This window comes from Ahaetulla prasina, chromosome 11 (assembly GCF_028640845.1).
Source record: "Ahaetulla prasina isolate Xishuangbanna chromosome 11, ASM2864084v1, whole genome shotgun sequence".
NCBI classification, from domain to species: Eukaryota; Metazoa; Chordata; class Lepidosauria; order Squamata; family Colubridae; genus Ahaetulla; species Ahaetulla prasina.
Window position 1 is genome coordinate 14,164,713 of NC_080549.1, and position 60,739 is coordinate 14,225,451.

Consider the following 60,739-nt stretch of genomic DNA (forward strand, 5'->3'; position numbering starts at 1 on the left):
CTTAGATGAGGAGCAAAACATCTTCAAAGAAAGTCCAATTGCCAGAAAGTCCAATTACTTCTTGAAAAAGCACCTTTGGGACAACCATGACCGGGATGACTGAAAGTCTCCGTAGACATTTAAGTGCTATTGCTATTCCTCCCTCCCTCTTATTCCCTATCTTATTCTCCTTCCTGATGGTGCAGTGGTTAGAGGGTAGTATTGCAGGCTAACTCTGCCCACAGCCAGGAGTTCAATCCTTCCATCCTTCTGAGGTGGGTAAAATGAGGACCCAGATTATTGGGGGGCAATATGCTGACTCTGTAAACTGCTTAGAGAAGGCTCTAAAGCACTATGAAGTGATATATAAGTCTACATGCTATTGCTATTGCCCTTCCTTCCTCCCTCCCTCCCTCCCTCCCCATTTCCTTCCTCCCTCCCTTCCTCCCTCCCGATTAGAAGGCAGTATTGCAGGCTAACTCTGCTCACAGCCAGGAAGAAGTTCAATCCTGAACGGCTTAAGGTTGGACTCAGCCTTCCATCCTTCCGAGGTTGGTAAAATGAGGACCCAGATTGTTGGGGGCAAAATGCTGACTCTATAAACCACTTAGAGAGGGGCTGTAAAGCACTCTAAAGTGGTATATAAGTCTAAGAGCTATTGCAATTGCTACTCATAACCATTACAGCACCCTTATGGTCACATGATCAAAATCCAGGTGCTTGGCAGTTGGCCTGTATTGATGATGGTTGCAGCATCTCGTGGGTCATGTGATCACCTTTTGCAACCTTCCCAGCTGGCCGGTTTCTGACTAACAAAAGTCAATGGAGGAAGCCAGATTTTGCTTTCAATGACTACAATTCCCTTATCAGCCGTGATTTTCTTAACAGACATGTCGAAAAGGTCATAAAATCGGGCAGGACACACTTAACAACCGCTTCACTTAATAATAGAAATCCTGGTCCCAGCTGTGATCATCAATGAAGGACTACCTGTATTGCTGCTCACTCTGCCCAACTACTTCCAATGTTGCTGGTCCTTCTCACTTGGTGGCCGCCTTAATTTTGTGGATGGCGTATGGGCTGGATTCTTTGGGGATCCAAATTTCATTGCCTTCGTGGCTTCTTTGGTCAGCTGCCCCTTCCAAGGCCGCGGTCAGTTCCGGCCCAAAGATGTTGGTGTTCCGGTAATTGGAGGTAAGGTGGCTGAAAGAAGTTTCGGAAGAGCTTTCCTCCCGATTTTCTTCATCTTGGTCGTCCTGTAGCTTGGTTGTCTCCAGCTGCAAGGAGTCAGTCGCGTCTGCCTTTTTGAAGGCCCCTTTGAGGTCTTGCAAGAAGGTTGTTTTGGGGGCAAAGAAGAGGAGGAGAAACACGAGCCCTCCGGATACCCCACATAGGAAATAAAAGCCCACCTTCTCGGGAACGCCTGCGAAGAGAGAGAAGGTGACGTTCAATACATTTGGTCTCAACAAGCTATGGCTTGTTCAACCCTCGTTTACTGAACCCATCACAGTTCCCTAGCACAGGGGTCTCCAACCTTGGCAACTTGAAGACTTGTGGACTTCAACTCCCAGAATTCCTCAGCCAGCTTTGCTGGCTGAGGGATTCTGGGAGTTGAAGTCCACAAGTCTTCAAGTTGCCAAGGTTGGAGACCCCTGCCCTAGAATGTTTGTCCAGGTCAGTGGTGAAATGTAAAATTTGCATTCTGTGGGCGTGGCTTGGTGGTGGGGGTGGTTAATGTAACTGGGTGGGCATGGCCAACTTTTTTTTTTTACTTTTAAAAGCATTTTTTCTACAACCTCTTCAGCCGAAGAGGTTGTAGAAAAAATTGCTTTTAAAAGGCTCCACTGACGATCCCAGCTGAGTTGCCTGATCATCAGAGGCTTTTTTTTTCTTTTAAAGGCAAAAAAAAATGCTTTTAAAAGAAAAGAAAAGCCTCTGACGATCAGGCAACTTAGCTGGGATCATCAGACGAGCTTTTCAAAAGCATTTTTTCTACAATCTCTTTGGCCGAAAAGGCTCCTCTGACGATCCCAGCTGAGCCGCACGATCATCGGCTGAAGAAAAAATGCTTTTAAAAGTAAAAAAAAAACAACCTTTGACGATCGCGCGGGTCAGCTGGGCATGGGCGGGGGCAGGGATTTTCGCTACCAGTTCTCCGAACCACCCGGCACCATCGCTACCAGATCGGGCGATCCGGTCCCAACCGGGAGCATTTCACCCCTGGTCCAGGTACAGGACTGTACTTGGCTTCGTAGTAGCCTCATTGGTTCTACAATCCAAAAATTAACTGGTGAGGCTAGGAGAAAAAAAAAAATTAATTTAATGACAATTAGGCTGCTTCTTCTCTACTAATGCTCAACCAAAATATAGCGCTTCTTTGCAATTGACGTGCAAAGCTGGCTGGGGAATTCTGGGAGTTGAAGTCCACCAAGCTTAAAGTTGCCAAGGCTGGAGACCCCTGATCTATATGCTATCAAAATTCTTGGTCTGCAACCTTTAACTAGGCAAAATGGTGGCTAGGGTAAGGCAGAACCCTTTTTCAATTAAGGTACTTTAAATTGGCTAACTTACAGAATCCGTCCAAAATCTGAGAACCACCCGCCGGCATCGCTACTAAATCGGGCAATCCGGTCCGAACCGGGACCATTTCACACCCCTGGTGTGATGCTTTCAACATGCAATACAACCTCTGAATATCTCCCTGTGTTTGAAGAACTTCTCGAGTACATTAGAAGCTGGGCCATGGAATGACGGCATGGAGGAATCTGGTAAGGGAACAATGACCTGAGTGGGTCAAAGATTCTGTCTCGTGTAGGATCAAAATCCTGTGTCATGCCATGCACTCCTGTACAGCTGAGAAGGATCGCACGTACCCCAGATATGGGCTATTGTTTCCAGAGAGTTAGTAAATATCATCAGATTTTCTTGGAACCGCTTGGACAGCCTCGGCCCGGTGTACCAGCCACCTGTAGCAAATAAGGGGACAGGATGGTCTTACTAAGGATTCCTCTAGTAGCTAGAGAACTAAGTCCCTGTTCTTTGTTCAGATCGCTTAACGGACAAGCACAAGCTCATGCACCTTTTGAAGGCCACAGCTTCCAGATAGGGGATGGATGACTCTTTGACAACCAAAACCTGTGGCTTCCTATGTGCCACTAGTTTCAGTGCTCAAGAGCTCCAGATGGCGCAAGAATGACATCAGACGAGGAAGTGGGAGTGGCTCACTGATGACGTCATCAAGCAAAATGGCATCGCTGATGCAGTTTTCATGATGATGGCCAGTTGAAGCTATGAGAAGGACCATGCTTCAAAAAGTGGAGTGGAATCAGATCCTGTTGAGGGAGCAAGAAAAGTTTAAGGCAGCCATTTTGCTTCCCTACCCATCCATCCCAAGGTTCTAAGCCAGGGGTGTCAAACTTGATTTCATTGAGGTTGTGTTTGACCTTGGGGGGTTGGTGTGTGTCTGTGGCCAGGGTGGGGGTGGCCAGTTCGATGTCACTCATTGAGGCTCTGTTTTCGGCCAGGACGGTCCTTCCGGGCTCTGTTTTTGGCCATGATGGTCTCCTGCAGCCCAACAAAAAAAGCTTGGGAAGGCTGCCCTGAGCTCCCTTTTCATTGGCAGAGCAGTGGTGGGTTTCAAAATATTTTACTACCGGTTCTGTGGGTGTGGCTTGGTGGGCGTGGCAGGGGAAGGATACTGTAAAATCTCCATTCCCTTCCCAATCCAGGGGAAGGTTACTGCAAAATCCCCATTTCCTCCCAATCAGCTGGGACTCGGGAGGCAGAGAATAGATGAGGGCGGAACCAGTCAGAGGTGGTATTTACCGGTTCTCTGAACTACATAAAATTTCCGCTACTGGTTCTCCAGAACTGGTCACAACCTGCTGAAACCCACCTCTGTGGCAGAGGCACCGCCTACCTCGCTGGCAGAGGCACTGCAGTCTTTCATGGTTTCCAGGGTGGGCCTGTAAGCCAGATCTAAGCACCCTGTGGGCCGGATCTGGGCCCTGAGCCTTGAGTTTGACACCCCTGTTGTAAACGGTGCAAAAATGGAAGAGATATTCATGACTTGTTTCCACAGATTGACTGCAGGCGACCTCAGGCAAGACACTCTGCTAGGTCTGTTCACGGTTCTAACAGCCCCGTTGGCACAACGTGGCTACCAGATTAATGCATTTCTGGCTTGGCGCACGGCGGCGAACCTAATAGTCTGCTATGCGCAACATGCTATGCTCTCAACAACAAAAGCGCCCAAACAACCCTTTAACCAAGCTTATTATGCGGTGGGAATTCACAATCATTTCATTTCTCATCAGAAGCCAGCGGGAAAACCATCCTTGCTATTATTTGGCAACGTGCCTCCGTGTTCCAGTAGCAAGATCCTGGGGAAGGGATTATGTTCTAATAGAAGGGAATTATGTCAGTCCTACAGGCTGCTACAGGTTTATCCTCTATGGACGCACAATAGGGCTCTTGAGGGAATGCAGTTTTCCCGTGAGGAACCCAACTGAAATCTTGTGCCATGGGGAAATCAGAAAAAAAGCCACCGAGGGGGGAGCATAGCCCCATTGGGAATTCTGTTCTCTTCAGGGTAGAGGTGCCCAGCGGAACTGAGGTGAAAGAGATGCTGGATTCAAAAGCTGGAGAATGGATTTCACTGAGGGAGAACACAAAATGTCGCTTGCTGGAGTGGGCTTCAAAATTTTTAGCAAGGGGTTCTCTGTCTGGTTGCTGGGTGGGCATGGCCATGATGGGCGTGGCCTAGTCAGCTTCCTGAACCACAGTGGGGGGCGTTTTTGCCTTCCCCAGACTCCAGAGGCTTTTCTCGAGCCTCCGGGAGGGTGAAAACAGCCTCCCCAGGCTCCAGAGGCCCTCTGGAGGCTGGAAATGGGCCTACTGGAAGTTCGGGAAGGCCGGAAATGGGCCCATTTCTGGCCTTCTCGAACTTTCAGTAGGCCTGTTTTTTACCCTCCGCAAGCCTCCACACGCGCCCTGCACTTACTTGCATCCAAAACGGGCCGCGTGGGGACTCCTGGGAGGGGCGCGGAGGGGATTTGGGGATTCTCCGAACTGCACGGAATCTTTGCTAGAGGTTTTCCTGAGAACCCCCAGCAGCCCACCCGTGCTCCCCTCCATCTTGCAGACTGAGGGTGGAGATCCTTCAGACCTTGTTGAGCTACCAATCCCAGGTTGTCTCACCCGGGTTCAAGCCAACTGGTGTTGACAGATGTATCACAGCAACATCTGGAGGATGTCAAGGGTTCTTTATATAGGATGTGACAATAGAAAAGAAGCCTGTGGAAGAGGCACAAGGAAGTGTTTTCCTTCCTTTCCTTGGGTTGACCTCTCCAGATTTTCCTCTAAGTCAAATTTTGCCCAACTGGGCTAGGTATTTAGGTCCCAGAATTCCCAAAACAAAAAGGCTCCCCTTTGGGAAAACCATCCCAAGGGCACCTGCCCTTTCTACAGTGACTTTCTATTCGATGTGCAAAACAGGCTGTGAAATCTTGGCCTTTTCCCTGAAGACTTCATCAACTGACGGAGCTTATGGGAAAATGTAGCAAGAGCATCATCCCTTCAATTGTTTTTGTCCACGTTTTCAGCCTGTGATTGGCTGGCTTCATCCAAAGATTTCTTGCCTTTCTCTAAATATGCTATTTTTCATATCCAAACCCTTGTTTTGCCTTGGTTGGCTCCTAGCCAGGTTCAGTCTTTAGGGAACTATTTCTTGGATGGAGGGGGAAGGGAGTTAAGTCCTTGTAGCAAACTTTGGAGCTTCATGTACACACTGCTGTTCTCTTCTACTCTTCTGCAGCCACATAGTGGCCCCAGGTTTCTTGGCGACCACTCCTGGCATTTACAAATTCAAGGACTGTTACCTCTACACCATAGAGGTGAAATGCTCTGTAGTCTGCTACCAATTCGCATCACTACCAGTTCGCTTTGCGTGCGCATGCGCGGTACGCACCAAAAGCATGGTTTGCATACAGGCCCACCGCAGGCGCTACCACACAGTGCTGAAAAAGGAGGATTAAGAAGCCTTTTCTGAGTCTTCAAAGGTAAGTAGAACAACAAGGGGGGGGACAGCTGTGCCGCGCGATTTATATTCGCTAGAAAGCAGGATTTCCTGCTTTCTAGCGAATATAAACCGCACAGCACAGCTGATTGTCGCACAGCTGATCGTCGGAAATACCAGTTCACCCGAATCGGTAGTAATTTTTATTACCGGTTCGGGTGAACCGGTCCAAACCAGTAGCATTTCACCCCTGCTCTATACCATTAGAGAGGGAGAAGATTGTCCCAAAAGTGCTTTTTCAAAAGGCAACTGGGCTTTTTGTTTTACTTTGAAAACATTTCACTTCTCATCCAAGAAGCTTCTTCAGTTCAGTTCTTGGATGAGAAGCGAAACATTTTCAAAGAACAAAAACCAAGAAAAAACACATCTGGGACAACCATGACCTGGGTGATCGAGACTCTCCATAGATATAGGAGAAGGTTGTTGTGGTGGTGGGGGGGGTAAGTATTTCCCAGGTACTTCTCCATCCAGAGGATTAAAATCAAGGCGGAATAATTACCGTGGGTGTAATCTGAGATTGAGAAGGGATCTTCTCGCGATTCACGTGTCGCCTCTTCTAACAACTTTCTTGGCACTGAAAGACACACAGGAGTGCAGGTGATGGAAAAAGCAAACGAAAGCTTGTATAATACTTATCATTTCCAGAGGCGATCTTAATGTACATGAAAAATAGAATTGCTAACATGAGGCCATCGGTTATACTAGCACTGAGAAATGGCTGGATGTCCCTGGGGATGATTATGGTTCATCTATTTTGGGAGAGATGCTAGGCCAGGGGTGTCCAAACTTGGTCCCTTTAAGACTTGTGGACTTCAACTCCCAGAGTTCCTCAGTCAGCAAAGTTGGCTGAGGAATTCTGGGAGTTGAAGTCCACAAGTCTTAAAGGGACCAAGTTTGGACACCCCTGTGCTAGGCCCTATGAACTGTGGCTTTCATCTGACAAGGATTTTTTTCCCCACACATGGGTAGTCCTCGACTTACGACCACAACCGAGTCCACATTTTTCACTGATAAACAAGACAGTTGTCGTGAGTTTTGCCCCGCTCTACAACTTTTCTTGCCACGGTTGAATCACTGCAGTTGTTAAGTTAGTCACACGGCTGTTAAGCAAATCTGGCTACCCTACGGACGATGCTTGTCTGAATGTTGCAAAAGGAGGGTCGCGTGACCCTGGGACACTGCAGCCGTCATAAATATGAGCCAGTTGCCAAGGGTCTGAATTTTGATCACAGGACCAAGGGGATACTGCAACAGTCGTAAGCAGTGGTGGGATTCAAATAATTTAACAACTGGTTCTCTACCTTAATGACTTGCTGGGTGGGCGTGGCCATGGTGGGCATGGCCAGGGGGTGTGACAGGCAGCCCTCGGCCTCCTGCACTACCCTGGGAGCAAAAAGGCGCCATGAGGGGGCCGCGCCACTCCCCTCAAGCGCCATTTTGAGCCTAGTAGGCCTCCCTACAGCCTCCTGGGAGCAAAAACGGGCCATGGGTGGGCCGCGCTACCCCCTGTGCCCCATTTTGGCCTAGTAGGCCTCCCTGCAGCCTCCTGGGAGCAAAAAGGGGTCACAGGGTGGGAGCTACGCCATACTCCCCGTGCTCCGTTTTGGGCCTAGTAGGCCTCCCTGCACTTATCTGGGAAGCAAAATGGGGCATGTAAAGTCCTCGGAGTTACGATGCGTCTTTTTCGCCTGACAACAGCCAGGCGATCGCTGATTGGTTAAGACGCGCAACCAAGAATAAGCGGGAAATTGGAGCCCTGCCATTGGTACAGCTCTCTCAGGCAGCTAGTATATAAGAGCTGTCAAGAGTCGCCGGGTTGTTGTTGTCGGATTCCTTGTTGTTAACACAGTTGTTAAATAAAGTTATTCTTGCCGTTCTTGCCTGAGCCTTTGTGGTCACGCTCTTGCCACAGATATAATACTGGCGACGAAGGAAAAGAAAGACTAAAACAACCTAACTGGACACCAACGGTACAATTTCTTGACCGTTTTGAGTGCTTCTTGCGAGCGAATGATTATGCGGATCTCTCCGCTGCTAGGAAGCGCGGCTACTTCCTCAGCCTCTGTGGAAGAGACATGTTTGCAACAGCCAGAGTTTTGGCCGCTCCCCTGCCAGTTTTTGATGTGCCGTGGGACACCCTGCTGGCCAAACTGCGGAGCCACTACTCCCCCACTCCCTCTCGCATTGCTCGACGGCACGCTTTCCGGCGTAGGGTGCAACTGCCGGGGGAATCTGTGAATGTATATAGGGTTGGGACGGGGAGGGGATGGGTGAGGCCAGCAGTTTAACAACTAGTTCTCCCGGATCAGCCTGAACTGGCTGAATCCCCCTACTGGTCGTAAGCGTAAAAAACAGTCATAAGTCACTTTTTTTAGTGTCATTGTAATTTTGAACGGTTGCTTGTAAGTCCAGGACTATCTCTATGCAAAAGCCCTAAACATGTCTAACTTGAAATGGCGGATTGGACCAACTGATCCCTTAGCTTGTCTGTTGCTTGTCCTTCCCACCTCAAACACCAGCAGGTTAATTTGCTGTCCTGCTTACCGCATGTGTAGGACACTCTCAATTGTTTCTTCACCCCCGGGAAGCAAGGGTCTCCAAATGTAGCCGAGTTAGCAACAAGGGTACAATTCCTCTTCTTGTGGCACCTCTGGGACACTCTTCTCAAGGCATCAGGAGCTATGCATTCTACAAATCACACACATATACAATGCGGTCAGCCCAAGTAGGGGAGGAGAAATGGCAGATTCTGGAGGTTGGCTCCAGTGGTGAAATTCAATTTTTTTTACTACCGGTTCTGTGGGTGTGGCTTGGTGGATGTGGTGTGGCTTGGTGGGCATGGCAGGGCAAGGATACTGCAAAATCCCCATTCCCTCCCCACCCTTGGGGGAAGGATATTGCAAAATCTCCATTCCCACCTCATTCCAGGTCAAGGATACTGCATAATCCCCATTCCCACCCCATTCTGGGGCCAGCCAGAGGTGACATTTGCTGGTTCTCAGAACTACTCAAAATTTCCGCTACCGGTTCTCCAGAACCTGTCAGAACCTGCTGGATTTCACCCCTGGTTGGCTCCATTGTTGTTGTGGTCCATCAGCAGCCTACACAGCTGGCAATGGAGTTGGACAGCGATGAGGCTGAGGTGAGGCCAGGGCCATCGGGGAGTGAGGTGTGGACTCCAGAGCCTCCAGAGACTGATAGTAGTGAGGCAGAGGAACAGGAGGAGCCTGTTCCTAATGCACGCATGAGAAGAGCTGCTAGAAGGCAAGAGCAGCTCAAGCAAAGAGGACACCTTGGAAGTAGGGCCAAGAGATGATTGGCCCCTCCCATAAGGCTTAAAACAGACCAGCGTTTGAGCTTTGCTGAAAACAACGTTGGTAGTTTTGTCTTCTGCTTTGTCTTCTGCTTTGTCTACGTCTTGCCTTTATTTTTGTGACTTGTGAACGTTTGCTAAGAAAGGCCTTTGGCAGTTTGCCTAATTGGACCAAGGTTTGCGATACAGCTGAGGAATTTGTGTTGGGCGGAATTTGTTTTAATTTAGTTGAACTACACTGGGAATGAAGTAATTCTCAGCTGTTCGAATAAAGTTTGTTTGTTTTTTCATGGACTGCATTTCCTATTATCTACTTGGGCCTGGATCACAACAGTTGTGGACTTTCCAAGTGGCCTCCAAGGCTGACTGTCTCAAATGGGTGATCACACGTTTTGTTAAGAGTTGAGATATGTATTAGATCAGGGGTATCAAACGCAAGGCCCGGGGGCCGGATTTGGCCTGTGGGGTGCTTAGATCTGGCCTACCCTGGAAACGGCAAAGGACTGGCCCATAATGCCTCTGCCAGTCAAAATGGAGTTCGGGAGGGCCACATGCCGCCCTCCCAAGCTTCATTTTCACTGGCAGACGGTTGCAGGAGGCCTTCGCAGCTGAAAACAGTTCTCGGGAACCCACTTTCGCTGACAGAGTGCTCGGGCCACCACAGGGCCCCCTGACACAAGTGATGTTGATCTGGCCACACCCATCCCGGCCCCCTCAAACACAACCCTGATACGGCCCTCAATGAAATCGAATTTGACACCCCTGTATTAGCTAGAGGCCTTCTTGGTGTAAGGTTGGATATGGCTTTTCATTCATCATTTATAAAATGCAAGCATGGCGTGGGTGAAACTCTTCCCTCCTGTTCAGATTCTGAAAGGAAAGAAAGGTGTTCGTCAAGAGATGTTCCAGATGTTTTGCTCAGGTGATGCTGAGGAGATCCTGGAGTTTAAAATATTTTGGAGAGAGAGCCTTTCAAGCTTTTTCAGACCACGAAGCTATTAGCTTTTTTAACAAAAAACAAAAAACCAGAACCCACAAAATATCAGATGTGGGTTTCTGATTTTTTTCTTCCTCTTCAGGAGAACAAATTCATCCTTTTCAACAATGGATGTCCTACATGCATTTTTCTCCTTTTTGTCCTTCGTCTCTCTGGGAACCCTGCAGAATTGTTTGAATAAAAACCCTGCTGTAGAAAAAGCATTCCTGGACAGCGCCCAAGTGCCTTATATGTTAGTCTCGCAACACAGCGGTGTCATCGTGAAGTGCATTCTTTTTGACCTCAACATCTCTCTTGTCCAGCTTTTAACTGAAATAAGCCATAAAGGGAGAATAGGGTTGGCTAAGTGGAGAACGAATTTCATGCCAATGTTAATTTTTTTTGCTGGATGGAGAATCAGTACTATAACTGGGGAAAGGGCCAGAGCTGAGCCGGCAACAAACAGGCAACAAAAAGAGTTGCAAGACAAGGACATGCAAGGTTGGCATCAGCCCTTGCTAGAGTGTGCCTCTTGACAGTTGCCCAGCTACACCAATTGTTGACTCTTTGTGTTCAGTAATGAAGCCTCAGTTCAGAACTAGCTGCATCCATCCATTGGTTGGTTGGTTGTGTTGTGTTGTGGTCCGCCAGCAGCATGTGGACCTGGCAGCAGAGTCGGGCAGTGAGGAGGCTGGGGAGGACCATGGGCCAGTCCTGGAATCAGGGGAAGGCCCAGACAAGGGCTCTGCATCGGAGGCAGAGATGGGGCCAGGGTCATCTGGGAAAGATGTGCGGACTCCAGAGCCTCCAGAGGCAGACAGCAGAGAGGCAGAGGAACAGGAGCCTGTTCCTAGTGCATGCATGAGAAGAGTTGCCAGAAGACAAAAGCAGCTGAAGCAAAAAGGATGACTCAGGAGTAAGGCCAGAAGATGATTGGCCCCTCCTGTAAGGCTTAAAAGAACCGCAACAAGCCATTGGGTTCTTTGTAAAAAAGCAACGTTGATTCCAGTGCTTCTTGCCAGTGTCTCTTGAACTTTGTGGGGGTTTTGCCAAGAAAAGCCTTTGGCAGATTGCCAAAGACAACAAAGGTTGGTGATAAGGCCGCAGGACTGTTTATGAAGAATTTGTTTTGGACTAAGCTGAGAATGGATTAATTCTCAGCTGTTTTAATAAAATAAGTTTGTTCAGGCCTGTATTGTTGGGGCGAATAGGTAGTAAAAAAATGTTTTAAAAACCTAAAAAAAAGGTTCCGAAGATCAGCCGTGACAATCAGCTGTGCCTTGCGATCGCCTGAACTTTTTTTTTATTTTTTAAAGCATTTTTTTACTACCTATTGCCTGAATCGGTATTTTTGTGTAAAGTGTGATAGTTTGTTTTTGAGCTCTCTGTGACTCTGTGAGGTTCCTGCTTGTTGCAGGGGCCATTTTGTGTGAAGTCCAGCTGCTTTTGCATTGTGTGCGAGTCAGTTGTGTAGCTTTTGTGTTATTTTTGTGTAAAGTGTGATAGTTGGTTTTCCCGGTCACATGACCACCAGGCCATGCCCACCCAGTCACATGACCACCAGGCCACGCCCACCCAGTCACATGACCACCAGGCCACGCCCACCCAGTCACATGACCACCGGACCAGTAGGGAAAATTTCACCACTGCCTGGGATGTTGTCAGAGGATTTGGTGCAGTGGGGGAAAGTTCTCCAACCAGTTGCCATGATGGAAATACAGAGATCCAGAGCAACCTTCAAGCTGGCACAAATTCCTGATGTGGAAGGGCCCATAGATTCACCAAGTGGAATAAATGCTTAGGATTGTCTTAGCAGAGGCTGAGTTCTTGTGTACCTATTTCAGGCTCCGTCCCATTCATTGAATTACACTCCAACTTTCCTCGCAAAGGTCGCCCATAAATCGAAGAATAAATTGCTAGAACTGAGCTGCTCCGACATTGTAGCCTCATCATGTCATTTTCACAGACGGTCTTGAGACGATGATTGGCTGAAAATGAGACACAGTCATTCGTCATCAGTCTCTACCCCCTCCTTGTTCTGTAATATTTTTAAAAAATCTCTCTTCCTTTTTATGAAACCTATATTTGAGATAAGGAAGGGACTATCAGTACAACTTTGACTAAGTTCAGAACAACTGACTAAGTCTGAAAATGAATTCTTTTGAGCTAATATATCAAACCGTTCATGGCTGTAAGTGCTGGATAATGTATTGCATAGACCTGGACAACTGCGCTTTATGCAATAATTCAATGACTACAGTTAGTCAAACAAACGACAATGTAATATGATTTAGCCCCAAGATTTTAATCAACTGGTTTTGTTTTCAATTATAGGTGTTTCCAGATAAAGCTTCAAAATCACCTCTTCTAATTTTAGATATCATATTTTCAACTGAAATTCAATAGGCAATCATATAAACTTTCTTCTCCTTTCCCACACAAATGCCTTGCCGAAATCACTCACCTGGTCTGCATTTGTAGGAAACCACCAAGTATTTGTGTGTTCCTGGGCACGGATCGGGCCCAAACACTCGACTGTGGACAAGGAAATGGCACCATCGGTGGTCCTGGCACTCGTCCATCATTTTCTGGTGGAAAAAGACAAGCATTCAATGTAGCCGTTATCTAATTTGGAAAGACTCTAAATAGTCCTTTTTGCTGTTGTTAGTTACAAAGTCATGTCCAACTCATCATGACCCCATGGACAACGTTCCTCCAGGCCTTCCTGTCCTCTACTATCCGCCAGAGTCCATTTAAGCTCACACTGACTGCTTCAGTGACTCCATCCAGCCACCTCACTCTCTGCCGTCCCCTTCTTCTTTTGCCCTCAATCTTTCCCAGCATTAGGCTCTTCTCCAGTGAGTCCTTCCTTCTCATTAGGTGGCCAAAGTATTTGAATTTCTTCTTCAGGATCTGGCCTTCTAAAGAGCAGTCAGGGTTGATCTCTTCTAGGACTGACCAATTGGATCGCCTTGCAGTCCAAACGACTCGCAGGAGTCTTCTCCAGCACCAGAGTTCAAAGACCTCCATTCTTTGGCGCTCAGCCTTCCTTATGGTCCAACTTTCACAGCCATCCATTGCAACTGGGAAAACCATAGCCTTGACTATACGCACTTTTGTTGGCAGGATGATGTCTCTGCTTAGGGCATAGGTTCTCCACATCCAAACATTCTCTAGAATTTTGGGGTTGTAAGCTTTCTCTTTACCAGTTAATTTATGGGAAATTCTGGTGATTGGCAGGATACAAAAAGCAGGCTTGGTGTTTCTGCTTCACTTCTTCCCAGTTTGCTTCATTCCTGTCTTGAAACTCCTAACAGGTTTTAAGTGAAGTAGAAAAAGCTCACTTGCAAATGTGGGGCACCAAGTGACTGAAAATCTTGAATTTCCCTACAGACTAAGTTAACTCCTTCAGATGAGAATGTTGTTTCCAGGGAGATTGAAACTCTTGCTCCAAGGGCGGGGTTCAAATCCCATCACTACCATTTCGCTCATGTGCACGCAGCCGCTCGTGCAGGGCGGGTGGGCGGAGCTTCCCCCACTGCTACCTGTTCGCCTGTACTGGTACAAACTGGTAGCAACCTACCACTGTCTTGCTCATATCCTTTTTATACTATCCCAAGACATACCCTGATCTCCCCAATCACATTTATGGTGTGGGGCAAACTGGTGGTAAAATTATGTGGAAACCCACCTCTGAGGTACTCATAACCATTGCAGCATGGTCACAAGGTCAAAATTCAGCTTCTTCTTCTTGCCCTAAGTCTAATTTGGCTCTTTGTGTGAAAAAGCAGGAGAACACTTTTCCAGCCCATTCCTTCCCAGGTCTTTTCAAGCCATCTACAGGAATTGAGGCCTTTGAACTCTGGTGCTGGAGAAGACTCCTGCGAATCCCTTGGACTGCAAGGCGATCCAACCGGTCAGTCCTAAAGGAGATCAACCCTGACTGTTCTTTAGAAGGCCAGATCCTGAAGATGAAACTCAAATACTTTGGTCTCCTAATGAGAAGGAAGGACTCACTGGAGAAGAGCCTAATGCTGGGAACGATGGAGGACAAAAGAAGAAGGGGATGACAGAGAACGAGGTGGCTGGATGGAGTCACTGAAGCAGTAGGCATGAGTTTAAATGGACTCCAGAGGATGGTAAAGGAGAGGAAGGCCTGGAGGAACATTGTCCATGGGGTCACGATGGTTCGGACACCAACAACAACAACAGGAAAAATCTCCATACCAGCCAAGCCTTTGGGCAGCTCCCAAGTGCATCGCTGCGCTAAGCCACTAGATGGCAATCTGTCTTTCCCCAAGCCTCCTCATTGGGAATTTCTCTCCTTGGCTCACACAACTCAACAATCAAAGCAGGGAATATGCAACTTGTCAACGCCTTAGCTGTCACACTTAGAGATACAGTAGGTACTGAGAAGGGATGTCTAGCTGTGGCTGGCAGGGGTTTCATTTAGCTGTTGAGAAGGCTGACACCCTTTCTCATTCTCTGTTGCTCTTCCTTTGCCCTCAAAGAAAGCGTTGGTCCTGCAGCATAGAACAGAACAGAACAGAACAGAACAGAACAGAACAGAACAGAACAGAATAGAATAGAATAGAATAGAATTTTTTTATTGGCCAAGTGTGATTGGACACACAAGGAACTTGTCTTGGTGCATATGCTCTCGGTGTACATAAAAAGATAAGATACATTTGTCAAGAATCATAAGGTACAATGCTTAATGCTAGTCAATATCAATATAACAATCAATATCAATATAAATCGTAAGGATTCCAGCAACAAAGTTACAGTCATGCAGTCATAAGTGGAAGGATGGGAACAATGAGAAGCTTAATTGTAGTGCAGACTTATTAAATTGTTTGACAGTTTTGAGGTAATTATTTGTTTAGCAGAGTGATAGCCTTCGGGGAAAAACTGTTCTTGTGTCTAGTTGTTTTGGTGTGCAGCACTCTATAGCATTGTTTTGATGGTAGGAGTTGAAACAATTTATGTCCAGGATGTGAGGGGTCTGTAAATATTTTCACAGCCCTCTTTTTGACTCGTGCAGTATACAGGTCCTCAACGGGAGGCAGGTTGGTAGCCATTGTTTTTTCTGCAGATTTTATTTTTCGGATGCTCCCTTCATTTCTGTTGATTGATTTATTTGCATAATGATTCTACACTTAAAAGAGGAAAACGGCTTCAAAAAAATAAAAAGATGTCGTATCCCACTCCTCCGCTGACGGCCGGGTCGGGGAAGTCCGTATCGAGCATGCCTCTGCAGCTCTGCCAAAGTCCTATCAGAGTTCTCAAGGCAGGCAGGAGACCAGGAAGTGACTTCAGCAATCCAAGTTAGACTTTGCCTGACTCAGAGAATGCCAGAAAGCAGATCCTTTATATATGCCATGGGGTGTGGCTCCATGACTCAGCACTTATCCAGGCCTGCCCCTCCCTTCCTTTTGCTGACATCGCCTCTCAACTCTCCGGAAGCGAGGATCTCTCCAGCCTCCAGCTGTTGGTAATCTGAGCTCATGACTGGCTTCACATTCTTCAGGCTCACATGCTGTGGGGAAGGGGTTTAGTTGCTCCGTTTGCCTGGGCATGGTGCCAGGACTGGGGGCTGAAGGTACGTCAGGCCCTTCGTCTTGCTCGGCCTGTCCGGGCATGGTGTCAGGGCTGGGGGCTGGAGGCATGCCAGGACATACTTCCGAACTATCAGCATCCGGCAGGAGATAAGAGGGGCCTGGCTGCGGCAGGGGGAGTGGGCGAGACACAACAAAAGGTAGGCAGATGAGTTTCTCTCTCTCTCTCTCTCTTTCTCTCTCTCTCTCTCCCTAGCTTTTTCATGTAATGTATTTGTCAAGCCTGGAAGCCACCTTTTGCATTGGATCTTCAGGGCTGCCGCTGTTGTGGTCCGCCAGCAGCCTGTGGAGCTGGCAGTGGAGTTGAACAGGGAGGAGGCTGGGGAGGAACATGGGCCAGTCCTGGAGTCTGGGGAAAGCTCGGACGAGGGATCCGCATTGGAGGCTGAGATGGGGCCAGGCCATCTGGGAGTGATGCACAAACTCCAGAGCCCTCAGAGTCAGAGAGCAGAGAAGCAGAGGAACAGGAGGACCTTGTTCCTAGTGTACTCATGCGCAGAGCTGCCAGAAGGCAAGAGCAGCTAAAGCAAAAGGGACGACTCAGGAGTAAGGCCAGGAGATGATTGCCCCTCCCATAAGACTTAAAAGAGAAACAAAGGCACTTGGGCCTTTTGCAGGAAAGCAATGTTGTTAATTCTGTTTCCAGTCAGCATCTCTTGTTTGTTTCTGAACTCCGTGGGGCTTTGCCAAGTAAGGCCTTTGGCAGGGTGTCAAAGAAGATAAAGGTTGGTGATTATCCCGAAGGACTTCTTCCGAAGAACTTGTTTTGCAACTAATTGGGACTCAGCTGGGAATGAACTTAATTCTCAGCTGTTACAATAAAATAAGTTTTTTGGGGACTAATTGTGCATTGTAATGACTCTGCAAGTCTAGGTCACAACAGCCACATTGAGTGCTGTGGGAAACAGGGAGGGGGGATTGTATGGAGCAGGGGTGATATATAGTCATAATAACATTCCTTTCTCTGAGAGTCAAGGCCATCCTGCCCTGCACCTGGAGTGGTGTGACTGGGAAGCATCTCCAGTTGGCACGGTGCATGTGATGGCCATGTGGGTGCTGAGCAGGGACTTGGACTTTCTTTTGGGTAGGGAAAACCTGGAAGCTTTCAGATTCGGGTTTTCACAGATGTGCCAATGGGACATCTCTAATAAAATGGAATTTTGACGAACTTCTAGCCTCCAAGTCTTCTTTTTGGGGGGGTGTTACTTGGAACCCTGACAGCATTTGAATATAAGTAACTGGGGTTGGTCTGCTGGTCTGAGCTCCGAGCTTGACAATTTGGCTGCAAATGTTTCGTCACCATTCGAGGCGACATTGTCGGTGCATTTTGGATTGAGCTCCTTTGTGAACAGACACCCAGAACCCAAAGCGCACTGATGATGTCTCCTCGAATGGTGACGAAACGTTTGCAGCCAAACTGCCAAGCTTCGGAGCTCAGAACCAACAGCACAATTTTCACTTACTGTAATGCTAGGAAAGATAAATGGTACCCTTAACAACTTCAGTGATTCTCTTAACAACCGTGACCCGAAAAGGTTGTAAAAAGGGGCACAACTCAGTCAATTGTCTTGCTTAGCAATGGAAACATTGAGCTCCATTGTGGTCATAAATCGAGGACTGCCTGTACAAAAAAAAAAATAATAGTCTCCTGCATTGTTAGAACGTATTACCTGATGGGCTGTTGCGGATGAGCAATCAATGTCTTCTGAAGAGAGTTCTCCTGAAGCTGGACAGAGGTTTGGGCTGGGTACCCTTCTCCCATAGAAAGCAGACAGGATGGTAACGGAGGTCTTGTGGGGGCAAAGTATTGTCAGTTGCTCCCCATCACAGGCATGGATAGTGTGGTTCTTCAAAACCTTCCTCAAATAACCTTGTGGAAGAGGAAAGTCAGAGTACATCAGAAACCATGAAAATCTTACTTGCGCTGGACTTTAAACCAGGAGTCTCCAAGCTTGGCAACTTTAAGATTTGTGGTCTTCCAGAATTCCATAGTTAGCCATGCTGGGTGGGAAATTCTGGGAATCGGAACCCAGAAATCCTTAAATGCCTATGGAGACTCTCGGTCATCCAGGTCAGGGTTGTCCCAAAGGCTTTTTCCTTTTTCAAGAGGCAACTTTCTGGTTTTTCTTTCTTCAAAGACATTTCGCTTCTCATCCAAGAAGCTTCTTCAGCTCTGACTGGATGAAAGGGTAGTCCTTGCAAACACTTTCAAGAGGGCTCCACACCCATTTGCACCACTCAGGTGACCCTGAGAACACAGACAAACCCCCAAGTGGCCTCAACAATTCTCTAAAAGGATGCAAATGACCAGCTGTCTGCAAGGAGTAGAAATCCTTCCATTCCCCACCATCCATCCAGTCAGCACTGAAGAATCTTCTTGGATGAGAAGCGAAATGTCTTCAGAGAAAGAAAAAAAACCCAGAAAGTTCAGTTGCCTCTTAAAAAAACACCTTTGCGACCGAAGTCCTAAAGTTGCCAAGTTTTAGTGACCCCTGCATTAGACATTAGACATAATCCTAGGGCTGTGTAGTCTAGAACACAATTCCCAAAACATTCAGGAGGACTGATATTGAAGAAAGTTGAGACAGTCTAGCCAAATGCTCCCTAGAACATTGGGCGCTATCTAACAAAATGAAATTCAATGGTGAAAAAAGTGAGGTTCTACATTTAGGCAAGAAAAACGAAATGCACAGGTACAATATATGTGGTACCTTGCTCAATAGTAGTAAGGCAACTTGGAGTCCCAATAAAAAATAATAATAAAAAATAAAAATTAAAAATTAAAAAAAATTAAAGAAAGGTAGAAAGGCAACTTGGAGTCCCCGTGGATAACCATTTAAATACGAGCAACCAGTGTGTAGCAGCTGCCAAAAAAAGCCAACACAGTTCTAGGCTGCATAAACAGAGGGATAGAATCAAGATCACGTGAAGTGTTAATACCACTTTATAATGCCTTGGTAAGGACACACTTGGAATATGACAGCCACGATGTAAAAAAGATGCTGAGACTCTAGAAAGAGTGCAGAGAAGAGGAACAAAGATGATTAGGGGACTGCAGGCTAAAACGTATGAAGAACGGTTACATGAATTGGGTATGTCTAGTTTAATGAAAAGAAGGACTAGGGGAGACATGATAGCAGTCTCCCAATATCTCAGAGGCTGCCACAAAGAAGAGGGAGTCAAGCTATTCTCCAAAGCACCTGAGGGCAGGACAAGAAGCAATGGGTGGAAACTAATCAAGGAGACAAGCAACCTAGAACTAAGGAGAAATTTCCTGGCAGTTAGAACAATTAATCAGTGGAACAACTTGCCTCCAGAAGTTGTGAATGCTCCAACACTGGAAGTTTTTAAGAAGATGTTGGATAACCATTTGTCAGAAGTGGTGTAGGGTTTCCTGCCTAAGCAGGGGGTTGGACTAAAAGACCTCCAAAGTCCTTTCCAACTCTTGTTATTCTATTCTATTCCCATCTTTCTCAATTCTAGAAGCTTCTGAAGGCTTCAGTAACACTCTTCAAGTCACTCTAGAGAAACAGCCAGCACTATGTGGGAATTCATTAGGATTTTAGTCTGTTCCAGCAGAAATTTACTATTAAATATGGCAGGATTGGCATTAAATCTCTGAGTAAAAAAACAAACAACAAAAAAACACAGATGGACAGCATTGAACATTCGTGGTGAAGCTATCACTTACTGCTTGACAGACCCTCATATAAGTTTGCATTTTTAATTGCAGGAAGGTCATTTTTTAAGCTGATGTTTTTTGGTGTTTTTTTTTTACTCTTTTAATAACACAGCCTTAGTTGTGAGCACAGTTCAAGCCCAACAAATGCTATTTCCAATTTATAGCGAAGCACCCTAGATCTGACAACATAACACGTAGAAAGATAAACAAATAGAAGCAATGCAAGCACGGTTGGCTAGGACTGTAAAATAGGAAATAAATATTTCTATTAGGCTAGTATGAATTCAAGTCAAGGGACAACCAAAAGCAGAACAACAGAAATGGATGAAAACTAATTCATTTTACTGTATTCATTTTATGTATTCAATTCATGCTTATATATATTATCTAATACGTACTGAACAAAATAAATAAAAATAAAATAAAAATAATTAAGGAGAGAAGCAATCTAGAACTAAGAAATTTCCTGATAGTAAGAAAAATTAGTGGAATGACTTGTGGGTGGAACTTCAAAAGAGACTAGACAACCGTTTGTGTGAAAAGGTATAGAGTTTCCTGCTTGAGCAGGGGGTTGGACTATAAGATCTCTAAGGTCCCTTCCAGCTCTGTTATTCTGATAACCAACGTTTCCCCTGATTTTTTTTTTTTTAAGCTTGGAGTCATCGTTCAAAAAAAGAAACATGCCAGCTATAGAGACTAAATTGATTTTGAACTTAATAACAGCCGCAAGACTTTTGATTGCTCAATATTGGAAGAAAGAAGAATTACCTACAATTGAAGAATGACACTCAAAGTATCAAATCTGGCAAAAATGGCAAAAATTTCTGCTTACTTGAAAGACTATACACAAGAAAAATATATTTTAGAATGGAAAATGTGGATTGATTATATTCAAAATAAGTATCAGATAAAAAAATATCGAATAGCATATGAGTAAATTTAGGAAATATTTTGTATTAGATATATTTCTGAAGAAGCGGGGAATTGAGAGTATGATTATGTGTGGAGTGACTAGAGATTATAATTTAGGAATTATTTTGGATTATGATTGTTAGTTTTGATACCCTGCATTTTGTTCTGGGAAGTCGGGGTGGAGGGTGGGGGGTAAGGGGGAGGGGAATTGGGGGGTTGAGGGTAGAGATGGAGTGATGGTTAATGTACAGGGATTATTGAAGATGTATAAATATAATTAATGTAGGGTCGGGTCTGCCCAGTTACCATTTTAGAACGGTGGGGAGGGAGAAAAGAGGAGAGAGTAGGAGGTAGGAAAGAGGAGAAGAGGAAGGAAGAAGGGTAGAAGAGGGAGAAGGAAGGTGTAGGGTGGAGGGAGGAGAGGATGTAGATAAGAGAAGGAGAGGAAGAAGGTAGAAGAGGGAAGAGTGTTAAAAAGGGGGGTGGTGACTGGGCAAGCCCGACTAATTGTATATAACTGTACATTGGATGAATTATTTGATATGATTGTAAAAATAAAACTTTTTTATGAAAAAAAAGAAAAAAGAAACAAAGAAACACGCACGCACACACAGTCGTCCCAAAGGTGCTTTTTCAGGAGGCAACTGGACTTTCTTGTGTGTGTGTGTGTGTGTGTGTGTGTGTGTGTTTCTTTTGAAGATGTTTCGCTTCTCATCCAAGAAGCTTCTTCAGCTATGACAGGATAGTGAGGAATGGGAATGGACACACATGCACACACAGAGAGTCCTTTATTTATCATTGCCACTATTCCTCTAAAAAGGACTTTGTTTTGTCTTGATCTCCTGCAGTTTTCCCTGCAGGAACAGGAGACGTTTAAGGACTTGAATTAGAACTTGTCGTCTCTCATCTTCAGCCACAGTCAGCCAGAAAAATCGCAACTGCCAATAACAACAACAACAACAACAGAGTTGGAAGGGACCTTGAAGGCCTTCTAGTCCAACCCCCTGCACCACTTCAGACAAATGGTTATCCAACATTTTCTTTAAAAAATTCCAGTGTTGGAGCATTCACAGCTTCTGGAGGCAAGTTGTTCCACCGATGAATTGTTCTCTCAGGAAAATTCTCCTTAGTTCTAAGTTGCTTTTCTCCTTGATTAGTTTCCACCCATTGCTTCTTCTCCTGCCTTTTGGTGCTTTGGGGAACAGGTTGACCCTCTCTTACTTTGGGGCAGCCCCTGACATATTGGAACCCTGCTATCATGTCTCCCCTAGTCCTTCTTTTCATCAAACTAGACATACCCAGTTCCTGCAACTGTTCTTCATATGTTTTAGCCCCCGGTCCCCTAATCATCTTTGTTGCTCTTCTCTGCACTCTTTCTAGAGTCTCAACATCTTTTTTACATCGTGGCGACCAAAACTGAATCTTAAACCCGAATCCTCCTTCCTCCTAGTTTTAGCACATTGGCTGAGAAACTTACCTGAAAACTCAGGAGCTGCCTCCAGGAATGCTGGATAACCGAAGAAGCTCACCACGGTTGCAAGCAGCCAAAGCCAACCCATCAGCCAAGATCCAGGCATTGCATTGCATAGCCAGCCTTGGGGTAGCCCAGGCTCCAGTGTAATCTGTTGGACTCTCTCATCTCCTTCTGCTGCTGGAACTAAACACTCCTATTGTCCTTTAACAATGAGCTGGTTCTGTACGTGGCTGGCAGCGTGTGTTTGTGTGTGTGTGTGTGTGTGTGTGTGTGTGTGTGTGTGTGTGTGTGTGTGCATGGTTGCGTTTGGCTAGCTAACTAAAAGAGATCCAGTAAACCTGCGCTGGCTTTAGACATCAGCAGGCCCCAAATTAAAAAAAACAACCAAAATAATGCTTGCCGTTCCACTGATGTATACAACTTTTCTTTCTCTGAGTTCATTATTTTATTTTACTTTATTTTTGTGCGTAGCCTCTTAGCCAGGGGTCAAACGCGATTGCATTGAGGGCCACATCAGAGTTGTGTTTGACCTTACGGTTGTGGTGGGTTGCTACCGGTTCACACCGAATCAGGCGAACCTGTAGTGGCGGCGGTAGGAGGCTCCGCCCATCCTCCCGGACCGCTTCTCTGCATGCGACCGATCTGGTAGCAAACTAAATTGAAACCTACTACTGGCTGGGGGATGTGGTTGGGAGGAGGGACGTGGCCAGGAGATGTGGCCAGCTTGATGTCACTTGTCGAGGCTCCGTTTTCGGTCACAATGGCCTCCTGCAGCCCTATGCCAGTGAAAACGGAGTTCCGTGTGGTGTCCCTGAGCTCCATTTTCACTGGCAGAGGGCTGCAGGAGACCGTTGCGGCCAAAACGGAACCTGGGTGGGCTACAAGCAGCCCTCCCGAGCTCCATTATCACTGGCAGAGGCACCACGGGCTGGTCCTTTGCTGTTTCCAGGGTGGCCTCGCAGGCCACATCTAAGCACCCAATGGGGCCAGATCCGTCTTGCGGGCCTTGAGTTTGACATTCCTGCTATTTAATTCCCAAACTAGCACAGAAGCAACAATATGGGTTAAAAACAATGATTTTAGTGTCGATATCAATTGGCAGAGCTACCAACAGCAGTAGAGTGATCTATATTGTTCCAAACACTTTCCTGAATGTCTGTCTTTCCCAACTCTTTGGAAACCCAGCTGAAAAGAGTCAAATTGAGTTATCAAGGGGAAAACTATTCCACCTAAGAGAGACCTGAGAAAACACATTGGTGTGGTCTCCGTAGATATTGTTCTCTTAGTGTGGAGTTCTTTAACAAGTCCCTCTTCCAGTTCTTGCCACAAATGCAGAATCAATCCAGAGAAGGCATCTCAAGGACCTCCAAAGCCTGAAACAGGAAGGGCTTTCTGGAGGTAGAGCAGTTATAGACTAGACTAGACTAGACTATAGACTAGACTAGACTAGACTAGACTAGACTAGACTAGACTAGACTAGACTAGACTAGAATAGAATAGAATAGAATAGAATAGAATAGATTGGAACGGAATGGAACAGAACAGAACAGAACAGAACATGATACCAAGAGAGCCATAACAGGTACACAAAATATGATTGTCATCCTGGCTCTTTTCTGAAGATGAAGCTGTCCAGGTGCTTCTTTCTTTCTATTGATTCTATATTAAAATTATTCGTGGCCTTCCAGCAACAGCGAGAATCTGAATGTTTACTGGGGCTCCACAGAGCTCTTAAAATTGCAGAGCTCTTTCCGTAAAATAAATCCAGAAATGCTCATCATTCCCAACAAAATTCTATTTCATTCTTGCTTAGTCGCAAAAGCTCATTTAGCTGAAACCTAATTTCTTCAGGCAACTGTTATTTTAATTAACTGTTTACCGTTCTTTTCAGCAGCAACATTTAGCCAATTAATTAGATTATTTCCATTCGCATTATGGTAGCATCGCACTTTGGGTTTTCCTTAGTTAAACTGTTTCTATTTCCCTGATGGTGACACTTTTCTACTTCTAACTGAGCAGAGAAAAGCACTTCGTGGATTCCCAGATGTTGCTGAAATATAATTCCCAAGATCCCTCACCATTGCTCATCCTGCTGAAAGAGCTGAAAGTTTAAAAAATTCAGCAACATCTGAAAGCCAGGGACGCCTCTAGTAAAGCATTCATTAGTTCAATGTTTACATTGTTATTTAAATGACTGCATTGTGCCATGAGCCCCCAAGACATCCAGTTAAAGGTAGAGATTCCTGCCCAAAAAAAAGAGAGAGAGAGAGAGAGAGAATGCTTTAAAGCAGAAGAACTCCACTAGAGCAAAACACATGCGTTCTTTAACAATGTGCAAAAGTGATGCAGAGTTTGAACGCACAGATTTGTTAGAAGGGAATTTATGCCCATGTTAAAAGGCATATCTCTAGATGCTTCGGCTAACCAGGACTTCTGGCTGTGACACTTTTAAAAAGGTGAAGTATCAGCAGCAAATGCGCTTTTAAAAGTTAAAGTTTTTCAGTAGCAACTATGCATTTAAAAAGGTGAAGTTTTCAGCAGCAAATATGCTTTTAAAAAGTTGATCTTTTCAGCAGCAAATACCCATTTAAAAAGGTGAAGTTTTCGGGAGCAAATATGCTTTTAAAAGCTTTCAGCAGCAAATGCCCTTTTAAAAAGGTGAAGTTTTCAGCAGCAAATATACTTTTAAAAAGTTGATATTTTCAGCAGCAAATACCCTTTTAAAAAGGTGACGTTTTCATCATTAAAAAACATCATTAAAAAAGGACAACAAAGAATGTTCTTTCTGCGCCAACTCAGTAAGCTCAAACTGCCCAAGGAGCTGCTGATCCAATTCTACAGAGGAATTATTGAGTCTGTCATTTGCACCTCTATAACTGTCTGGTTTGGTTCTGCAACCCAACAAGAAAGACACAGACTTCAGAGGATAATTAGAACTGCAAAAAAAATAATTGCTACCAACCTGCCTTCCATTGAGGACCTGTATACTGCACGAATCAAGAAGAGGGCCATGAAAATATTTGCAGATCCCTCGCATCCTGGACATAAACTGTTTCAACTCCTACCCTCAAAACGATGCTATAGAGCACTGCTCACCAGAACAACTAGACACAAGAACAGTTTTTCCCCGAAGGCCATCACTCTGCTAAACAAATAATTCCATCAACACTGTCAGACTATTTACTAAATCTGCACTACTATTAATCTTCTCATCGTTCCCATCACCAATCTCTTTCCACTTATGACTGTATGACTATAACTTGTTGCTGGCAATCCTTATGATTTATATTGATATATTGACCATCAATTGTGTTGTAAATGTTGTACCTTGATGAACGTATCTTTTCTTTTATGTACACTGAGAGTATATGCACCAAGACAAATTCCTTGTGTGTCCAATCACACTTGGCCAATAAAATTCTATTCTATTCTATTCTATTCAGCAGCAAATATACTTTTTAAAAGTAGAGGTTTTCAGCAGCAAATATTCTAAGAGATGTTTTTGGTAGCAGATAAATACATAGCACCAATGCATTAGAGTTGAAGATGCTGTCTTATCTGCCCCTTTCCACGGTGAGTGAAGAAACTGAGGTCAACAAGGACAAAACAACAAGAGGCAAATGTTTCTCCGGAGGCTGCTTCTTAAGCAAAGCTTTGAAAGAAGGGTATTGTGTACAAATGCAATGTCAACGGACAAATATCACCAGCTTTTTCTCGTGGTTTGCTTTGGAAAAGAAAAACAACAGCAGCAGCCGCAACATAATCTCCTCCAACGCGTAGGCTTTTATTAAATTGTTTTGGAAGGAAAGCCCTTCCTTTTCAAAGAGTGTAGGAATTTAGCACCCCACCCCCCTCCTAGAAGAATGAAATATTTTAGAAAATACTTAAAAGGCAGAATATATTTCCCTGGACGAGAAATGGAGAAACATGTTTTAAAGACAAAGCAGCTTCCTGACTCCCCCCCCCACCTTTGTCAATGGGCCATTAAAGCCTCAACCAAGCTCACTCAATCCCCCCATCATTTGCAACACAATAGAACAGAAACTCACCACATGGCAAGGCTCAGGCAAGCTTGAGGGACAACCTACAATGTTAACTAAGACCCCTAGACCACCTGGGAGTTTGACAACCAATCAGGATACTCTTCCTGTGCCCCAGAAAGTTCAAAGCTCAGAAAAAGCATAAAGCCAGGGAGCACACAGGATCTCATCCCTTTTCTGTTCAGGATCTCAAGCCATGTGATCCTGGCCACCATTAAACCATCTTTCCAAGCAGCCTCCATGTTTCCAGTGTCTTTGTCCCCACTTGGAACTGAACCCAGATGGATATTTCTTCCAACAAGAGAAAGGGAAAGATTGTTCTGCGTTTGAATTTTAAAGCACACAGGCAAACACACACATATGCACACACAAATGGTACAGTAAATTGATTTAATAAATGGACAAGTGGTCTAGAGAAGGGTGTGGTGCAGTGGCCTAGAGGTGGAGCTCTCACAATCAGGAGGCTGTGAGTTCGATCCTAGGTAGAGGCAGATATTTCTCTCTCTCGGCTCACTGAGAATATATCTGCTGAACAAAACTCCGCATTGGCGACAGGAAGGGTATCTGGCCACTCTGCTAGTTCCATTCAGTTGCCCAGACTCCACCCCATAAGGGATTATGGGGTCGTTAAAAGAAGATGATAACAAGTGGTCTAGAGAAGGTCAGAGAGCCCGTTTGGTGTCATTCTTCAAGACTTCAGGCCAGAGACCAGGCGACTGAGAGTTCTGGTCCCATCTTAGGCACAAAGCCAGCTGGGTGACCTTGGGCCAATCATTTTCTGTCAGTGACTGAAGGAGGCAATGACAAACCAGTTCGGGGAAAACCTCTGCAAGAAAACTGCAGGGACTTGCTCAGGCAGTCTCCAAGTATCAGTCATGATTGAATAAAGGGAAAGAGACAGAGACAGAGACAGAGAGAGACAGAGAGAGAGAAAGAGGGGAGGAGAGAGAGACAGAGAGAGAGAAAGGGGGGGAGAGAGGCAGAGGCAGAGAGAGACAGAGAGAAAGAGGGGGGGAGAGAGAGGCAGAGGCAGAGACAGAGAGAGAGAGAGGGAGAGAGAAAGAGGGGGGAGAAAGAGAGAGGGAGAAATAGAGATAGAGAGAGACAGAAAATGAATGAATGAATGAATGAATGAATGAATGAATGAATGAATGAATGAATGAATGAATTTCAGGCAGTCAGCAGCAAGCTATGCTCTCTTTTAGGATCCATTCTATCCTCCATTCTCAAATCTATCCATCTGTTTGTCTTTCTGGTCTACCTGTCTCCATCCACTCATTCACCTACTTACCCAGCCAGCTATCTATCCACCCACCCACCCATTCATCCAGGCATCCACCCAGTTGTAATTCATGATAAAATGCTATATAAAACGGAGTACTTTTATTCAGAAAGACCATCCAATCATGTCCTTCTTCTTCGGAAGAACATTCCACCTCTTCTAGCTCAATGGTCCATGTTCTATCTTTCTAGAGAACTTTCTGGAGCGTGACTAGAACTGGTTGGGAATTGGGATCGTTTCGCTGCTCACCTCCGCAGAGGTCTCTGTGATCTCGAAATTATATTTTCATTCCCGTGAAGTTTGGAATCGCTCCAAATAGTAACAGTAACAGTAACTGGAAGGGACCTTCGAGATCATCTAGTCCAACCCCCTGCTCACGCAGGAGATCTGTACTAGGGATTCGAACTGCTGAACCAAAGCCATCCTTTCGGATCGACAAGCTCAGCGTCTTAGACACTGAGCCACCTAGTCAGGCTATTTTGTTACACCATTCCTTTGATTCCTGGCCATTTAGCTATATAAAAAGTTCATCGTATGGGAAACGAGTTTGTAAACAAAACGTAGGATGTCCTTGGGTGGAGAAATTCTCTCTATACGGCGGAAATATACGAAGGGATTGACCTCGCTATCTACTGAGGTACGAGATGCTTCCCGGCTCACTTCCTGTTATAGAAATTCTGTCAGCCGCGGAGTGGCAGTCCAGCGAAGGACTTATTCTGGGTCGCTTCTCTGAGAAATAGAGCATCTGGCTCTTTTGATATCCCAGAGAAGAAGGTAGCATGTGGCTTTCTGATAAACCCTGTTGCTGAGTCATGGCTGGGAGGTCTTTATGGAGATCCCCATCCGGCTGGTCGCAGGTTGCTCAGCACACTGTCCTCGTCACAACTTCTGGCTGAGGCAGGACAAGCGAAAGCCGCTCCCAACCAAAGGGGGATTTCACTGCCATGAAAGGCCACCGTCTTCCCCTAGAGAGTACCCTGCCCTGAAAAATTTACCCAGCGCATCAGTGGGGAAGACTGTTGGCAAACAATCCGTGGTGGAAGGAAGTGCTCGGCGACGATTGGTGTCCAGCTTAAAGACAGGATGGCGACTTGGCTTCGTAATCCCCTCAAGGAACCAGAGATCGAGCTGTTTGTAAAGGTCAGTTCCTATTTGTTGCAAAGGTAGGCTTTGGGGCAAGTGTTAGAGGCCCTTGTTTAAAAAAATAATCATAACAAGCAGGTTGTGGGGGCAGAATACCAGAGGACTGGCAAACCACAACAGGAAATCGTAAACGTAATGTGCATGATTGTGGGTGGCTGAGACCTTTGAGTCTAGAAGCGTCTACAATTACAAAGCTTTGCTACTACATGGGTAGATGATTAAATTAAGGTTTCCGGACATTTGATACTTCATGAGCTCCAACTTACTAAGTGTTTGGTTTAAGAGCTCGGGTGTGACCATTAAGAAATTTTGCCTAAGAACTTGGCTTGGAGCAGCCGACCAAATGTTCAAGAGCTCCTTCTTTGCTCCTCAAAAGACCTTTTTTTGGGACATCAACCGATGTCGTGGGATCTTGTTGCAATCCATTCTTACCACTAGAGAAAGGTAAAAGTCGCATGGATGAGATGAGGGAGGTAGGATGGAAAAAATCCTGTGAGATCTATCCAGAGATGTCATTTTATACTTAAGTGTTCCTGCACTGTTGTGTAACTTATGGTGGGAATCCTGAAGTCTTATACAAGAACTTGAACTAAGTTAGAATTCACAAGTAAACTTAACCCTGTCCTCTTAGGGAAGCAAAAAAAAAATAGAGATGGAGTTTCTTTTCTCCATGTGTTAACCAACTTATGGGACAAGTGTGCCTGAGTTAATGTTATACCAGAAGTTATTCTCTTTCTAATCCTTTTTTAAAAAATTATTATTCCTTTTCCATTCTCCCTTCCCTTCCAAAACAATTATGTGCAAGTACCATACTCCATGCACGAATACGGTTCTGATGAAATGAATTCCTATCTATAAAAACCGATGCCACAATAAATTGGGTGGCATTTTAATAACGTCGGTTGGCTGCGCTTTGAAAAGATTCCATCCTTACGCTTCTGTGTAGAGACAGCTTCATTCTTTGTATAGTTGTGACTCCTATAATTCACCTTTCACAACTGCCATCAGCCTCTTCCCTTTTTTTGTGTGTGTGTGTGGGAAATCAGAGTTTTGGCCAGGGAGTTACTATGTTTGTAAGTAGCAAATTGCTCTCACTCAAAATCTGCACCAAAATACAGGAGGAGTTTTTGTTTTCATTAATGGCCTGAGGCAGATCTTCCTAGCTTGGCCCCAATAAATCTAAAGAGCAACTGATTTTAAAAATATGGATGCAGCTCATCCTTCTGTGGATTTCTGTGGAAACCACCTTTTGTGGTAAGAGCCATGGTGGCGCAGAGATTAGAATGCAGCATTGCAGGCTATGTTCGAATCTCACCAGCTCAAGGTTTACTCAGCCTTCCATCCTTCCGAGGTTGGTAAAATAAGGACCCAGATTGTTGGGGGCAAGAGGCTGACTCTGTAAACCGCTTAGAGAGGGCTGTAAAGCACTGTGAAGTGGTATATAAGTGCAATTGCTATTTGTATAGCACACTAGACCAATATTTCTCTTGGGAACTTGAAGGTGTGTGGATTTCCCCAACATGCTGGCTGGGAAATTCTGACAATTATCTCGACACAGTTAGAGGTTTCTCAAGGTTGAGATGCAGTGTGGCAGAACATGCTCTGCTGCCATGGCATTTTGGGTGAACCCAAATTATGGCTTGTAAACCAGGCTTTTAAGCCTTTAACATGTTGGAGCATTGAGCTGAACGTTACTGACGTGTTTAAAAAAAGATCTTTCGACAAATATAAAAATATAAAAATAAAAAATATAAAAATCCTGGGATTAGAAAATTTACAATTCCGTCAACTTCGACATGACCTGTGTTTAACACACAAAATCATCTATTGCAATATCCTTCCTGTAAAAGACTACTTCAGCTTCAATCGCAATATTACAAGAGCTAAAAATAGATTCAAGCTAAATGTCAACCGCTTCAAACTTGATTGCAGAAAATATGACTTCTGTAACAGAGTTGTTAATGCTTGGAACTCATTACCTGACTCCATAGTCTCTACTCAAAATCCCAAAATCTTCAACCAAAAACTGTCTACTATTGACCTCACCCCATTCCTAAGAGGCGTGCATAAGAGCACAAAAGTGCCTGTCCTATTGTTCCCTTCATTATATCAAATTAATATACCTGATGCATATTTTTTTTTACATATATATATATATGTATATATATTCTTCATGATATGTTGTTTTATTTATGACAATGTTTGTGTATACTGTTGTGACAAAATGAAATAAAAAAAATAAAAAAAAATAAAGGCCTCAGGCAAGGTGTAAACTAGCTATGGTTCCTCAGGTGTGCAATAGACAAGTCACTCTGCTTTAAGTGTCTTGATTCTGCCATTTGCCACAATCTGGCGCTCAGCTCTAGCTGGTGGACCAGTTTTCGGTTCTGCAATAAAAACCTTGGTTCTAATTTACATGAAAGCTGGGACATGACCACTGAAGTAAAGACAAGGCTAGAGAAAGCTCGAACAGCATTCTTCAAAATGAAAAATGTCTTCTGCAGTCACGACATAAGCCTAAAGTTGAAAATCAGGCTTGTCAGATGTTTTTTTTTATTTATTTTTTTTATTTATTTTTTGTCAATCATATATAAAATAACAGGTAAAAGTATAAACATAATTTGGATACATGAAAAGAGTAAGTAAAAAGGAATATTAGGACAGGGACGGTAGGCACGCAAGTGCCCTTATGCTCTTACAGACCCCTTAGGAATGGGGTGAGGTCAATAGTAGACAGTCTTAGTTTAAAATTTTGGGGGTTTGGGGAAGAAACTGCAGAGTCAGATAGTGCATTCCAGGCATTGACCACTCTGTACTGAAGTCATATTTTCTGCAATCTTGCTCTATGGAGTGGAGAATTGGTCTCTGACAGAAAGTCACTTGAAGAGACTAGAAGCATTTGAAATGTGGAATTTACAGACGGCTGTTACATTTAAGCTGGGTTGACAAAATCAGAAATGAGGAGGTGATAAGCCAAGGGAAAGCCAAGGGAAAGCATCAAAACCATAAAAAAGCAAAAGTTAGAATATTTCGGACATGGGATGGGACACCTGGAAAAATACGACATACTTCACTTAATCCTCCAAGGAAAAATTGAAGGCAAAGGAGGTCCAGGCAGAAGAAGAACATCATCATGGCTTCAAAATCTAAGGGACTGGTTTGGACAAAACTCAGCAGCACTTTTTCGTGCGGCTGTTGATTAAAACATGATAGCCAACATGATCACCAACATCTGATGATGGGTATATCACAAGAAGAAGAGAATAAAAACTGACTTTTAAATTTTTCTATAGCGTCCTATATACAGTAGTGGCCAAAATTGTGGAAACCTTTTGGGGAAAGTGTATTTTTGAGGTTTGATGGCTAATAACTCCACTTTTTTTTTTCCTTTTGGAGTTTCAAGATAATCCTATCCCACTGCTGGAATGGCCTGGGAATAGCCCAGACCTTCACCCCATTGAAAATCTATGGAGCTGATTAAAGAAACTTGTTAGTCAGAAGCGACCCAGCAATAAAACCCAGTTAATAGAAGCCATCATTCAATCTTGCTTTCACATTATAAGAGCTGCAGAACTAACAGACTTGGTTCACTCCATGGGAAGACGTTGTAAGGCCGTCATTCATGCTAAAGGTGACCCGACCCACCATATTAACTGATATGGTGATATTTTTTGTGTATTTTTTGTGTATTTTGTGTATTGTATATTTTGTGTATTTTTTCTACCTGTTTCGCTTTTCTTCTTTCTCCTGTAACTGCTATTCTAATAGCAGATCCTTCATAAAAGTTACTGCATTACATTCTTGATTAAATTATCTTTCCGTTGATATATAATTTCATGGGACTACTCCCCCCCCCAAAAAAAGTGGTGTTATTAGCTAGTTTTAGAAAATACACTTTTCCCAAAAGATTGCCACAATTTTGGCTGCTACTGTTGTTGTAATACTATAAACTGGAACTGTATTTGGGGAGCAAGAATCCCTCTTTTTTCTTAAAACCAGGAATTTACCACTTAAGGTTGTGCAGGGAAGAGAAGCATGAGAAGTCCTTCCCACATTGTTATGTTCAGAGTTTAAAAGAATATGCACGGAAAATTCTGATTAGTTCAGCTACCGCTTCCTTATGAGATCTAATCAAAAGGAGTAAGAAAGGGGCAAAGAATGGAGAAAATCTCCGATGACTCTTGTGTTTTCCTTCCACACCTTTCCTTCTGGGGTTTCCCTCCCTCCTCCTTTCCTTGCAAGCCAACACCACCAATACTTTGTGTTGTGTCCAAAGTTGTTCCCCACTGGGAGGACGGCCTGTGCTCAGCAATCCTTTATCTCATTTCCTGAACAACTCACAATCGCAAAGCCCGAAGACGAAGAGGGCTACAATAGACTGGCAAGCCACGTTGGGAGTTTTCGGTATTGCTTTCACCCCTGCTCCAGCCCGCACCTAAGGAAGCGGAAATCATGTGGCTATTTGCTTTGAAAACAGAACAAAACAATCCCACTCGCTTCCAGTTAGGAAAGATCTTTCCGAGCAGCAGAGATTGGCCCTGAAATAGGACTGGGTCAACTTTATGAAGGAACTCAAAGGTGGTTTTCAAAAAGCGATTGGGCCTTTCTTTGGTTTTTATATCCTTGAAAACGTTTCGCTTCTCGTTCTGAAGAAGTTTCTTAGATGAGAACTGAAAGGTTTTCAAGAAAAAAAAAAACCCAAGACAATCCAGCTGCCTTTTGAAAAGGACCTTGAGACAACCAGGACCTGGACGGTTGAGAATCTTCATAGACTTCTGAAGAAGCAAGAGAAAGCGAGAAGCTCCTAATAACAGAATAACAGAGAGTTGGAAGGGACCTTGGAGGTCTTCTAGTCCAGGGGTCTCCAACCTTGGCAACTTTAAGACTTGTGGACTTCAACTCCCAGAATTCCTCAGCCAGTTTTGCTGGCTGATGAATTCTGGGAGTTGACGTCCACAAGTCTTAAAGTTGCCAAGGTTGGAGACCCCTGTTCTAGTCTAACTTCTTGCTCAGGCAGGAAACTATACCAGAGATCTTCAAACTTGGCAGCTTTAAGACTTGTGGACTTCAACTGCCAGAATTCTTCCACTTACAACACGTAATGATAGTCATTGGGTACAAATTTAACACTTAATGATGCAACACTTAATGATAGTCATAGGCTACAAATAAGCAAACAGGAAACAACCAATATCAATATAAACTGTAAGGATACAATTCGTTCAAAATGGTGTCCTGCTTGAGCAGGGGATTGGACTAGAAGACCTCTAAGGTCCCTTCCAGCTCTATTCTGATTGAAGTTAATTAAGGCTGGCTGGTTGTGTAGGACACAGCAGCAAACTTTACTCCCCCTTTCATTGTTTATATTACCTAGCTCAGTAACACAAGCACATCTGTAGGAAGACTTGGGAGGTGGGTTTGGTATTTCCAGCATTCTCCATTGCCATCAAGGTATCATTTTCTCAGCTGAGTTGATTCACACAGAAAAGAAATGCTATAGCATGAAACTCCAGGGGTTTAACCTCTTTGAGGAGAGCAGCCAGCCAGCATCTGGAAAGCTAGACAATTTGGGCTCAATACAATTGCTTGTTGCAGGGAAAGTGTCACTCAGAACAAATATATTGCTGGTTTCTTTTGTTTTTGTTTCGTTCCTATGGCAGGCTGGCTTGGATGGACAGAACATCGGAAACTGCCCGTTCTGTCAAAGCCTCTTTATGGTGTTATGGCTCAAAGGTGTCAGATTTAATGTCACCACCGTGGATATGACAAGGTAAGAGGTGAGATGTCATGCATTCGGCCGTCCGGTTGTGTGAACACAACTGCACAACTTATTTTCTTCCTCTCTAATTTCCATTTAGGAAACCTGATGAACTGAAGGATTTGGCCCCCGGCATCAACCCTCCGTTTTTAGTGTTCAACAAGGAGCTGAAAACAGATTTTCTGAAGATTGAAGATTTTCTGGAGCAGACCCTCTCACCACCAAAGTATCTTCATTCCCTATTTCAAATGTCCATTCAATTTCTTATTCAAATTTCTTTCCAAATTTTAGGTCGTGTATATTGGAGGTGGAGACCCTTTGGGAGCTCTGTATCCGACGACATTTCATTTTAATGCATGCCGGTTAGCTACATTCAAAGTGACAATGCGCAGAGCTGCCAGGAGAAGGGAATAGCCAAGGAACAAGGGTCGACTCAGGAGTAAAGCCACAGGTGGATGGTGAATGGCCCCCTCCCATAGGGAATAAAAGAGGAGCGAAAGTTATTCTAAGTCTAAAAATCTAAAGAATGTCACTTCTCTGCAGGGGTGGGGTTCAAAAATTTTAGCAAGCAGGTTCTCTGCCCTGTTGCTGGGTGGGCGTGGCCATGGTGGGCGTGGCCTAGTCGACCTCCTGCACCATGGTGGTAGGGGCACTTTTTCCCTCCCCAGGCTCTGGAGGCCCTCTGGAGGCCGCAAATGGGGCCGTTTCCAGCCTTCCCGAACTTCCCGTAGGTCTGTTTTTCACCCCGAGCCTCCACATGTATCCTGCACTTACCTGCATACAAAATGGGCCATGTGGGGACTCCTAGGAGGGGAGGGGAGGGGTGGGCAGGGCAGTGCCAGCCAGGAGTGGGATTTGAGGGTTCTCCGAACTGCACAGAATCTTAGCTAGAGGTTCTCTCGAACCCCTGCGAACCCCTAGCAGCCCCACCCCTGGTTCTATGTCTCTATCACCCTACTTCAGCTGTGCATTCTTGGCAGACTCTGTTGTATGTGGCGGGGGGGGGAGGCATTTTGGGGGTTTTGATGCTCAAAGTCATGTTCCAAGCAAGGCTATATCTAAATACAGAATAATAGAGTTGGAAGGGATCTTGGAGGTCTTCTAGTCTAGGGGTCTCCAACCTTGGTCCCTTTAAGACTTGTGGACTTCAACTCCCAGAGTTCCTCAGCCAGCTTTGCTTAAAGGTCTTAAAGGGACCAAGGTTGGAGACCCCTGTTCTAGTCCAACCCCCAGCTCAAGCATTTGACCCCATATCATTTCAGACAAATGGTTGTCCAATCTCTCCTTTAAAAACCTCCAGTGTTGGAGCACCGACAATTTCTGGAGCCAAATTGTTCCACGGATTAATTGTTCTCACTGTTAGGGATTTTTTTCTTTACTTCTAGGTCGCTTCTCTCCTTGACTAGTTTCCATCCATTGTTTCTTGTCTTATCTTCTGGTTCTTTGGAGAATAGGTTGACTCCCTCTTCTTTGTGGCAGCCCCTCAAATATTGGAAGACTGCTATCAGGTTACCCCTAGTCCTTTTTTTCTCTTGTAGGAAATTAAAAACTCACACCTCTCCTAGAAAAATGAAATATTTTAGGAAATATTAAAAGGGCAGAATATTTCCCCTAAAAGTGAGGCAGAAACTCAACCCCCCCCCCTTTGTTAATGGGCCATTAATGGCCTGAGCCAGTCCATTCTACATAATAAAGATCTACCTCCTTCAGGTAGAGCCATTTAATCACCCTTCATTGCATCACCCAACAAGATTCAACCAAATTTAGCACACAGACAACCTACAAAGCTAGTCATGACCTCTGCCAACAACCAATCAGGATGCTCTTCCTGTGCCCCAGGAAGTTCAAAGCCAGAGAGGGTATAAAACCTAAGGACTCTCAGCATCTCTTCCCTGTTTTTTGCCCAAGATCTCCAGGCATGTGAGATCAATAAACCTTCTTTCAAGCAACTTCCATGAATCCAGTGTCTTTTCCCCCACTTGGAACTGAACCCAGAAGGATATTTCTTCCAACAATTTATACTAGCCGTAGCCAATTCCTGCAACCGTTCTTCATTTGTTTTGGTCTCCAGGCCCTTAAATATCTTAGTTGCTCTCTGCACTCTTTCCAAAATCTCAACATGTAACCAGGACAGTGGTAGAATTCATTTTTTTTTACTATCGGTTCTGTGGGCATGGCTTGTTGGGCGTGGCAGGGCAAATCCCCATTCCCTCCTCACTCCTGGTGGAAGGATATTGGAAAATCTCCATTCCCTCCCCACTCCAGGGGAAGGATATTGCAAAATCTCCATTCCCTCCCCACTCCAGAGGAAGGATTCTGCAAAATCCCCATTCCCTCCCCACTCCAGGAGAAGGATACAGCAAAATCCCCATTCCCACCCCATTCCAGGGGAAGGATATTGCAAAATCCGCATTCCCTCCCCACTCCTGGGGGAAAGATATTGCAAAATCTCCATTCCCTCTCCACTCCTGGGAAAAGGATACTGCAAAATTGTGGCGATTCAGACGGGGTATCTGAGGGCGGTCTTGGTGATGTTGTGTGGGATGAGTTTGACCCTGTGACTCCCGAGGACATGGACAGGTTGCTGGGTAGATTGAATGCCACCACGTGTTTACTGGACCCGTGCCCCTCCTGGCTGGTGCTGGCCACTCAGGAGGTGACACGAGGCTGGCTCCAGGGGATTACGAGTGCTTCCTTGTTGGAGGGAGTCTTTCCGGCCGCCTTGAAAGAGGCGGTGGTGAGGCCCCTCCTCAAGAAGCCTTCCTGACCCGCTGTTTTAGGTAATTATCGTCGGTCTCCAACCCGCCGCAGCGAAGGTTGTAGAGAGTATGGTGGCATATCAGTTTCCCCTGCACCTGGAGGAAACTGTCTATCTGGACCTGCTCCAGTCCGGCTTCCGACCGGTTACAGCACTGAGACGGCTTTGGTCGCAGGATGATCTCTGGAGGGCCAGGGATAGGGGTTATTCCTCTGCCCTGGTCCTATTAGACCTCTCAGCGGCTTTTGATACCATCGACCATGGTATCCTGCTGCGCCGTTGGAGGGGTTGGGAGTGGAGGCACCGCTTATCGGTGGTTCTCCTCCTATCTCTCCGACCGGTCGCAGACGGTGTTGACGGGCAGAGGTCACCCGCGGCGCCTCACTTGTGGGTGCCGCAGGGGTCGATTCTCTCGCCTTCTGTTCAACATCTATATGAAGCCGCTGGGTGAGATCATCAGTGGCTTCGTGTGAGGTACCAGCTGTACGCTGATGACACCCAGCTGTACTTTTCCACACCGGCCACCCCAATGAAGCTATCAAGTGCTGTCCCGTGTCTGGAAGCCGACGGGTCTGGATGGGGAGAAACAGGCTCAAGCTCAATCCTCCAAGACGGAGTGGCTGTGGATGCCGGCATCCCGGTACAGTCAGCTGAGTCCGCGGCTGACTGTCGGGAGCGAGTCATTGGCCCGATGGAAGGGTGCGAATTTGGGCGTTCTCCTGGATGCTCGGCTGTCTTTTGAAGATCATTTGACGGCCGCCTCCAGGAGAGCTTTCCACCAGGTTCGCCTGGTGCGCCAGTTGCGCCTTTCTAGACCGGGATGCCTTGTGCACAGTCACCACGCCTTGTGACGCCTCGCCTGACTACTGCAATGCTCTACATGGGGCTCCCCTTGAAGGGCATCCGGAGGCTGCAGTTGGTCCAGAATGCAGCTGCGCGGGTGATAGAGGGAGCCCCTCGTGGCTCCCGAGTGACACCTATCCTGCGCAGGCTGCACTGGCTACCTGTGGCCTTCCGGGTGCGCTTCAAGGTGTTGGTGGACGTCTTTAAAGCGCTCCATGGCATAGGGCCGGGTTACTTACGGGACCGCCTGCTGCTACCGAATACCTCTCACCGACCCGTGCGCTCTCACAGGGAGGGACTCCTCAGGGTGCCGTCGGCGCGACAGTGTCGTCTGGCGACACCCAGGGGAAGGGCCTTCTCTGTGGGGGCTCCCGCCCTCTGGAACGAGCTCCCCCCAGGACTTCGTCAACTTCCGGACCTCCGAACCTTTCGCCGCGAGCTCAAAACGTACTTATTTATCTGCGCTGGACTGGGTTAGTTTTTTAAGTTATGGGTTTTTAATGGTGATTTTATAGTTTAGGGTTTTATATCGGTCGTTTGACCGTTTTTAGTTTTAAATTGGCCGGTTAAATATTTCATTTTAAATGTATTTTAAATTTATTGTGTACCTATGTGTTTTAATAAGGCTGTACACCGCCCTGAGTCCTTCGGGAGAAGGGCGGTCTAGAAATCTAATTAATAAAATCCCCATTCCCACCCCAGTCCCGGGGGAAGGATATTGGAAAATCTCCATTCCCTCCCCACTCCAGAGGAAGGATTCTGCAAAATCCCCATTCTCACCCCATTCCAGGGGAAGGAAATTGCAAAATCCGCATTCCCTCCCCACTCCTGGGGGAAAGATATTGCAAAATCTCCATTCCCACCCCACTCTTGGGGCCAGCCAGAGGTGGCATTTGCCGGTTCTCCGAACCGCTCAAAATTTCCGCTACCGGTTCTCCAGAACCTGTCAGAACCTGCTGGATTTCACCCCTGAACCAGGCGCATTTCAAAAATCTGCTTTGCTCAGCCGCCATTTCACCTCTGCATGGAAATTCGGCCGCCTGAACCCTGTTTGCGCTGAAGGACCGATGGGACAAAGCTGCATGTTGCAGAGATGATTTCTGGCAGAGAGGCTGCCATCCGATGGTCCTCCTCGATGAGAGAGGGACAGCTTGCAAGAGCCATCTGTTTCCCACCAGGACCAGAGAGGAAACCTGGTGACCGGAGAGATTTAAAAAAAACAAACAAACAATGGAGGGAAGTCAAGCATAGGACAGAGGACAAATTGAAAGGCGAAGGGAAAAGAGAAAGAGAGGCGAGCTTTCTTGCAAGAAAGGTCACCTTTGTGCTTACAGGGGTAGTTTTGTGCTTCTTTGCAGAGCCACCCGAGGCAGGGTTGTCTTTTAAGTAAGTCCCCTCCTCCCTCCCTCCCTCCCTCTCTCATTTTTTTTTTTTTTTAAAGGATTGAAAAGTAGCTGCGGAGCCAAACGAAACGCTCAGCTCCAAAGGTTCCAAGGGAGGCCAAGATGCGCTCATTGTTGGCAGCCACTGTACGAATTGTCTGACTGCAGCTGCAGTAAACAGGAGGCTCTTTAAAGGACAAGCGCCCCAAAGGAGAGCATTTCTTGCAGTGCGTCACACACACGTGTGTGTGTGTGTGTGTGTGTGTGTGTGTGTGTGTGTGTGTGAGAGAGAGAGAGAGAGAGAGAGAGAGAGAGAGAGAGAGCGCTTCTTTTTTAAGATATTGGAACAGGCAGATCATTTCTCTTTCTCTCTCTCTCTCTTTCTCTCTCTCTCTCTCTCTCTCTCTCTCTCTCTCTCTCTCTCACACACACACACACACACACACACACACACACACACACGAACTGCAGTCAATAAAGTGGGCTTGCAATAATGAGACCCCTTCTGATGTCTCAGACTACAAATCGATCGAGCTTAACGTTAAGCAATGGTGGGAGCTGTAACCCATCCCATCCGAAAAGGGACCAGACTTTGGAGGGGAAATGGCCATAGATTATATAGCAGGAGGATCGGGGTCTTTTTAATGCTCTCGGCTGGTTTCACAGTTTACATTGTGGAAACTCACCAGAAAAGGCACTCAAATATCCAGAGGCAAATGGAAGGATAAGAAAATAGAGATGGCATGGCAATGTTGCTCTCTAGCGGCCAAAATTTTTCATTGCTTGTATTTACCTATCTGTCTCCTTTTTGCTTAGTCTGAATACCACCACACCTCCTCCTCCTCCTCCTCCTCCCTCTCCCCCTCTTGTTCCCCCTCCAGCTCCCACCCTTCTCCTCCTCCTCCCTCTCCCTCTCCCTCTCCTGTGCGCCCTCTCCTTCTCCACCCTGTCGCCTCCTCCTCCTCCCTCTCCCCTCTTGCTCCCACTCTCCTCCTTCTCCTCCCTCTCCCCCTCCCCCTCGCTCCCATTCTTCTCCTCCTCCTCCCTCTCCCTCTCCCTCACCCTCACCCACTCCCCTTCTCCTTCTCCTCCCTCTTCCTCTCCCCCTCTCGCTCTCACTCCCTTCCTTCTCCTCCTCCTCCTCCCTCTCCCACTCTTCTCCTCCCTCTCCTCTCCCTCCCCTTCCTTCTCCTCCTTCTCACTCTCCCTACCCTCCCGCCTCCCACTCTTCTCCTCCTCCTCCTCTCCTTCTCCCAATCCTCTCCTCCTCCTCCCTCTCCCCTCTCACTCCCTCTCCTCCTCCTCCCTCTCCCACTCTTCTCCTCCTCCTCCCTCTCCTCTCCCTCCTCTCCCATCTCCTTCTCCTTCTCCTCCTCTCCCTATCCCCTCTACTCCTCCTCCTCCCTCTCCTCCCTCTCCCACTCTTCTCCTCCTCCTCTCCTCTCCTCCCTCTCCCCATCTCCTTCTCCTTCTCCTCCCTCTCCCCTATCCCCCTCTACTCCTCCTCCTCCCTCCTCCTTCTCCCAATCCCTCTCCTCCTCCTCCCGCTCCCTCTCCCCCTCTCCCTCCCTCTCCTCCTTCTCCTCCCTTTCCCCCTCCCCCTCTCCTCCTTCCGGTGTATCATGGTAACTTTCTCTGCTTTAAAAATCTTGTCTCATTGTTCTTCAGAGATCGATTCGTCAAACGATGATTTGGAAGCAAATGTGTTGTGTTATTCATTGGCGTGGAAGAAAATTAACTTTGCATTTCTTGTTAAGGTACCCACAGCTCACTCCCCAAAACAAGGAGTCCGTGGATGTGGGCAGAAACATTTTTGCCAAATTCTCCGCATACATCAAGAACCCCCATAAGGAAGCAAATAAAAGTAAGGAAGTGGGGGGGGGGAAACACAGGCGTGTTTTTCTCACTTGGGGATCTTTTTTCTCTTTTTTAAACTCTCTCTTACAAATGTTTTTGTCTGATAAGCAAAATTAGTCCTTGACTTACAACCATTCATTTCGTGACTGTTCGAAGTTACGACAGCACTGAAAAAAAGTGACATGACCAATCTTCACACTTACAACCGTTCCCCATCTTCACCTGATCAAAATTGCAGTGCTTGGCAAACTGGCATGCATTTAGGATGATTCAGTGCGCCAGGTCACGTCATCACCATTTGAGGTACCATTTGAGTCAGTAGGGAAACCTGGTTCTGCTTAACAACCACATGATTCACTTAACAACTGTGGTACAGAAAGATCCGTGGTGGTGCAGTGGTTAGAGTGCAGTACTACAACCTACTTCTGCTGCCTGCCGGCTGCCTGCAATTTGGCAGTTCAAATCTCACCAGGCTCAAGGCTGACTCAGCCTCTCATCCTTCTGAAATGGGTAAAATGAGGACCCAGATTGTTGGGGGGCAATAGACTCTGTAAACCGCTTGACTCTGTAAACCGCTTACTGTAGAGAGGGCTGTAAAGTACTGGAAATTGGTATATAAGTCTAAGTGCTATTGCTATTGCTATTGAATCCGAAAGCAGCTACTGCCCTTCTTTCCTTCCTTCCTTCCTTCCTTCCTTCCTTCCTTCCTTCCTTCCTTCCTTCCTTCCTTCCTTCCCTCCCTCCCAGTGGTTAGAATGCAGTGTTGCAGACTAATTCTGCCCACTGCCAGGAGTTCAATCCTTACTGGCTCAAGGTTGACTCAGCCTTTCATCCTTCTGAAATGGGTAAAATGAGGAGCCAGATTGTTGGGGGCCATAAGCTGACCCTGTACACCACTTAGAGAAGGCTGTAAAAGCACTGTGAAGCGGTATATAAGTCTAAATTCTAATACAATTGCTATCACAAAACTGGGCATGACTAACTTAACAACCGCCTTGGTTAGCAATGGCCCCCACTGTGGCCGTAAGTCAAGGACCATTAGAATAAGCCATTAGGATGGAAGAATGATGCATTGGTTTCCACGTCTTTTTCTTGTGCTTCAGATCTGGAGAAAGCTTTGCTGAAAGAGTTCCAGCGCTTGGATGATTACTTAAGAAACCCCCTGCCTGAAGAAGTTGATCAGAATTGTGCTGAAGACTTTCTGGTTTCTGAAAGGAAATTCCTGGATGGAAACCGGATGACATTGGCAGACTGCAACCTTCTCCCCAAACTCAACATCATCAAGGTGAATGTATCTTGCTCTTCGATATATCATGCTCTTCATCTCTTTTTTTCAGTTGAGTTACAGCTCCTATGTTATGTCTTCCTTTCTCATCCACATTTGTGGTTGAAGCAGTTTATTGCTGAATTATAGGACCATCCCTTTGATCTCAGTCTCTCTGGTCTCTATTGTTTGGAGAAAGGAAGGAAGGAAGGGAGGGAGGGAGGGAGGGAGGGAGGGAGGGAGGAAATTAAAAACATATATCTGAATAACATATATATCATTGCTGAAATCTGAACTGGTTTACTACCGGTTCGCTGGCTGGCAGAGGTGGGTTTCAGCAGGTTCTGACCAGTTCTGGAAAAACCAGTAGCTGAAATTTTGAGTAGTTTGGAGAACCGGTAGTAAAAATTCTGACTTCTTTTTCTTCGCTGGTTCTCTCCCACTTTCTAGATTGCCGCCAAGAAGTATCGCAACTTTGAGATCCCTTTGGAGATGACTGCACTTTGGCGCTATCTCCACCATGCTTATGCCCGGAATGAGTTCAGCCACACTTGTCCAGCTGACGAAGAGATCGAACGCACTTACGCCAGCGTGGCTAAGAAGATGAGTTAAAGACTAAGCTCTGGAGGTTGGCGCCTGCAAAGGTCTACCAGCGAGTTGGGTGTGCAATACTGACCCCCACCCCGCAAGCTGAATATTCTTCATATAATAGTCTTTTTAAAAAAACTTATTTTGTATTTTTAGGGGGAGAATTCATTGTAGTCATCTTTTTCTGCCAAACCTTTTGACCATGAGTTGGTCATCATTGAGAGATTCTTCTTTTGGCGTTTCTTCACCTGCGTGTACACTTTTCATGGAGCAAAAGTCGTTAAATCTGACCCTCCAGCGTGATTTGTTCTAAATTCTGTTAAGAGATTCCGTTAAGAGTTTTTGCAAGACTTCCAAGAATCAACTGATCAAACACTACCTTGTTAAAGAAGATTATGTGCCTCTGCACCTAGCAAGGATATTTTTTTTTCCCCATCCAGACTTCTAGGTTGGGGGTTTATAAATAGCCTGAGCGCCATCCTTGCAGTTTCTTCTCTTGGACATCTTATGCCCTCTCTGCTTGATCAGCTCTGGGAACCATCTGCAGATGCTGCTGTTGAGCCGATCCGGTCCTGTTGAGGATCCTTGTCCTTCTCTTGGGTGGTGTCAGGCTGCCTCTCATTATATCTAGGAAAGAATACACCTTGACTTCATTTGCAGATAAAGAAAAGTACTTTTACTAGATACATCTTGACTGCAGCAGTATAAAGTTGAATCTGAGACAAAATATGGCTAACAATCTATATCTCCCCTGTTACTCCCTCCTCTTCCCCAAGAGGTCATCAAGTCTGGTCCAATGCCAACTCCTTCTCGGGGCCCCGTGGTAATCTTCTTCCGCAGATCTCTGGCTGTCAGTTATATCAGGAATGCAATGTCCGTTAGAGTTCGCGCTCAAACATTCCTGTTGAATTCAAAACATTAATCTCCCCTCCCCCCTTAATTATGTCAGACCGACACTCTTAAAGGGCCCTCTCTACTTAACTTGAATCCAAGAGCTATTTACATTAGAAATAAAACCCCATGCTATCTAACAACTGAATATAAGGAGTACAAAAAGATATGAAGATTGGAGTGGAGGCTGACAGGTGGGTTGAGGTAGTGGTGGAATTCAAATGTTTTTTACTACCGGTTCTGTGGGCGTGGCTTGGTGAGCGTGGCTTGGTGGGCCTGGATACTGCAAAATCTCCATTCCCACCCCACTCCTGGGGGAAGAATACTGCAAAATCGGCCGAAGAGGTTGTAGGAAAAAATGCTTTTAAAAGTAAAAGTAAAAAAAAAAAAGTTGGCCACGCCCACCCAGTCACATTACCACCACCACCCACCAAGCCACGCCCAGAGAACCGGTAGTAACAAATTTTACATTTCACCCCTGCCATTAACTTAGTTTGTAGATTATCCTAAAATCAGGCTTGTTTTTAATCTTAGCATGACAGGGGAGCCAGGTAGTTTATTTAACAAGCTTTTTTAAAAAAAATAAATAAATAAATACTGACTTGGCTTTACCTCCAAGTCAAGCCATGACTTTAAGGAACCGTTATAATCCTGTTTATCATTCTGCACCATTTTTGAGCTCCTGGGCTTCAAGGCTCTGCCTTGCGACTTCTCTTGGAGAAACAAGTGTTTTGCAAGTTGAAGTGGTCCGTCATATAAATAGGTAACGTAACAAGATACTGTAGATCAAGGTGTCCCACCTTAGCAATTTTAAGACTTGTGGACTTCCAACTTCCCTAATTTAGATACAGATACAGATTAACAGAGCCGGAAGGGACCTTGTAGGTCATCTAGTCCAACCCTCCGCCCAAGCAGGAAACACCTACACCATTTCTGACAGATGGCAGTCCAGTCTCTTCTTGAAAACTTCCAGTGATGAAGCTCCCACAACTTCCGAAGGCAACTTCTGTTCCATTGGTTGATTTTTCTCATTGTCAGAAAGTTCTTCCTTATTTCTAGGTTGACTCTCTCCTTGTTCAGTTTCCATCCATTATTCCTTGTCTGGCCTTTGGGTGCTTTGGAAAACAGCTTGACCCCTTTCTCTGTGTGGCAGCCCCTCAAATATTGGAAAACAGCTACCATGTCTCCCCTGGTCCTTCTCTTCACTAGACTAGCCATGCCCAGTTCCTGCAACCGTTCATCACGCGTTTTAGCCTCCAGTCCCCTAATCCTCTTGGTTGCTGTTCTCTGCACTCTTTCTAGAGTCTCAATATTCTTTTTATAGTGTGGTGACCAAAACTGAATGCAGTGTTCTAGGCTTTATAGAGTGCTATTAGTACCTCACTTGATTCTCAGCCAGCATGTCCACAAGTCCACAAATCTTAAAGTTGCCAAGGTTGGACACCCTTATTGTAGATGAATAAGAGCACTCTTTAAAAAGCAAAGATAACAGATATTCATAAAGTACTGGGGAACTGCACAATTGAAGAGTGAAAGCTTTCGTTTAACCCAGCAGTTCTCAACCTGTGGGTCGCGACCCCTTTGGGGGTCAAATGACGATTTGCAAGGGGTCGCCTAAGACCATCGGAAATATGGGAAGTATACTTGCGAGTCGAAGAATCGCGCTCCAATGGTTGACTCCACAAGCCAGCTGCAGGCTCTTCAAATCGCTAGCCGAATTCGGCTTCAGGCGCGATGAATTAAAAAAGAGAGAAATCTTTGCTCTGATGTCTCCCTCTCAAGCCAGCTGCAATCACTCCCAATCGCTAGCCTAATCTGGCTTCAGGTGCGATAAATTTAATAGGGGAGGAGTCTCCGCTTTAATGCCTCTGTCCTCAAGGCAATCGCAAGCAGTTCAGATCGCTAGCCAATACGGCTTCAGGCGCGATAAATTCAAAAAAACAGTTTGCCACTTTTTTCCCCCTTCTGCGGCTGCTGAGCCGCATTGAAATCGCTGCCTATCGTTTGCACATGCTTGCGGATGATTTTACAGTTGGGGTCGCCACATCGTGGGGAATTGTATTAAAGGGGTTGCAGCACTATAAAGGTTGAGAACCACTGGTTTAACCTAAGTCTTCTGAGTTTCTTACACAAGACACATGTTAGGAGTCACAAAACACTAAGCCACAGTATCTCTAAGAGGTTTTCGATTTCTTCTGTAGCAACAAGGAAAGGAAAATCCTGACTTAAAAAAAAAAATAGATGTGTCTGTTTACTTTGTATTCCTGTAATGATAATAAACTTTATTTTATATACAACCTCCACTGCTGACTTAAATGATATTTCTGGTAGGTAGTTGCTGATATGTAAAATAAACACACGGGTTCAAAGTGTTTCTTCCATCAAACTCGGCTAAAGACTCGTAGCCGGTTCAAGAGACGTTAAAGTCACACATTACATGCAAAAATGCAGAGATCCAACAGAACGTACATTCCAGAAATAACGTCTCCCAAGGTGCTTTTTCCAAAAGGCAACTGGACTTTTTTTCCCCTTGAAGATATTTTGCTTCTCATCCAAGAAGCTTCTTCAGTTCTGACTGAATGGTGGAGAATGGAAGGATTGATATTCCTTTGCAGTCATCTAGTCATTAGTACTCTCTCTGAGTGATAACGGGAAGGAATATTAATCCTTCCATTCTTTACCATTCAGTCAGAACCGAAGAAGCTTCTAGGATGAGAAGCAAAATATCTTCAAGGGGAAAAAAAGTCCAGTTGCCTTTTGGAAAAAAAAACACCACCACTTTGGAGACAATAAATGTCTGAGAATTTCCATAGACTTCCAGAAATAATAGAACTCTTTTGAGGCTCACTGTTATAGAAATTGCTTAGGACTGGATGCAAATACAGTAGTGGCCAAAATTGTGGAAACCTTTTGGGAAAAGTGTATGTTTGAGGTTTGATGGCTAATAACACCACTTTTTTTGGGGGGGGGAGATTCAAGATAATCCTATTCCACTCCTGGAATGGCCTGGGAATAGCCCAGACTTTTACCCTATTGAAAATCTATGGAGCCGACTAAAGAAACTTGTTAGTCAGAAGCGACCCAGCAATAAAACCCAGTTAATAGAAGCCATCATTCAATTAATATTGGTTTCACATGATAACAGCTGCAGAACTCAAAGACTTGGTTCACTCCATGGGAAGGTGTTGTAAGGCTGAAATTCATGCTAAAGGTTACCCAACTAAGTATTAACTGACATGGTGATAAGTTTTGTATATCTCGTTTTTTATCTCGGTTTACTTTTCCTCTTTATAACTGCTATTCTAATAGCAAATCCTTCATAAAAGTTATTGCATTACATTCCTGATTATATTATCTTTCCATTGATATATAATTTTATGATACTACTCCCCAAAAAAGGTGGTGTTATTAGCTAGTTGTAGAAAATACATTTTTCCCAAAAGGTTTCCACAATTTTGGCTAATAGGGTAGGGTTTGATAAATCTCAAACCAAGACTGTAAGCCAGTCTTAAGCCCTACAATACCCCTTAAAGCTGAATAGTTTTTTTCTTAAAAAAGAACTCAGACTAACCACACCCCACCCCGATATTTACAAAACGGGTAGAGCAGGAAGGAGAGGAAAAAAATAGAAATATTCTTCCAGCATCATAAATCTATCAGGAAGGCTGTTGAACTTTGCTTTCTTTCTCCTCTCCCAAGAAGCAAAATTAAATCTTATCTCCTGCTGCTGTTTAGAAGGAAGCTTCAGTTTGCAAATTCCAAATTTGGCTCATTAAAAATGAATAGGAGAGGAGGAGAGCCCTGCTAGGCTGGGGTAGCCACAGATCAGAAGGTCTTTTCAGAGGAATACATTTTGTTGAAAGCATAAACTTTCACCAACTACGACTCTCTTCATCCAATGTAGAGGGACCTACATTTTACAAGCTTCATCGGATACATGGACTGCCTGCATTGGATGAAATGAGCTATAGGATCACAGAAGCTTCTGCTTTTTAATCAAATCTGTATTTCTGAAAAGATGCTTATCTTGAGCCAGCAATGTGTAGCAGCTGCCAAAAAAACCAACACACTTCTAGGCTGCATCAACAGAGGGATAGAATCAAGATCACGTGAAGTGTTAATACCACTTTATAATGCCTTGGTAAGGCCACACTTGGAATACGGCATTCAGTTTTGGTCACCACAATGGAAAAAAAGATGTGGAGACTCTAGAAAGAGTGCAGAGAAGAGCAACCAAGAAGATTAGGGGAGTGGAAGCTAAAACATATGAAGAATGGTTGCAGGAACCGGGTATGTCTAGTCTAATGAAAAGAAGGACTAGGGGAGACAGCTGGGCATGGGGGCAGGGCAGGGATTTTTGCTACCAGTTCTCCGAACCACCTACCGCCATTGCTACGGGATCAGCTGATCTGGTCCAAACCGGGAGCATTTCACCCCTGGTTTGTGCATAAGGATAGCACCCCTACCCAGTAAAACTAAAACATTGCTGAAGAAACAGGAAGCAAACTGAAACGCACAGAGATCAGGGAGTGTTTTATTTACAGTGCAAGGCAAAAATACTGACTCATGACCCACATGACATTGCTTGTCAAGATTAGGTGGGGAAGTGACGAGTGGCTGCCAAAGTGAAAGCCACTTTCTGGAAGGCTTGATCAGAAGATATTCTCTTGGGTGTGTGTGTGTGTGTGTGTGTGGAAATTGCAATTTGAGCAGACAAGGCACAGCAGTTCCCCAAGTTCAGTTGGTGACACAATACTTCCAGAAACAAGCTGAAAAAAAGGAAAAAAAGAAGAAATGAATGAACAGCAAGGAATGGTCTGTGTTTCCCTTCCTTCAAAAGGCTTCTGCTGTTATAATTGCAGTATTATGAATTCTTTTTTTCATCTAACTACCTTGGTTGGTGTCCACACATCGGGGGTGGGGGGGAGAGACATTATGATAGCGGAAACTGTCCTATGGGGAAATATAAATCAAAGCAATCAATCTCCCTGAATTCGCCCCCAATCTTATCCTCATTCGGTTGTCGGATGTGTTTCCACCCATGAAGTCACCTCCCCCCACGCCAAAATTGTTAATTTGTGGGCAAAAGGTGAAACCAATTCAGCGGTGTCCGTGTCAATCTGCAATGACATCAGGATGACAATACATGAGTCACAATCTCATTGAGCAGATGGCACAATTAACGTAATGCAGTCATGACGTCTGATCCAATACATCAGTCCCATCATTTACGTGATGAAGGCATGATATACGTACTTTCCTATGTCCCTCTAGCAACCAAGGGTAGGTTCTACTGCAGGAGTAATAAAGAGTTGGCAGCTCTATCTTTTCTTTTATGTACACTGAGAGCAGATGCACCAAGACAAATTCCTTGGGTGTCCAATCACACTTGGCCAACAAAAAATTCTCTTCTCTTCTCTTCTCTTCTCTTCTCTTCTCTTCTCTTCTCTTCTCTTCTCTTCTCTTCTCTTCTCTTCTCTTCCATTCCATTCCATTCCATTCCCTACCCTACTCTACCCTACCCTACCCTACTCTACTCTACTCCATTCCATTCCATTCCATTCTCTATTCCAGAGGTCTCCAACCTTGGTCCGTTTAAGACTTGTGGACTTCAACTTCAGCAAAGCTGGCTGAGGAAATCTGGGAATTGAAGTCCAGAAGTCTTAAAGGGACCAAGGTTGGAGTCCCCTGCTCTATTCTATTCTATTCTATTCTATTCTATTCTATTCTATTCTATTCTATTCCTATTTCTATTTCTATTCCTATTCTACTCCATTCCATTTCATTCCATACCCTACTCTATTCTACTCTACTCTACTCTACTCCATTACATTACATTCTCTATTCCAGAGGTCTCCAACCTTGGTCCCTTTAAGACTTGTGGACTTGAACTCCCAGAGTCCCTCAGCTAGCTTTCCTGAAGTTGAAGTCCACAAGTCTTAAAGGGACCAAGGTTGGAGACACCTGTTCTGTTCTGTTCTGCTCTGTTCTGCTCTGCTCTGCTCTGCTCTGTTCCGTTCCGTTCCGTTCCATTCTATTCTATTCTATGCGTTTGGGGCACTTTTTTTTAAAAAAAGGAAACGTGTGTGGTTTCACTTCAGAGGTGAAGAATTTCCTTTCTTAGATTTTCTTAAAGATCTCCCCAAAACAAATCTCCCCAACACAAATGTTTTGCTTGTGCTACAACAGCAAGATTCTTTGTGGATCTGTAAGTAAGCTCCCGTTACTCGTCCCAGCTTCTGCCAACCTAGCAGTTCGAAAGCACGTTAAAAAAATGCAAGTAGAAAAATAGGGACCACCTTTGGTGGGAAGGTAACAGCACGATAATGGCAGCTAGATTAGTGATGGCTAAATACTGGGGACGAAATTGGGATATTCAAAGAAAGGGATGGTGTAATGAAATTTGGAGTATGGCAACAAATGATAGATTAACAACCGAAATTAAATTTTAAAAAGGGAAGATTACAACAAACAATTATAATGAAATATAGGGGGATTTTATAAAATCAGTCTTGGTGGAAGGCAAAGGGAATAAGCCTACTCAAGAATATATGCTGTTTTGGAGGGGATAAGGGCACAATTAGAATATATTGTATAGTTTTTAATTGTTATAGAAGAAGAAATATAAAGGGGGGGGGAATAGTCTCCAGGGGTGGGGGTGCACTGTATTATTTCTATTTTTTTCTTTTCTTTTCTTTTTATGTATTTAGATGGGTATGTATATGTTTGCATTGTTTGCATTACTTTTATTTAAAATAAATTTTAAAAAAATAATTTAAAAAAATGCAAGTAGAAAAATAGGGACCGCCTTCGGTGGGAAGGGAACAGCGCTCCGTGCACCTTTGGCATTTAGTCATGCCGGCCACATGACCATGGAGACGTCTTCGGACAGCGCTGGCTCTTCAGCTTTGAAACAGAGATGAGCACTGCCCCCTAGAGTCGGGAATGACTAGTACATATGTGCGAGGGGAACCTTTACCTTTAAGTAAGCTCCAGGAGGGTAATCTATGGATTGCCATCTTTATTCTATATAGGCCTCAGAGTTCTTCAACCAAGCTAATTTGGTCTGATCTCAAAAAACTAAACAAGATCAGGATTTGTTCGTGTCTGGGTGGGAGACCACCAGGAATTCCAAAAGCTGAAGACTAACTTAGGGAGCTGGGGGATGTGGGGAAAAATCCTGCAAGAAAGCAATGACAAACTATCTCAGGGAGTTGTCCATGAAGTCGCCAGCGATTGAACTCAACCCCGTTGGAGAAGGAAACTGAGGCCCAAAGATAGCTCACCTCTCTTGTTTGGTTTCTGAGGAGACTGATCCGCTTTGACAAAAGCTTGAGCCCGGAGCTTATCTGCAGCTTCCAGTTTCCATAATATTGTCTTGACATCTTCAATCTAAAAAAATAATAATATTGCTACGATGACCAATGGCTTATTGGGGGAAATGACCCTGCTAAGCCTGAAGAATAGAATAGAATAGAATAGAATAGAATAGAATAGAATAGAATAGAATAGAATAGAATAGAATAGAATAGAATAGAATAGAATAATAGAATAGAATAGAATAGAATAGAACAACAGAGTTGGAAGGGACCTTGGAGGTCTTCTAGTCCAACCCCTGCTTAGGCAGGATGCCCTACACTACTTCAGGCAAATGGTTATCCAATCTCTTCTTAAAAACTTCCAGTGGTGGAGCATTTACAACTTCTGGAGGCAAGTTGTTCCACTCTAACCCAGTCGTGAAATCCAAATTTACTACCGGTTCTGGGGCATGACTTGGTGGTTGTGTTGTGGCTTGGTGGTTGTGGCAGGGGAAGGATACTGCAAAATCTCCATTCCCCCCGCCTCACTCCAGGGGAAGGATACTGCAAAATCCCCATTCCCTCCCCATTCCTGGTGGAAGGAATATTGCAAAATCCCCATTCCCACTACACTCTGGGGCCAGCCAGAGGTGGTATTTGCCGGTTCTCCGAACTGCTCAAAATTTCCACTACCAGTTCTCCAGAACCTGTTAGACCCTGCTGTATTTCACTCCTGCTCTAACCTCTTATTATAACCTCTTGGTTACGGAAAGAAACATTCTTCAGAATTTGAACTACTCTGAATTTTGCAATGTGTTCCATCAACAAATGGTGCATCTTTGGTGAAAATACGTGCTGCAGACATGAGGGGACGGGGGATAAGTGGAATTATCTGTCAAACTCATGAAACTGCTGGCTAATCTTACAAGTGAGGAAACACCAGCTTGGAAAAATACGCACAGAAGTTTATACAGATGATCGTGCGTTTTTTCAATTTTAAAAAGCCTTCAAATCCAAACAAGACCGGAAGAAATGAACTTTATGATTGGAAAGAATGAGTAAATGAAGAAAAATGTATTGGACAACTCCAGCCATTTTCGGTAGCCTCGGGCAATATAATGGATGTGCGCACTCTGTAAATTAGTTCTTTATTATACACAACAAATTGGAGAGACTGCCTAGAACCAGGGGTGGGCTGCTGGGGGTTCACAGGGGTTCAGGAGAACATCTAGCTAAGATTCTGTGCAGTTCGGAGAACCCCCCCCAAATCCCACTCCTGGCTGGCCCCGCCCCACCCACCCTGCCCTGCGTCTCCCAGGAGTCCCCACACCAGGGGGGTGGGTTCTACTTACCTTTATTAACAGTTCGCATCGTGCCCATGTGTGCATTGTTGCTCTGCTCGTGCACATGCGCAGAAGAGTTTTGATGATGTTTGGGTCAGTGGGCAGAGCCTCCCGCCGGTTTTACTACCAGTTCTATAGAACCAGTCTGAACCGGGGGCAACCCACCACTACCTCACACGGCCCATTTTGGATGCAGGTAAGTGCAGAGCACGCACAGAGGCTCAGGGAGGGCGAAAAACGGGTTTACCAGAAGTTTGGGAAGGCCGGAAATGGGTCCATTTCCAGCCTCCGGAGCCTGGGGAGGCTATTTTCAACCTCCCGGAGATTCAAGGAAAGCCTCCGGAGCATTGGGAGGGCAAAAATGCTTGCCTGTCTGGAATCCATACTTCATTTTGGACATTAATACAATTGACCGTGTCCAGAAATATTTTATAAGAAGAGTTCTCCACTCCTCTGATTACAACGAAATGCCTTATGCCACCAGACTTGAAATCCTAGGTTTAGAAAAATCTAGAGCTCCGCTGCCTTCGACATGACCTGAGTTTAACTCATAGAATCATCGCAACAATACACGAGCACACAATAGATTTAAGCTTAATGTGAACCGCTCCAATCTTGATTGTAGAAAATATGACTTCAGTAACAGAGTTGTTAATGCCTGGAATGCACTACCAGACTCTGTGGTCTCTTCCCAAAATCCCCAAACCTTTAACCAAAGACTATCTACTATTGACCTCACCCCATTTCTAAGAGGTCTGTAAGGGGCGTGCATAAGAGCACCAATGTGCCTACCATTCCTGTCCTAATGTTCCCTTTGATTGTATCCAATTTCATACAGTTATTACATACTTACGATTATATATATGCTTATATATCGTATAGCTATTTCATGTTTATGCTTATATATACTGTTGTGACAAATAAATAAATAAATAAATAAATAAATAAATAAATAAATAAATATAAATAAAAATAAAAAATGTCCCCCGCTACCATGGTGCAGGAGGCCGACTAGGCCACGCCCACCATGGCCACGCCCACGCAGCAACCAAGCAGAGAACCCCTTGCTAAAATTTTTGAAGCCCAGCTCTCCCTAGAATGCTCACCAGATTTGAAGGGGCATCCTCCTGGCTTGGTTCCTTTCCTCCTACAAAGAGACAAAGAGATCTAGAAATAGTTATCTCCCGAAAACACCAAAGACGGAAGAGAGAGCAATGAAAATTTACACCATTGAAATGTTGCATGGTCAGTTTGCAAGAACAAAGGAGGGCGAAGGCAAGGAGGGCGATATTAGTGGAGCATTTTATGATCTGTGCATCTGTCTCTTGACTCCATCAAAATCACCAGATAGATTTGAATATGAACGCCTGCTGCCTCCTCCCTCTTTCTACTTTAAGCCTCTGGGATTCCTGATTGTATCTGATTTTTTTTTTCTCAAATAGTTTTTGATTGCATCTGATTTTTTGAAGTTGCTCCATACAGCTCCTGGACATATACGTACAATTAGATGACATTTGAGTTGGTAACTCAATTTACCAACTTTACACTACTGGTAAAGGTAAAGGTTCCCCTCGCATACATGTGCTAGTCATTCCCGACTCTAGGGGGCGGTGCTCATCTCTGTTTCAAAGCCGAAGAGCCAGCACTGTCCGAAGACATCTCTGTGGTCATGCGGCTGGCATGACTAAATGCCAAAGGCGCACGGAACGCTGTTACCTTCCCACCAAAGGTGGTCCCTATTTTCTCTACTTGCATTTTTTATGTGCTTTCAAACTGCTAGGTTGGCAGGAGCTGGGACGAGTCACAGGCGCTCACCCCGTTACGCGGCACTAGGGATTCAAACCGCTGAAACTGCTGACCTTTCGATCAACAAGCTCAGCATCTTAGCCACTGAGCCACGGCGTCCCACTACTTTTATACTAATGCAAATTTCAAGAAACCCATGGCTCTATTCACCTTGGTTATGCTTGCATCCGAATAAGCACTGTTTGTCAAGAAGGTTTCATAAAATTATGTTCTTATTAGTAAATAAAGTCTTGGAAAACCAAGATGGACAGACTGAGCAACCCTGTTCTGTATCATTAAGAATGGCTCCATCCAATGGTGGGTTTCAAATTGTTTACCACCGGTTCTGTGGGTGTGGCTTGGTGGGCGTGGCTTGGCTTGGTGGGCATGGCAGCGGAAGGATACCGTAAAATCTCCATTCCCTCCCCACTCCAGGGGAAGGTTACTGCAAAATCCCCAATTCCTCCCCATCAGCTGGGACTCAGGAGGCAGAGAATAGATAGGGGCAGGGGCAGTCAGAGGTAGTATTTATCGGTTCTCTGAACTACTCAAAATTTCCACTACTGGTTCTCCAGAACTGGTCAGAACCTGCTGAAACCCACCTCTGGCTCCATCCAAATGCAATTAAAGACATATATTTTAAATGGATGGACTGACTACTATGAACACAAACAAGCTGAATTGAGTTCCTTGTTAACAATCATGCAGTTATCGCATCTAAGATCAACACTGTGTCTAAGAACGTAGCAGAGTAAATTGGGGGGGGGGAATGTACATTCTCAGATTTATTATTGATTTTAAAAATTGGGAAGAAAGGAAAAGAAAAGAACACAACCTCAGGTAACAGTTCAGATCTCCCTGAATAAATTAAATCAAACCCCATTCCTTTCATATATTGATTCATTTTTTTCAGTTGTAAGAGTAACTGTGAGAACCTGAAAAACATAGAGCAGAAGCAAAAGTACTTCATAAGTAACTTTTATGCTGTAGTGTAGAAGGACATGTAGAAATAAATAGCTAATTTATTGTGTATGGAAATGCTTTCTGATTTTCCTCCAGTAAAGAGAAAACGAATTATGCATTAAGGATGTCCTTAGTTAGTCCTTAGTTCTACAGAAGAATTATTGAGTCTGTCATCTGCACCTCTGTAACTGTCTGGTTTGGTTTTGCAACCCAACAAGACAGACACAGACTTCAGAGGATAATTAGAACTGCAGAAAAAACAATGGCTACCAAGCTGCCTTCCATTGAGGACTGTATACTGCACGAGTCAAAAAGAGGGCTGTGAAAATATTTATAGACCCCTCACATCTTGGACATAAACTTTTTCAACTCCTACCCTCAAAACAACGCTACAGAGCACCAGAACAACTAGACACAAGAACAGTTTTTCCCCAAACGCCATCACTCTGCTAAACAAATAATTCCCTCAACACTGTCAAACTATTTACTAAATCTGCACTTCTATTAATCTTCTCATCATTCCTATCACACATCTCCTCCCATTTATGACTGTATGACTGTAACTTTGTTGCTTGTATCCTTACGAATTATACTGTAATTGATTGTTTCCTGATTGCTTAATTGTAGTCTATGACTATCATTAAGTGTTGTAAGTGTTGTACCTTGATGAAGGTATCTTTTATTTTATGCACACTGAGGGCATATGCACCAAGACAAATTCCTTGTGTGTCCAATCATACTTGGCCAATAAAAATTCTATTCTATTTTATTAAGTCAGAAAAAAAACACTGAATACTGAACATAGAAATGCAATGAGGACCGAGATTAAGATGCAGTCTTGTTCAACACATTATGTGCATTGTCACGATGAAGGGGAGGAGGAAAGGGAAGGATGAGGATGGTTAACCATTTATCTTCACTAACCATTCCACCATCCACCTTTCTGGATCGGATTAGTTTCTTCTTCCAGAACAGAGTGAGCTGAATTCATGTTCCGAGGTTGACGAACCCCAATAGAAGGTACATCATCAGGTACGAAGCTCATCGTATTGTCTACCAAGTTAAAATCTGTAGGCACAAAATCTGAGCAGAAGTGATGGGGTGGGATGGTTTCCAACTCTACAAACCATCTTAAGGAAAAGTAGACAGCATCAGTACACAAAGGGACAATGCTAAAAAAAGATGCTAAGGACTCTATTTTGGGCTGATGGTATCATCAGGAAATAATGTCTTGGTAATAATATCAAAGGGGGCGTGGTGGTTCAGTGGCTAAGGTGCTGAGCTTGTCGATCAAAAAGTCGGCAGTTCAGCGGTTCAAATCCCTAGTGCCGCGTAACGGGGTGAGCTCCCATGACTTGTCCCAGCTTCTGCCAACCTAGCAGTTCGAAAGCAGGTAAAAAATGCAAGTAGAATAATAGGGAGCACCTTTGGTGGGAAGGTAACAGTGTTCCGTGCACCTTTGGCATTGAGTCATGCCAGCCGCATGATCATGGAGATGTCTTCGGACAGCACTGGCTCTTCGGCTTTGAAACAGAGATGAGCACCACCCCCTAAGAGTCAGGAACAACTAGCATGTATGTGCATGGGGAACCGTTATCTTTTTAATAATATCAACTCAAGTCAGAGATGAGCTCCATGGAGAACCAAAGACCGGGATAAATTTAAGCTAATTTTCTTCATCTGGAAGAATCCAAAGAAAATTTCACACCAATAAGCCCAGAGCCACTATAAAACCGCTCAAGTTTTTCTGGGTCAGATCGTCTTGTTTTGTTTTAGTAGGCAAGAACTTTGGGTAGACACCCAGAAGGTACTTTCCCATAAAGCTATTATTCATCCATATATTTTAATAATAGTTCATTGCATTAGATAACTTTATAGCTGAAGTAGACGAAGCCTGACGGCTAGCTTTAGTTCTCCTACACAGGACTTGGTTGTACAACACCGAAGCCAATTGCTTGGATGCTCTAATGGAAAATGTTGTTGAATGTATAATCTAACATAAAATAAAGGTAAAGGTTCCCCTCACATATATGTGCTAGTCGTTCCTGACTCTAGGGGGCGGTGCTTATCTCCGTTTCAAAGCCAAAGAGCCAGCACTGTCCGAAGACATCTCCGTGGTCATGTGGCTGGCATGACTAAATGACAAAGGCGCACGGAACGCTGCTATCTTCCCACCAAAAGTGATCCCTATTTTTCTACTTGCATTTTTTACCTGCTTTCGAACGGCTAGGTTGGCAGAAGCTGGGACAAGTAACGGGAGCTCACCCCCTTATGTGGCGCATGGGATTCAAACTGCTGAACTGCCGACCTTTCGATCGACAAGCTCAGCATCTTAGCCACTGAGCCACCACATCCCTTAATCTAATTTATAGACTCCCCAAATTCATGGCCACTTTCACAAACCAGAGAGTGCCCAAGGTCCATCTTCTCCTACCTATCATCCTCCAGAACAGGGGTCTCCAACCTTGGCAAGTTTAAGCCTGGAGGACTTCAACAAGCAAAGCTGGCTGGGGAATTCTAGGAGTTGAAGTCCTCCAGGCTTAAAATTGCCAAGGTTGGAGACCCCTGCTCCAGAATGTCTTGGAAGAACAAATCCCCAGATGGGGGGCAGCCAATGGGAGAAGACCTTGATCCAACAGGTTCTTGTTATGCCTTCTGCACTTTGAAAGCTAATACGGAATTCGGATTCGTGATAAGCAAAGGTCCTTACCTTGCATGCTGTCGATATCTGGATAAGCCGGGTAAGCATTCATACAGCAGCCTGCTGAAAGCATCAACAGGACATACAATATCTGAGGATGCATCTCTGTTTCTTTCTGATGCCTTTGCAGCTTGGATCAGTCGTGAGAATCGCCAGCAGAAGGGAACTCCTTTTATACCTTCTCCGTCCATCTATCTCTGCAGGATCAATACGTTATCATCAACTTGCAAATGACTCTCATTGTCCAAGCCATCCATCCACTTCAGTGACAAACCAACAAGCCCTCATTGCACATTTTGTCATCCTCCTGGTGCATCATTTTCACCCTCCCTCCCACCTTTTGTTGCTTCAATTGTATCATCGCTTGAACAGGTAGCCCTTAATAAATATTTGGCCTGGGCTGGAGACTTCATCACCGTTTATTTCAATCCGGACAAACTTGGAAATAGAAAACAGTCCATTGACGTCAGATGCTTGTGGAAATGGATGGTTTTGGCTTGGGCTGAATGGGACTGAAAGTGAAATGGATGTAAGCTTTCTTTAGGTATGAGTAACTGATCAGCATTTCCTTTTTTACATTTTTATTATTTGATTGATTGATTGATTGATTGATTGATTTAGTTTGTCAAACACATACGAGATAACAGATATAAGTATAAACATGAATATGAACACAGGAAATGGATATGAATAAATGTGGGACAGCAGGACAGGGATGGTAGGCACACTGGTGCACTTATGCACACCCCCTTTACGGACCTCTTAGGAATGGGGTGAGGTCAACAGTAGACAGTCTAAGGTTAAAGTTTTGGGGATTTGGAGAAGAAAGCACAGAGTCAGGTAGTGCATTCCAGGCATTGACCACTCTGTTGCTGAAGTCATATTTTCTGCAATTGAGTTTGGAGCGGTTTACCTTGAGTTTGTATCTATTATTTGCTTGTGTATTGTTGCGGTTGAAGCTGAAGTAGTCATTGACAGGTAGGACGTTGTAGCAGATAATTTTGGGTACTACACTTAGGTCGGACCGAAAGCGGCACAGTTCTGATTGTCCAAACTCAAAATTTAACTCTACCTGATCCTGTTGTTAGTCTTCTAACCCCCATACGTTTTACTTTAAACTGTCTACCGTGGACCTTTCATGTTTCTTAAGAGGTCCCTAAGGGGGCGTGCATAAGCACACCAGTGTGCCTACCGTCCCTGTCCTACTGTCCCCAATTATATGGAATCATTCTATGTGTTTATGGCTATGTTTTGCCTACTTATAGCCTTTTATTTGTGCCCATATCTATGTCTATACAGTTACTTGTTTCCTTGTACTTGTAGATAGATTAGATAGATAGATAGATAGATAGATAGATAGATAGATAGATAGATAGATAGATAGATAGATAGATAGATAGATGGATGGATGGATGGATGGATGGATGGATGGATGGATGGATGGATGGATGGATGGATGGATGGATGGATGGATGGATGGATGATGGATGGATGGATGGATGGATGGATGGATGGATGGATAAAATTTCAAGCCTGGTGGCATAAGGGATTCTGTTGCGAGCAGAGGAGTAGAGGACTCTTCACATGAAATACCTCTGGACCCGCTCAATTTCACATACTACTTCTGTGCAAAAATTATCTTCCTTTCCCTAAAAAAAAAGTAGGAACATCCTTCTAATATCTCTTCCTTAGTGATCTGTTTCACTCCCACTTTTTTTTAAAATAATAATAATAATAATAATAATAATAATAATAATAATAATAATAATAATAATAATAATAATAATAATAATAATAATAATAATAATAATAATAATTTAATTTTTATACCGCCCTTCTCCCGAAGGACTCAGGGCAGTGAACAGGCAGATAAAATAATACAATACATTACAATAAAAACACTATTTAAAAAACTTATTCAATAAAGCCTAAATTTAAAATACAATACAAAATATAAAATAAACCCCAATAAAATCCATGTTTAAAAACCCTATTAAGCCAGTCCTGCTCAGAAGAATAGATATGTTTTAAGCTCGTGGCGAAAGGTCCGGAGGTCAGGAAGTTGTCGAAGTCCTGGGGGAAGCTCATTCCAGAGGGTAGGTGCCCCCACAGAGAAGGCTCTCCCCCTGGGTTTTTTATTATATTTTTATTATATTTTTATTATACATTTTTTCAAAAACCAAAAAAGAATCTTTAAACGATAGTTTCTTTCCAACAATTTCGCAACGGTTAAAACATTTCTTCTCCATTTTTTTCCTCCCTTATTTCAATGTATCCTTTATACATAGAAGTCTAATATTAATTTATTTCCATATATGCATATAAATAACAGTGTACACAATTTCATTTCTACAAACTACATTTTTTCTGTTTCCTCTTATTTGTTGTTACATTTCAACTCCTATATCTTCCTTATTTGATCTTTCCTTGCCTTTTATCTCTCTCCTCTAGCCATTCGCACTGTTTCTCCCACACTATATTATATTCTGTTCATCTTTTTCTTGTATCTCCTTTGTAAGTTTATCCATTTCTGCACACATCCACTTCTTAATAAAGCTTCGCTGGAATCAAGGATCCTTCAACTGATCCCACAACAGGTTAAGTTGTGAAATGACGCATAAAGTGTAAGGAGGGCTTGTTAGAAGAGGGTAGACTCCAGATATCACCGTTGTTGTAACTGGGATGTGATTCTATAGAAGGGGCTTAGCCTGGATCACTTCCGGAAGATGTTAATTGACTGCCTTTGTTGGCTTCCGTTGATGGATTGATTGCATTAGTGTTAGTGATTGTTCTCCAAATATTTCTCCCTAATG

General features: G+C 44.6%; 2 protein-coding genes across 3 annotated transcripts; one reads left to right on the top strand and one right to left on the bottom strand.

Annotated features, from left to right (window-relative positions):
* Positions 1–408: 408 nt before the first annotated feature.
* Positions 409–22,242, bottom strand: LOC131204921 (protein eva-1 homolog C-like). Of its 2 annotated transcripts, XM_058196565.1 has the most exons (8): positions 22,034–22,242; positions 17,633–17,832; positions 12,809–12,932; positions 12,180–12,332; positions 8,600–8,743; positions 6,555–6,629; positions 2,853–2,945; positions 409–1,402 (listed from the first exon to the last, which is right to left on the bottom strand). In XM_058196565.1, the coding sequence occupies exons 1-8, from the start codon at positions 22,131–22,133 to the stop codon at positions 1,020–1,022; spliced, it is 1,272 nt and encodes a 423-aa protein (XP_058052548.1). In that variant the 5' UTR covers positions 22,134–22,242; the 3' UTR covers positions 409–1,019. The 2 variants fall into 2 exon arrangements, with proteins under 2 accessions (XP_058052548.1, XP_058052549.1); XM_058196566.1 differs by lacking the exon at positions 2,853–2,945.
* A 5,800-nt stretch (positions 22,243–28,042) lies between these two features.
* On the top strand, positions 28,043–46,139 carry CLIC2 (chloride intracellular channel 2). Its single transcript, XM_058196571.1, has 6 exons — positions 28,043–28,492; positions 34,156–34,265; positions 34,354–34,479; positions 40,994–41,100; positions 42,197–42,378; positions 42,808–46,139. The coding sequence occupies exons 1-6, from the start codon at positions 28,436–28,438 to the stop codon at positions 42,967–42,969; spliced, it is 744 nt and encodes a 247-aa protein (XP_058052554.1). The 5' UTR covers positions 28,043–28,435; the 3' UTR covers positions 42,970–46,139.
* Positions 46,140–60,739: the final 14,600 nt, after the last annotated feature.

Excerpts from the sequence above, each read along its gene's own strand:
- CLIC2 (XM_058196571.1), top strand. The coding sequence starts at position 28,436 with ATGGCGACTTGGCTTCGTAATCCCCTCAAGGAACCAGAGATCGAGCTG. Across the intron at positions 34,266-34,353 it reads ACCACCGTGGATATGACAAG|GAAACCTGATGAACTGAAGG; the intron begins GTAAGAGGTGAG and ends ATTTCCATTTAG. Across the intron at positions 41,101-42,196 it reads CCATAAGGAAGCAAATAAAA|ATCTGGAGAAAGCTTTGCTG; the intron begins GTAAGGAAGTGG and ends CTTGTGCTTCAG.
- LOC131204921 (XM_058196565.1), bottom strand. The coding sequence starts at position 22,133 with ATGCCTGGATCTTGGCTGATGGGTTGGCTTTGGCTGCTTGCAACCGTG. Across the intron at positions 8,744-12,179 it reads TGGGACGGAGCCTGAAATAG|AATGCATAGCTCCTGATGCC; the intron begins GTACACAAGAAC and ends TGTGATTTGTAG. Across the intron at positions 1,403-2,852 it reads AACAATAGCCCATATCTGGG|GCGTTCCCGAGAAGGTGGGC; the intron begins GTACGTGCGATC and ends CTCTCTTCGCAG.